Source organism: Thermobia domestica, chromosome 4, assembly GCF_964235325.1.
Source record: "Thermobia domestica chromosome 4, izTheDome1.hap1.1, whole genome shotgun sequence".
Classification (NCBI taxonomy): Eukaryota; Metazoa; Arthropoda; class Insecta; order Zygentoma; family Lepismatidae; genus Thermobia; species Thermobia domestica.
Genome location: NC_137457.1, coordinates 161,714,106 through 161,786,194, shown reverse-complemented (window position 1 = coordinate 161,786,194; position 72,089 = coordinate 161,714,106).

Here is a 72,089-nt window from a genome sequence, read left to right as displayed (position 1 = left end):
ATTTCTCATACAGATATAATTTTGTGTTTTATTGACGTTCCGTTATGTCTCTGCCAGTGTTGGTATAATTTTCAAAACGGACGTTTCTGCAACGCGGTTCGTCCCTATGGGCATCACATTTTGCCGAGAGGTCGCTACCTGTAAGTCGCTGGTCCATCGACGCTTTATGCATGGGTTGCTTTTGTTTCAGGTTGTTTACATTCTGAGTTTTCTTTTTTTACATTTCACGGAAACAAATCTTCCAATCAACTTAATATAATAAAAATAAAAATATGTATGAGCACTCTGGCATCGCATCTTCCCGAACCAACGGTTATAGATTTTAATTTCCCCAATTTTAAGAAGACTGGATAAAATATTTAACTTCCACAATCTGCAATTGCCCGTGAAAGAATATAAATATAAAGAAGTACCCCAAGAGATATTTTTAAACACAAATCTCACATATGAATTATCCTCGAGACTCAAGGAGGGAGTTAAACTACCTCTTATCTAAATGCTACAATAACACACAGTAATATTAATACTCTTACCAACTACTACAATAAGTGATTCTACTTTTATCACTTATTTGTAACAATTTACTTACTGTGGTAATTTAGATTTGAATTTTCTTAACTATTATTTCTACCTAACATTTTCTATTTTACTGTGAACGAAATAAGGGTTATTGGTCGATCTTACACATTGGAATTGTAAAAGTTTGTAATTTGCTGAAGACACTTCACATCTAGGTATTTCATTATTAATTAACAGCAATGTGTTAAAGTAATAAAATAGTTCGTTTAATATCTTGTTATTTTGGGTTTGATTTCCGCTTAGTAATTAAAGAGAATTATTACCAGTTAGTAGGGTGGCGACACCTGACCCCCGGTAGCCGAAAAATCGCCTTTTTTCCCAGTGTCTCCTGAAATCAAGGACTCAATTTTCTAGTGTCTCACGATACGCTATGACCCACGTAACGTCCACCCATAGTCTTTACGACCTCCATTTCAGGGGTGTATTCATTCTCTTTTATGAGCACATTTTAAGGGGGTGTATTCATTCTCTTTTATGAGCACATTTTTAAGGGTGGACTCGTTCTCTTTTATGAGCATATTTTCTAACCCCTATTTTAACATACCAGAAATTACATAAGACTACGAACACATAGCCGACGGTCTCTTACGACCTCCATTTAAGGGGTGTATTTGTTCCCTATTATGAGCACTTTTTAGGTGGTGTACTCGTTCTCTTTTATGAGCATATTTTCTAACCCCTATTTTAACATAGCAGAAATTACACATAGCAGAGCAGAAATTACATAAGACTACGAAACATAGCAAGGGTGTATTCATTCCCTTTCATCAGCATTTTTTCAACCCCTATTTTAGCAGATAATGAATACATAAGACTACGAACACACAACTGTATTCGTTCCACCCCTATTTAAGCATAGCACAACTAGTAAAAGAGTATAGCTTATTTCCAACCCCTATTTTAACATAACAGAAATTACATAAGACTACGAACATGGTAGAACCCCTATTTTAACATAGCAGAAATTTCACTGAGCGGAGAATACATTCACCGCTATTTAAACATAGCAGTGACTTATTTTCCAACCCTATTTTAACATAGCAGAGACTACGAAGCGTGGCAGGGGTGTATTCATTCCCTTTTATGAGCATTTTTTCAACATAGCAGACAATGAATACCTATGGAACATGCCCGATTACTAAATGTGGAAACACCACCTCAATATGTTGCTTCGTTTACGAGTTACTGGATGGATTTTAACCGTTTTCGAGATATGGGCCATTTTATGAAGTTTGGACAGTCAAATTAACTTAGAAAATATTTCGCCCATATCTTAGCCGTTTTTGTTTGAAGCCAATAATAAATAGTTTTATTTTAGCCAATGAGATACTTACTTGCAGATTTTTCTCCAATGAAAAAGAGTTTTATTTGAGCCAATCAAAGGAAAGCGGAGCAATTATATAAGGGCTGAGGTTCAAAGCTATTCTCAGTCAGTTATTCATCGGCTTGTAAAAAAGCGAACATCATGTGCAGAGTAAGAGAACATTGAGTGAATTTCGAGTGTGAATTATGGGTAAGTATTTGTTAAACATTGTCAAAATTTTCGGTGCTGATTTTTAAGTGTTCCTCACAACCTCACCCAAGACTGATTATTTTTTGAAATTTAGGTTGTGTTGAACACGTTCCTGAAAATCAGAGTTCGCTGCACTGAGAAATAACTAAAATATTGATTTTTAAAAATTTAAGTATTTCTGGACTCAAAATTTAAGGGGGTGATTTTTAAGTGTCCCTCATAACTCCACCGATAATTGATTATTTTTTGAAATATACGTTTTGTTGAATACGTTCATGAAAACCAAAGTTCGCTGCTCTGAGAAGTAACTGAAATATTGATATTTAAAAATTTAAGTATTTTTGAACTTAGTGAAAATTCGAGGGGGTGATTTCTAAGTGTTCCTTGTAACTTGCTCTATGGTTGTCTGTTTGATGAAATACACGATGTTTTCGTTCAAGCAGATTACGAATATTCTGACCTTTTTCACCCAGAGTTAATAGATTATGTGGGATACGCCTAATATGCGATTTTTGGATGATTTTGCAATGTAAGAAATGTAATAATTTGCTTTATGCTATTTTCAGGTTTAGAAAATATCACTAAAAACGTTAGGAAGAATACGTTATTGGAAAAACACTTTTTGGTGTTCTATAGCGGGAACTGCCCCAATTACAGTAAAAGCATCAAACAGGGGAAATACGTGAGATATAGTTTTTTGTAAAAAAAACGCTAATAGTACTACTTCTTTTACTACTAATAATAATTGCTAGTTGATAGAATAATAAAGTTACTTTTTTGTTACAAACACCTGATTTATATATTATAGTACTCTATACAATAATAGTGTTTAATTTTAAAAAATGGAAAGTTCTAGTAAAATTACAATTATTAACAAAATAACTAGAAAGTACAAAAAATTCCGAATGAATGGTACATTGATAACTGCACAACTTGCAAGAACCCCTGAAGGGGAAAACCCAATTACCTGGTTGCGAAGCGAAATTGCTCAACTATTGAATATGTTAGTGGCAAATGTAGATTCCCACCATTAGGTAGGACTGACATTATGGAATCAGAATAATCCAGATAGATCGTTTTGGTTTTCATTTTGAGAAGCAGCGAATGTCGGTGAAGACTTCCTCTGGCAGGCTCTGAATCGAGTCATACAGTCTAATGGAAAGTTTATGGAACAAGATCGTTTCGTTATTGATTTTCATCATGTGGCTTTACCTATAGGGGAAGGGAGGAAAAGTCAAAATTTTACCTCTGATGAAGAATATATGAGAAAATGCAATGTTATTAAAAATAAAGATAGTAGTTACCTAGCTCATGCATTTGTAGTTGCTAAAGGCCTCATTGATAATAAAAGGAATAAAAATGCATGTAAGCCTTATTATAATCAAAAAAGATCTTTATGTCTTTAGAAGCTAAATTATTCTGTAAGAGCTCTGGCGTTAATTTGATGCATGGTGGTGGCATACCTGAATTAAGCTAATTCAAAAATATTTATCCGATTATACAATTACAGTGTACGACGATTTGACGGGGGAGAAAACATTTTTCGAAGGCATCGGTGGTGAGAAGAAAATTAATTTACTCCTGATAAATAATAATTATAATGTTATTACCAATCTATATGCTGCATTTAGTTGTGGGTACTTTTGCGATACATGCCATAAAAATATGATCATAGAGAAAGGCATATAGCTCGCTGTAAGGCATTATGCAATAAATGTCGAAATAATCCTCCATGTAAGAAAACAGATGAAATATTAAATTGTAATAATTGTAACAGATATTTTTACGGTAACGAATGTATGGCGTATCATATAAAAACGGGCTTTTGTTCGCAACTAAGAGTATGTACAATATGCCTTCAAGCGTATGTTATCAAGAAAAATAGGAATCCTCATCAGTGTGGGGAAACATTCTGTATAAACTAAAAATATGATGCCCCTCGTCATTTATGTAATATGCAATCACGAAATATTCAAACGTAGGAAAATGGATGATGGTATTTTATTACATAGAATGTAGGCAAGATGAAATATTCCGTGAACATGTGCCTAATTTGCTAATTACGCAGCAAGTATGTTATCATTGTTTTAAGAATAGCAAAGGTAATTCGTGTACTATTTGCAGCAGAAAGGAAAACAATTTTATGGTGAAGAGTGTGTTACTGATTTTCTGGAATATTTATGTAGTAAACCATCCAATATTAATAGTTATATGCATTGCACATAATGCAAAAGGATATGGTGCACATTTTATTCTGCGTGCAATGATATCAGCAAAACGATTGACTCCAAGCGTCATAATGAAGGGGTGTAAAATAATGACTATTGATTGTAAATATCTGAAATTTATCGATAGTATTAATTTCTTTCCGTTGGCTCTATCAAAATTATCCGATGCATTTGACATAGAAGTAACAAAAGGTTATTTCCCGCACTATTTTAATGCTAAAAGTAATCAAAGTTATGAAGGGCCTATGACCGAGCCTAAATTTTATTGTTTTCAGTATATGAAAGAAAAAGATCAATAACAGTTTTTTTTACAATGGTATGAAAAATCCACAAATCAAACATTTAATTTTAAAGAAAAATTAATTCGTTACTGCCGCATGGATGTTGCCCTTCTACGGAAAGCATGTGTAAAATTCCTGGAAGAATTTCAACAATAACTGATGTTAATCCATTAGTCTAGGCAATTAGTATAGCCTCGACCTGCAATCTGGTATTTCGACGCAAATTTCTCAAAGAACAGACTATAGGAATTATTCCACATAATGGTTATCGTTGGTCAAATCAACAGTCCACCGAAGCGATTCAATGGTTGGTTTACGAACAAGAAAGACTAGGTATTACAATCAAGCTCGCAGCAAGTGGTACGGAAATGGTTCTAATGGGTGTTTTTAAGTAGATGGTTACGCATGTATAGATGATCAGATTCATGTATGGGAATATGAAGGTTGTTTTTATCACGGATGTGTTAAATGTTTTAAAACCGGTCGTAAAAATCCTATATAACGATCCAAATGCCACTCTTGAAATACGATATAAAACATTAGAAAAATTAATCATTTAAAAAACTTTGGCTATGTACTACATGAAATGTGGGGATGTGAATGGAAGAATGAACTGCGTAAAGATCCTCATATTGCAGAATTTGTGACACATCACCCACAGTGTAGAAAAGATCCTATTAAACCGACAGATGCTCTATATGGGGGACGGTGTTCAGCTGTAAAATATTATTATAAGACTGCCCCTGGGGAGGAGGTGCACTACGTAGACGTCATTTCACTATACCCGTACTGCTGCAAAGTAAAAAATTATCCTATAGGGCACCCAAAAATCTATGTGGGTGCTGAATGTCCACCAATCGATGAATTAGAGGGGATTGTGAAATGTACAGTACTTCCTCCCCGGGATTTGTATCACCCCGTTTTACCATTTCGTAGTAAAGATAAACTTTTGTTCCCTCTGTGTCGCAGATGTGCCGAAACTTTAAATACAGAAGAATGTGACCATAGTGATGAGGAGAGGGCCCTCACTGGGACGTGGGTGGTTGAGGAAGTACGTAAAGCCCAAGAGAAAGGTTATAAAATGTTAGAAACGCATGAGGTGTGGGAATATAAAGTAGTGCAACATGATCCTGTTAAAAAAGAAGGTGGCATTTTTACAGAATATATAAACATGTTTATGAAATTGAAAACAGAGGCTCATGGTTGGCCTAAATGTTGTAAAAGTGCACAACAAAAATCTAAATATAGTAAGGATTATTACGAAAGAGAATACAGCTAGACAGTACTAAAATTGGAAAGAAAAACAAGGCATGAAGAAGTATATGTAAATTGTCATTAAATTGTTTATGGGCTCAAAATGAGAACGTGAGTCATACTGAGATTATTCGAAAACCTGTCTCATTCTATGATAGATTAACAGATAGTAATGTTGAGGTAACCCAAGTAATTGCAATCGATGAGGATGAGTTATTATGAAATTATCAGATATTGGATGACGCAATTGTACCACTGAAAAATACTAATGTAATTGATGCGGCATATACCACCATGCATGCTCGATTAGTTATACAACTATTTAGAAAAGGTGGATAAAGATGTCATATACATGGATACCGATAGTCGTATTTATGTAGTAAGACCTGGAGGAGTAAAATTATCTCTTGGTGATTAGTTTGATGATTTAAAAGACGAATTAGATAATGTAGGTCCCGGTGCATATATTAGAGAATTTTGCAGTGGCGGGACAAAAAATATGCTTATGAGGTCTTTAGTAGAGGTACTACAAAAACATGCTATAAGGTAAGAGGAATTACTCTCAACAGTGAAACAATGAACATTGTTAATTTTGACCAAATTAAAAATATGATTCTTAACGATGCCCCTCCAGTAACTGTAACAAACCCCTGCAAAATTGTTCATACAAAAGACAGCAAAATTATTAGTAAGGAGGAAACGAAAACCTACCAATTGGTACATACGAAACGTAAAAGAGTTGAAGGAAGTTATGATACAGTGCCTTATGGTTTTAAGAAAGTAGACTATTGTAAAAAAAGTTGCGTAAATAGATAATTATGCATTATGGATAAAAAACAACTTTTAAATTCCTTTTACTTCATCGATAATTTCACAGATCTTTGTGTATATTTGAAATATGTAGTGATTATAAATTTTATGTGTTTGTAAAATTACGCATTGCTAATGAATGTATTGTGTTATCAATTAATGAATGGTCCAGGTTTTTATTATATTTCATGTATATAAATGATTATTTTAGAGAAGGTGAGAATGCAACTGAATATGCACTAAGTGAAAAAACGAAAGTAATACTTGACGCTAATAATGACGATGTTAACTTAATGTATGTTTGTGCAGATGATGATAATAGTAGAGCTGAAATAGATTTTTCTACATGGAAAAAAAATGTTACTATTTTCCATGTATGGATTAGGCAATTTCTTTATATTCTACACTTGCTCCTCTAATAAGTAAATATCTATATGAATGTGTTTTGAAGGGTAAATCTTCTAAAGTTACTTTTGTTGAAGGTACTGTCACAGCAAATTCTATTCAACTAGAATTAGTTTCTATGTTATTGGGTGATTGATAAATATTTTATTCTTGAAGAAATATAAAATAGAGAGAAAATAGAATTTCACCATCTTTTCACATGCATTATTGCAGGACCTACTGGCTGTGGCAAATCATATTTTGTAAAAGAACTTTTAAAACATTATGCTGAAAAATGGAAAAATATTGTATGGTGTTATGGTGAGTGGCAACCTCTGTATGAAACTCTATACTCTGGTTGTACATTTAAAGAAAGTCTCTCAAAAATAGATGATTTTTCAGCACAGGCTGGTCCACATCTTGTAATTATTGATGATTTAATGCGGGAGTGTGATACACGAGTTGTTGTCTTTTTTACTAAAGGTAGCTACCACCGAAATTTAAGTGTTATTTTTATAACGCAAAATATTTTTCACCAGGCTAAAGGCATGGGAGACACATCATTATATTGCCATTATATAATATGTTTTAAAAATCCAAGAGACCAGCCTCAAATTAATTATCTAGCACGTCAATTATATCCTGGTAACACAAAATTTGTACAGTTGGCCTACCATGACGCAACTGGACCTTCTCATAGTTATTTGGTTTTTGATTTAAAACAGGATACGCCTGACGAACAGAAAATTTTCGTCGTTCGAAGAAAATTTTTCCCCTCAGATTCTTACAATTATGTTTATGTACGAGTAAAAAAATAATCTCAATAACTTTTATATTTTAATATTCAATTTTAGTATAATAGGTACAAATAAATAAAAATGATAAGCAAAAAGAGTGCGCATTTACTAAAACTTTTAGCAAAGGCAAAACCTAAAGTACGCAGGAGAATTTTACAAATTGCTGACAACGAATTAATTCGCTCTATTTGTGAATGTTGCTATAACGTATTACAAGGAAATGTTCCGTTAAATAAAACAGCGAAAAATAAATTAAAAAGATATAAAAAGGGATTGAGGTATTTAGTCAAAAAAGGTCCGTGATTAAAACAAAAGAAAAAAGGAATAATTGTGCAAAAAGGTTGGTTTCTTACTGCATTGCTTGCACCTATTATTGGAGGTATACTATCTAGTTTAATTAAATAATTCTGTAGCATGCACAAAACTTGTTTTAATTTCGCCGGAAAAATTCTGCCACTATCAAACTATATTTAATTTAGATGATGAGATGAAAAATATTTTAAATAAAAAAATATGAGTGTTGAAGAAAAATGGATACGATAAAAAGAGGTGTTACAAAAATATTTACACATTGTGCTAAAACCTACTGCAACAACATCAACTAGTGTTGGTATTAAGGAGGAGGGGAGGACGAGGAGGAGGAGGATGATATAATATCCACTCTCCCCGAAAATTGTCTGCGTAAAGCAAGACCTTTATTACGTAAATTAAAACAAAATTCCAACATTCATTGGGATGACAATGATAATGTTAATATTTATAATAAATTAATTCCTGGTTATAATATAGTAGATCTAATATCAAATTTTGTTAGGTGTCGCAAGAAAAATATTCCCCCTACAGGCAGGGAACCCTTTGCTCTACTGTTAGCAAAATCCAATATATCTTTAGAGTATATAGGTAACCCACAGCGTATAGAATATATTCGTAAGCTGACATCATCTGCTGCTGATCCAAAACAGGAAGAAGAGGAAGAAGAAGAGGAGGAGCCACCACGTAAACGTAAAGTTGTCAATAGATGGCGTGATTCTAAAATATGAAGAAGCTGGCCGATATTTATTATAAAACTTCACACCCTGCCTCGTTTTCAACTGCTACGAGATTATGGAGAGCTGTGAAAAAATCAATTCCTTTACAGAAAGTGCAACAGTGGGTAAAAGAACAGCCGACGTATACACTGCATAAGCCAGTACGCAATAAGTTTCCACGTAATCCCTATTTAGTGTTCAATATTGATTATCAGTGGCAAGCTGATGTAAACGATATGCAAAGTCTGCAAAAGTATAATGATGGCAATAGGTATATTTAACAGTGATTGATTTGTTTAGTCGTTATGCATGGGCTGTGCCTGTACGTACAAAGACTGGTGAAAACGTTATAAAAGCATTTAAGCAAATATTTGCAACTTCCCGTCGTAGACCCTTACGTCTACAAACAGATAAAGGCACAGAATTTGTTAATAAACCATTTCAGTTATACATATAAAAGCAACATTTTTCAAAACACAAAACCGGATATTAAGGCAAGTGTAGTGGACCGTATTAATCGAATTCTTAAACAACGAATGTGGAAATATTTTCCAGTAAAGAAGACTTACCGATACATAGATGTGCTAACGAAACTTGTTCAGGGATATAATTTTAGACAACATAGAGCTCATCAATTACCACCCGCCAGTGTGAACCAAGACACTTTTCATCAAGTTTGAAATAAATTAATAAAACCGATGCCTCCTACTAACATTGCAAAATATAAAAAAGATGATACTGTACGCATTACTAAAGCAAAACGGCATTTTGAAAAGGGGTACAAAGAAAAGTGGACTGTAGAAATATTTAAAATAAAACAGGTGATACATAAAGAAAAGAAAGTGGTTTATATGTTGGAGGACTTAAATGGTGAAGAAGTTGAAGGTACATTTTACGAAGGGGAATTACAAGGAGTGCCTCTGCCTAAAGTTAATGAAATAGACGAAATTTTAGAAGTTAATGGTAAACGTGTACTTGTTCATTGGCGTGGATTCCCCCTTCCTTTAATTCATGGATTCCTGTGTCACATCTAAGGAACATTTAGCCGCAATACAATATTATAAATTAATGTTATATTTGTGTATATAGGACAAAATAATGAATGATCCATACTTTAAATACTATACGAATCAAGCAGGAGGTGGATATAACGTGTATAGGGGGGCACCATATCAGGAAGGCTATGGTATTGGAAGTTTTTAGGTGGTTTATTTCGTAGTGTATTTTCATTAATTAAACAAGGTGCAAAAACTGTTGGTAAAGAATTGTTACGTACAGGAATTAATGTAGCCGGAGATGTATTAGGTGATAGGAGACCTATTGACGAAGCTTTAAAATCACGTTGGCAGGAAGCAAAAAGTAATTTAAAAACTAAAGCGCAAAATAAAATAAATCAAGTATTAGTAGGATCAGGCAAGATAAGAAAACGAAGAAAAGTTCATTTTGCACAGACTGGTGGTAAAAGTAATAAGAAGAAGAAAAGGAAGAGGGAGAGTGATATTTTTTATTATTATGGAACAGAGTACTACTAGCTTTTATCTTACATTACCGACTAACAGTTCTATGAAGTATTTCCCACAAAATACTGTTATGTGTTTTCTGGGGTTGTTGTTATATTTGTATACACTTTCTTTCGTGAAATCGTATTTGAGATCACTCCACTACTCTCCACCCAGTATGTCAAAGTTGGTTCTGAGTCCAAATCCCTTTAAGCCTCAGTATCGGGACTTCTTCGGCTTTACTGGTTCCAAGATGATGAGAAAGTGTACTAAAAGTCTCAATGGTGGGGGGGGAGACTCGTATTTCAGAGGTAGAGCATGTACTGGAAATCGAAACACAGGTAACATATGAAGACTGTGAACTGAGTCAGATAGGGAGAGATAGCATGACTAAATTAAAGAGACCATTTCATCGTACTTTTTATTTATAAGAATAAAAATAATAAAATTGAAAATACAAAGAATTCTATAACTCGGTTACATGCAAATTACAACTTTAGATTATTACTACATAACGTGTATGGGCACAACCCCTACATTACCAAACGGGTGCTAGAAGGTTATTATGCTAAGCCGCGATTGATTGAAAATAGTAAATTTGATAATCCGTACTCACAACTTGCATTGGCCCAAAGGAAAAGTGATAATTTTCGAAGGGGGAACTTGGTCTTATGTTGAAGTTACACTTTCTATTAATCCCTAACAAATCTCATGGTGTTCGTTCCGTATCGGGGGGAACTTAGAAAAATAATCATATACCTGTTGTTATAGCGAGCGTCCGGAACGAAGAACGAAGAACACTAGACGAATGCTGGAAATGATCAACTCGAGTTGAGCGGCGGGCCTCGCTTATAAAGCGACATCCTCCCACGCATTTCTGCTAGTTCTGACGTCGCTCGAGAGCTGCGTCACGAGTCTTGACGACCTTGGAGAAGCTTCTTCACGCGCATGCTCAATAGTGGCCAAGACTTCTAGTTTTTCTATGATTTTCCCCCATCATGCCGGGGCTGAAGTATCTATTTTACATTTACTAATACATTTTTATTTCACGCATAGCTCCAAATACATAATGTTTTTTTATGTTCTTATCGCTTGCGTGGTGTTAACTAAATTTACATTCGCGACCCGGCACTGTGATTTAGGTAAATCAAAGCCAGGGTCATACCACTATTACATGCGTGTGGTTTGCTGTCAATGAAGCATCAGTTTGCTAATACAATCAAAGCCTCACCTGACTCCGTTCTCCCTTTCTCTCTTTCTTTGCAACACACACAATTAGAAAAGCGCGGGCGTCTCGCCCCATAATTTGAGTCCGGCTTAGGACTTCGAGGCTTAAGTGTAATAGTTATCCGCCGACCTCAGTAAAAAAATATTAAAAAAATGTCGAAAGTTATCTTCCTAATAACATATCCAAATACGGAAACGGTTATCCAAGGCAAGTTGCTGGGATTTAAAGGGTTAATATACAACGGGCCTTACTTAAGGCGCTAAGGAACCAAAAAAAAATTTCTGAGAATCTGGAGATTATGAACGAATGAATTGCAAGAGAGCGGAGTTGTAAGATTTCATGTCTTGCGACTATACTACGTTGAAATGCTACAACAATTCCAATAACAAAATAGTAGATTAAAGAATCATGTTTAGTACGAAGCTTTATGATTTGAAATTTGTAGGACGGAACCTTACAATCATGGTGTCCTTCTAGCTTATAATTGCTAAGAGGTTTCGTGTGAAATCAATCTAGTAGATTTTAATCTACTAGTAGGATTAAGTACACTCAAAAAATAGCGTGAAGCGCTTGGAAGTTTGACTGAGATGAACAACAAAATTACAAGAGCAGTTTTCCTTGTTTATAGTATAAACCAAATGTGAAACACATAATGATATGGAATAAATAGTACACTCGACCGTTTTTGCCTTATTTTTTTGTATGGCATAAGTCCGTCTAAATTGAGGCGACTGGGCCTCACGGTCAACCTATATGATACACTTAACATTCCTCGTCCTCACTATCGCTAGAAACTTCCAGCACGCGTGAGTTGTCTCGGGGGAAATACTTCTTTAACCTTTCAATGGTTACATGGCTCTAGCCACTGTAGGAGATTGTATGTTTCGCAGCGGTACTAATATTGTGAAATGGATAAGATATTCTATCAAAACCAGGATGTAACTGTGCCTGCACTACTATGTAGCGGGCCAAAAATATCTAAACTCCATCGGGAGAATAGTCCCTCTTTTACAGGTAAAGGGTGAAGAAAACCTTGTTTTTTTCTCGAGGGATATTCACCCTTTGACATTCTTCACAAGAGCGAACGTATTCCTTAACTATTTTCCCCATGTTAGGAAAGTAGTAACGTTCGTTCACTTTAGAGTACGTACGAGAGAATCCCGTGTGGCCTCCACACAGCGGAGACGAATGAGCCTCTTGTAAGATGTCGGGGATAGCCTTTTCCGGTATCACTAATTTCTTATCTTTGTTCATGACACGATATAGAACATCGTCAACTACCACATAGGGTTTTAGAGCACGATCAGTAGTGTTATCTTTCTTCTTTTGTATTAGTTCTCTAATTTTATCGACCTCTTTTTGCATTGTTCTTATATCTATTTTGGGACATAACACTAAGTTGCAAACGTCTGCACAATCTTCTTCTTGACCAAATTTGGAGGGTAACTCATCCTTCAGCGGACACCTTGACAAAAAATCTGTGGTCACATTATTGCGGCCTTTTACATGTTCAATTGTAAATTGGTAAGGTTGTAAGCGGATGGCCCAACGCATAAGACGAGAATTTAGCATCTTATTATTTCTTAGATAACAGATGCCGTAGGCGATCTGCCAATAGAAAGTGGAAATGCAAAATTGTCTTAGTAACACCTAGCGCTTCAAGCTCAACCGTGGAGTAGTTGAGCTCCGCTGGAGAAAAAGATTTCGAAAAATAGGCTCTTGGGTGTTCTTTGTTATCTTCCTTAGTTTGTGTGACGTATCCACCTATTCCGTCTCGACAGGCATCCGAATAGACTATGGCGTCCTGATTTGTGTCAAAGTGTGCGAAGACTGGAGCAGATATGAGACAAGATTTCAACGTATCCCATCCTTGTTTCTCGGTTTCTCCAAATTCGAATTTGGCGTTCTTTTTAGTCAATGAAATCAGTGGTTTTGCAATAGTAGAAAACCCTTGGACAAAAGCTCTGTAAAATGAACTAAGTCCAATAAAACTACGTATTTCTTTGACTGTGGTGGTGTATGGTACCTTTTTTATAGCCTCAGTTTTGGCGGGATCTACACAAATTCCTCGCCTACCGACGATATGACCAAGCACCGAGACTTCTTCGTAACCAAAGTAACATTTGTTAGGGTTGAGTTTTAGGTTCGCCTCCCGGAGCCGAGATAGAATAATTCTCGTTCTCTCTATTAGAGCTGGAACGGAAGGACCAGGGCAAACCAGATCGTCTAAATAACAGATTACATACTTCCACAAAATGTCACCAAAGATAACATTCATCATGTTTTGAAAGAGGGCCGGGGCCGTGGTTAGGCCGAATGGTAATCTCAAAAATTCGAATTTTCCCCGGCTGCAGATGAATGCAGTCTTCTCTATATCGCACGGACGGATGAGTATCCATTTTGCATGTCCAAAGTATTTATGAATTTGGTCCCGTGTAAGAAGGCTAGTACCTCATCTATGCGCGGCACTGGCACAAAATTTGGCCTTAAAATCCTATTGATCGAGCGATAATCAATACATATCCTCGGGGAGCCATCTTTATTAGGTACTATCACAATTGGTGCCGAATATGGGCTCTTACGTTCCCGGATAATATTGCAATCTAACATTTTCTGGATCTCTTCTGCGACTATCTCTCTCTGTTTTGGTGTTTCTCTATATGGAGGGTGAGAAACAGGAATATCTGTGATGACCTCTAAGGGGCACATAAACTTATCGGTAGCCGCAGTAAGACGAGATTTGTCCCATGCTACAACATCCCTAAATTCCATCAATATGTCCAGTAACTGGTTTCTTTCTTCTGGGTTTAAGTTTGGACCAATATTTAGAACTTGAGCTAATTCTTCCTTTGTTTGGGGGACTTTTGGGGTCGTCCAGAGACTTCAACATCGTTTGTTTCATGTTTGTTAGTAAGGTGTATGATCTGTTTAACGGTCTGCACGTCTTTGTTTGTCTCGTCATGTAACTACTCAACCTGGGGAACAAGTTTCCCTATTTAAAGGTTTTTATACAAACATCTAGTTCGATCCGAACTATTAAAAATAGTCAGAGTAATATTTCCATTTTCAGTAAAAACTGGTCCTCTGGGGATCATACAGGAGTGCCAATACCGAATTCCTTTGGACGGTATGAATTCCCATATATGCACGTTCCCGGTTGGTGCGGTAATTTCTATGTCATACCAAGCCTTGGACGGCACGCGAACACTTGCTGGAAAGTGCACTTTATACGTAGTGTCCGTTTAGCTATTAAAAATTTCGTCGCTCAACCCCAAGGGGTTTGGCGCGACCTCTTTCTTAATATGATCCTGAGCAAAACTCTCGAGGTCAGAGAGAGTTGTTGGATCATTTACACTTCCTTGCGTTGTCAAAGGTTTTTCTAATGTTTCTAACTGTCATCTATTTAATTTGTCCTCTACAGGCTTATAAGGCGCCTGTGAGGCCAGGGGTGGCTTTACAGAGTGTTGGTTCTTCTTGCTATATTTCGTCGCATAATACGCTTTCTTTTTCTTTCTGGGAATAGTCTCCGTATTCGAACTTTCCGTAGAACTAGCTAGCAAGGTTCCACTAAGGCCTGGTTGAGGGGCAAGGTTGGCTAGATTCTTTTCCTCTTTCCCTAAGTCAGGTGAACTGGTAGGTTCCAGCCCAGGAGCACTGGAAGATACCTTGTTTTTCTTAGTTCGTTTACGTCTTGCCTTTTCACGTCTATTAATGTTTCCATTCGTTCTATTCGTAGGTTCCGAGGGAAATTCTGTAGTTCCCCTGGAACGCACGAATACACGAGATGTAATTTCCTTAACAGGGGGTTTTTGTCTTCTATCAGCTACAGTAGCAACGGGATTTATGGTATTTCCGGTGACCAACTTTGGAGACGGATCCTTACTCCTGAGTGTGAGGTTCCGTTTCCTATAAGTTTGGTTGTTTCTATGAGGGGGGCTAGAAAAAGCCAGTTGTCTAGTTTTATCGTTCTGTGTTGATTGGGAATCGTTAAATGATCCTTTTACTACTGACGGTGGGTATCGTTCAACATGTGTTAAGTCTAAGGTATGAATTACACCGTGACGATGCCCTTTTGTAGCTTTTGGGATTGTGAACCATAGGTCTTCAACATGATTCCCGTCTTTATCTGCTAGTTCCAAGTATTTGGAATGAATTGTGGTGACATACTTGTGCAAAAAATCTATCCCTAAAATAAAATCACAAGGTGCAAAACTGTGGATCAACTATAGCTACGTCTAGAAACCTTCGTTTGGTTGTTTTCAAGTGATCCTTGAAACAAAACGCTATTCTCACCACAGGAATGTAATCTGCGGGGTGGGCACCTACGCCACGAAGCTTTACATAACCCTTCAATCTCTCAGTTAGTGTAAATCTTGGGGGCAAGAGGGTTTTCGAAGCAAGCAAAATTTCTGATCCTGTGTCAATAAGGGCTTGCGCCCAGCGATCTCCTATTTTAATCTTGACTGTACAGAGCTGCGCCCGCCATGGCCAAAGCCATAGGTATTTTGGTAAGTGTTCCTATACATTTTGTAACCCGGTTCTGCTACTACTTCGTCTGAGTAACAAGAACTAATCTGTACAAATCCAGGTTGGGTAGTTTCTTTAATGCTTGACCAGTCCAAGCGGTCATTTTCCCATATTACGTCATAACTAATTCTCTGACTAACTAATCTTTGTGCTGTCTGATATTTTCTCAGATATTGCATGCACTGTTCGAGATTATCACAATCATCCACTTCAAGTATCAGCTTATTTAGGACGTCTGGTAACAAACTCATTCTAAGCTTACTCATCAATTCACTTTCATTAACCCAACCTTGTAAGAATTTCAAATCCCTTATTAACTTATAAATGAACGCTAAAGTACTTTCGTTGGGTTGTTGTTTTCTTGTATCAACGTCATATTCTAATCTTGCAGTGTACTCAATACTAGGAAATGCCTTTTTAAGTTTTTCCTTCATCTCGTTATAGCTTAAGGATGAAAGGTTTGCTATGTCTACTAAATAGAAGGAGAGAGCTTCCCCTTTCAAACAATAAGGGAGGTAATTTACTATCTCTGGGGTCGACCATTCGTATATGCTAGCCACTAATTCATATTCTTGCAGGAAACTTTCCACGCACTCATGTCTATTACCAGAGAAGGAGGGAATTTCAACATTTGGATAAATCTTGAATGCTTGTGGTTTTGCACCAATAGTAGAATTTTGATTGTCACCCTCGGGAGGAGGGTTGCTAACTTGGTCTGTTACCACAGTATCTGTAAATTTAGGTTTCTCAAAACTATATGGTATAGATGGCTCGGTAACCGGACTAGTTTTAATTTCTTGCTCAGATTTTAAATTTATACGAGGCTTATCTTCAGGATCTAATTTTAAAAGAGGCGAAAAATTTGATTTTTTCTTGTCAGAGGTCTTATCTTCACTTGATGAATGTGAAAAGGGCTCATCTTTCAGATCTAAGGACCTGTCTAAAGAAGCTGAGGTGTTGAAATTTTCAGAAACGGACCTATAGTCGGTATCAGTTAAGCTTCTAATTTCTAACTCGGAGGTTTGTTCTCGACTAAATTCTGATGTATAAGATCTATCTTGTTCCCTAAGTACTGATTTATCTGTCTTTTCTCCTTTCCTAAATTTGAATTTCTCCACGGGGGTCGTGAGTGTAACCACACTGCTAGGTGGCGAAACAAACACTATCTGTAAGGGATCTAACTTTTCCTCTTGTTGTTATTTTTTTCATTTTATTAGTCGCAGGTGATTCACTAGTTCCGTTATAGGAACAAAGTTTAGAACTAGCACTAGCTGAAGTTGGTAAACCAATATTCTTAACACTATCAGTTTGTTTGTTAGGTTCACTTTGGGTTTGAGAGGTGGAGGGATCGTCTCTATTTTCTACCGCATCTAAACAAATTACTGACGCACCGATTTCCGCGTAATCAAATATTCTACCAATGTGTTCGTTTATTTTACTCTCAGACGAGGAATCGTTGTCTTCTTCTTCTTTTTCCTCAATTTGTTTCTGGTGGTTGGAATAAGCTGAGGGAAAAGCATCATCACTTTTGTTCTCATCGTCTAACATCCTCTCCACTAGAGCAAGGGCGACGAGGTCATTTCTGTGGTCAGCGTCCTCTGTGGGAGTTTCTTGGTTCGCTGCTCGAGGAGTAGAAACCGTAGGAGGATCCCAATGGTCATATCGGAGTTCTTCTTCGGAGTTCCAAAAAGGTTTTGGTTCATCCTCCAGGGATGACGCAGGAGAAGACTCCGGGTTGTCTTCTTGAAATTGGGCTATTTCTTCGTTTTGCAATTTCTGCAGTTCGTATCCCAACCAATCGTATTTCAAAGATTCACCCCCATCTGAATCTGCACTACTAGTATCTCCGTTTGACCACCTAACTTTAGTAACTACACTGAGTATGTTATCTATACTGTCCAGATATTCCAGTTTCTCTTGGAGGGTCAGGCTATTTTCAAACTTGACAGGGTTGGTCTGAGTAGCTGTTGTCCGAATAACTTTAAGTTCACGATCTGTGTCAATCCGGATCATTTTAGGAAACTTATATTCGGTCTGAACGCTAACATCTTTCTTTTGAAAAACTTTGGTCTGTATTTCCATATCAAAATTTCTAACTACATATTCCTCAGGTAATAAATCTTCAAAGGGGGCTGAGGGGTCAGCTTGAAAAAGAATACCTAATTACTCTTCATCGTCACCTTGGCGACGAACCACTGTAACCTGTACTTTCTTGTTCCGTAGTTGTTTTGTTAAAGGTCGAATTAAGTTTCCTACTGCATGGGACAGTTCCGTTTGTAATGAATGCTTAATCTGGTATATTAACTCTTCATCGTTAGGTTGTGTCAGAGAGCGCAATTCATTTTCATTGATCTCGTCAGGGCTCTCAATTTTCGTTTCCCTTGGTTCGGTTCCTATATTTGCATAAATTGGCTCTTTATTCGTTAAAGTTTGGTGTTCGAGACCAATATTTTCGTAAATAGGCTCTTTACTCATTGATATTCGTGATTCAGTATTTAAGTTAGCATACATAGTTCTAGGACCGATCTCAGCATAAACTGTTTCATCACTACTACCAGCATAAAAAGATTGGAAGGTCGGTTTTCGCATTTCTAACGGCGTTGTAGGATCTGATAGTTCGTATTTAATAAGAAAATATAACGCTACCGGGCTATCTGGTTCTTTTAAGACACCACTATCTTTATTTCCTGAACTTAATACTAAGTTACTTAATCTGTTTTCCTTATCAGCTAACTTATTATTGTCTAAGGGTCTTTTTCGAGGGAACATCAGGTATTACACCTGATGTTGATTCTATCTCAATTGTTGCTTGAGGGCATACCTGACCTGCAGTTATTTGTTCTGCAATTTCTAGTTCATCTTTTAAATTTACTTCATTCACTAGAGTTTTAGGATCTACCCCGGTGGGGTTTCGTCAGTATCTGAATTTACATATATCGTCCTAGGGGCTGGTGTTGGTTTATCTCTCGAACCAGCACTTAGTATTTCTGTATCATTTCTAGTCGGGATAGGACTGGACGCGGCAAGCGGCGTTAGGTCGTAGCCACTCGCTGGAGCGTCAGGAGTTTGCGGGCTAGTGGTCGTTGATTCGAGATGTCTGGGCTGACTCCACGTATCCAAGGATCTCGGTAATGCATTCTTTTTCCAACGGCCAAATTGAGGAGGAGAATGCCCATGTACTTTCACTTTATTGCATTCAATACAATAATAATTATTCCACCGATCCAAAATATAACGGTGCTTTCCCGTGGGGGTCTTAGGACAATGAGATTGCCTTAAATCTAATAGCTTTTCTTTTGTTGTCTGCGCAAAACTCATTTTTAATGAATAACTCTGTTTTTCTAGTCAGTGGCCTCTTAAACCAGGGCAGTGTGTAATCAACCTATTTCTTCTGATATAATAGGAATTTAATCACTGATAGCTACTTCCCTCGGAAATGCCACGTCAAAATTTTACGTTTTATGAGACTTATTATTATTTCAATATCTTTCTTTAGCTTCCTTTGAACTTGAATACTCAACTTCCCTTTCTTTAAGAACTTGGCTTTACTTTTTAGAACGGGAAGTGACTAGACTGCTGTTTATAAAAGAAAATGTTTATTTGTTCACTTATGATGATTTTACTTTTTACTTCTATTCTTTAACTTGTTTTCTTTTTAAACTTCTTTTTTTAAACTATATATATTTTTTTAATTCACACAGGGGGATTACGAACATCCAACCATTGGATCATGTACCTACATTTTGGTTTTTGGTTTGTTGCATATGCATAAATGAGAGTTTTAGGCAGTTATTCCCGGGCATCCTTCGGACATGCACCCCTAGTACAGTGGGGCCCTCCTGAACCCACAGGATAAGATACCTGTGACCCCAAGCTTTGATTGGGAAAGGATTTTAGACACTTATCGCCAGACAGACCGTCGAACTTTCATCCCGTGAAACGGGCGGTTCTGCTGTCTAGAGATAAACTGCCTGTGATCCTCCCCAAATAAGTAGTAAGGGTATTAGCCACTTACCGCCGGACAAACGTGTCGAACTTTCATCCCGTAAAACGGGCGGTTCTGTTGCCCAGGGATAAACTGACTGTGATCCCACCAAAGCTAGCAGAAGCATAAGCAGATTTAGGGTTTTGCAAGTACATGAGACAAAAGCTGAATTCTGTCTTAACACTCGAGTCCCGATTTTACATTTCCATCACTACACAAGAAAATGTCGTGAGGTAAGCTGAGACCTAGCAACTATTCCGCTGACTTATAACAACTTAAAGCGAGAGAAGTTGAGAATAGAAAAGTTTCGTCGCTACTTCACTCCTTGTAAAACGCACTATTTAGAGCAGAAAGATTATACTTGTATATCAGAGTCATAAGCTGAACACCGCCTAGGCCAAGTACGCCACTGAACTTTACTGACTTTACATAGTACAAATACACCACTTGACTAGTCAAAAGAAAAACTTCGCGAATGGGCTGAAGTATCTATTTTACATTTACTAATACATTTTTATTTCAGGCATAGCTCCAAATACATAATGTTTTTTATGTACTTATCGCTTGCGTGGTGTTAACTAAATTTACATTCGCGACCCGGCACTGTGATTTAGGTAAATCAAAGCCAAAGTCATACCACTATTATATGCGTGTGGGTTGGTGTCAATGAGGCATCAGTTTGCTAATACAATCAAAGCCTCACCTGACTCCATCTCCCTTTCTCTCTTTCTTTGTAACACACACAATTAGAAAAGCGTGGGTGTCTCGCCCCATAATTTGAGTTCGGCTTGGGACTTCGAGGTTTAACTGTGTAACAATACTCTGTCATGTTATACTACCAAACTATATCATCCACTTCTGCTAGATAAAGGTGAGTGGGAGACAGCAGTTGCTCAAGTACATTATACAAATTCATTTCAGAATGTTTCCAAATATACAAATAATATTTATTACCGTCTCATGAACACAAAAAACTGGAACATAGCTAAAATCTTACCAGCACAGTATTATCATATTGACGATGTTCTATCTCAAAGTAATCATAAAAGTAATATATTAAATTTACAATTAAAAGTTAAAGCATCAGTAAAACGAAATGAGGTTAGTAGAGTAATAAAAGATCAAGAGAAGCATATAGAAGTACACCTATCTCCTGAACTAGCCAGAATACTAGGTTTTGATTATATACAACAAGAAGATATTGCAGTTGTGCATCATGCTCGTTACCCACCTGATTTACAAAAATCGTTACCTACACTTATGTATATTTACAGTGATATTGTGGAACCACAGATGGTAGGTGATACTATAGCTCCATTGTTACGTATTATAAATGCAAATATTACAGAGCATGGTATTAATAATGTACACCTTGTCTCAAAAAGGTTGAGCGCATTCTTTATTGCTGTTTCGAGGCAAAAATTTTCTAAGTCCAACTTCGGGTATCTTCGGGAAAAAGTAAACCAGGTTCGCAGTGGATATGAATGTAATTATTATCTTAAATACCGTTATATATCGCTAGAGGTATTATTCGAGGAGGGCTTGTGTTAGCTCAGTGGTACGCCGTTGGATTTCATATCGTAAGGTCGAGGGTTCGAATCCAATCTGAGTCATGTTTTTTTATGAAATTCTATTTTCCGCAATGTATGAAAAACTATATAAAATAATTACATTAAAATACGTCAGTTGTATATATATAACATATAATCATTGCAGAACATAGTGATTATTATGTTTAAAATATAACAGGTGTTCACAGTACGTTGGTATTCTATGATATATGTGAATGTTAAATACAAATTAAGAAAATAATATCATCGCAATGATTAAATTATGTAGTGTATTTATTTGGAGCAATTTGCCATGGGAAGTTACTTCTGAATTTTCTCATTGCAGCAAGTGATTTACGCTTTCTGAAAGGTAAAGAGACTATTCGGGTATAAACAGAAATTATTATACAAACTACAATCTTCGTTAGAGACACAAAACTCCCGATCCCCTAAACTATGTAAACAGGAAATTTACGAACACTAAGTCATGTCTAAGAGACTTATTTATACTCGAGAAAGAAGGCAGAATAAGATTTCTTTCCAAAGGATTTCAGTTCAATAATCTGCAAGGCTTTTGCATATGGATGTGGTCCCTTTCTCTCCGCCAATATATATAAAGTAAAAGCGATCGATATTAGTGTCGAATCCATAGTTCTCGTTGTTGCAGAAATTAATAATTACAACTCCGAAAGCGTTAAAGTCCAAATTTAACTCTCATCGTAAAGCCCCTTTGTGGTTAAGCGTATAGCGTACATGCTTTCGGTGTGGGAGACCCAGATTCGGCCCCCAGCGAGAGCTCATGTAGTTCGCATTAATTAGTAGGTCTACGTCTCATATAGCCTCACTGCTGACGGGACGTTAAACTCAAAATCAATTCAATTGATTAAAAACCCATTATTATGGCGGGCGATAAAGGATGGAAAATAAAATGTCTCATGTGACTGAGATTAGTGTCAAATCCATAGTTTGAGTTCGTGACACTGTTACAAACACAATGTCATTTAATGCCACGTTTTGGTATGAGCGACTATGCCTCCTGGATTTTGAATTTACAGGAGCAACATCAAAAGCATTGCTCACACAGCTCTAAATGTTTTGATGTATGTATACGTGTATATTCCAGCGAAACTCCGGAATGTCTGGAGCAAATTTTACCTAACGTGGGAGACATATTACTTTCAGTCTAAGGAAAAAAATATTGTGGAATTCAGATACCTCAAGGGATTGAAGTTGGGAAGAGTGGCATGTAAAAATAGTGTAAAATGACTGATTGTAGAGTATTATCCATTGTTTTCTCGGTCGTTGAGATGAGTAGTGAGGCACTCAATGGCGTTATATCCAAATTCGTCCCCATCTTTACAGGATGAGAGACTTGGAGATATGATTAATAAAATGTAAAAACTTACTTAAATATTTGTCGAAGTAATAGTTTTCTGGGGTCGCGAAAGCGTTTCTAATAACTTTGGAATGTAGTTTGTAACCACTTCAAGATGGGCTCTTTAATCACATCAATTTCTCACCTTAAGAAGAAATTACCATCTCAACTAGTATATGTATCAAGCTAGCCTTCGCAATCAAGAAAAAATTGTGTAGATTTATGTTTCGTCTTTTAAATGATATACTAAATGTAAAATCAGAGATTGAGTTGGTCGGTGGGTCAAATGGGTCAAGATTTATGAGTGGGTCAGTGGATCGTAGGTCAGCAAGGCGTGATCCACTGCGAAACACCATCACTGTGACTCACATTGACCCATTGACCCACCAATCCATTCTGCTCAGTGCCTTCTAGATAGCATTTTCTGAACACTGGCAACTTTGTCTACGTTTTACTTTCAAGACCTCCATTTTTCTTCTTTTTTTCATTTGGTTGTAATGAAGAAAGCAGTTCAGGCTCTTTTGGATTTTGATATTTTCAGTTGTAACAATGGCAATAGGACTTACTACTTGGGTTTTGAGATGCAGGCTATGAGTTTTTAGAGGAGCTAACTACTGGAAAAAATTTGTTTATTACAAATATAACCTCTTAAGTCAGTAGAGAGGATGGCGTGGATAATGGATCAAACTTAATGACGATGTATTTTAGTGGGTCGGAGTTGGTCACAATACTTCAGATTTGTTTATACTTGGTGGTGGGTCAGAGAGGGTCATGGTGGGTGAATGGGTCACGTTGGGTGTTGAGTCATTGTGGGTCACGATGTGTAGTGGGTCAGTATTTTGTGGATCAAGGTTTCATTGACCCACACCATCTCTTGTCAACATTGCACTAAAGATGAGGGTTTCCGAAGGTGCGCGTCGGCGATTTTCTCAAATTTTGCACATAGACAGTACCCCACCAGAAAGCAATAAATCTTGAAACGGTTCACAGTACCACCTCACAGAACTCGAGATAGAGGGATTTGTTTGATTGGCTACATTAGGACCTCAATAATTTATCCTTCTACAAGCGAGATTTTCTTCATCGTTTCCGTGGCGAAGTCAGAAAAATATGCGGCAAGTAAACTTAAGGTTGAAGGTTCGCGCCCACCTTGGGATACTTGCTTTTTTCCCACAGTGTTTTTTACACTCACCTGAATATAAACAAATCAAGCATATGTGCGATTTAACATATTTTGGGGGAGAAATTTTGTGGTTCGTTGGCGTTTCGTTGAGTCTCTGCCGCTGGTGGTATAATTTTCAAAACCGAAGTGGGGTCACCACGGATCGTAGCTGCGGGGTCACCAACTTTTGGCGAATGTCACCAGTTGCGCATCGGTTGTCCACTGACGCTTACGACATGGGGCTTGTATCTGAAAACTAAGAGAATAAAGAAGCATGGTATCCATGAAGCCCGTTGACACTAATAAAAGTCTGAAACGATGGAACAGATGTCAACACCGGAAAACATGTATTTTATAATTTCAAAGGTATCCCGTGTCGAGGAAAAAGACTTGCCCCAAGGTTCCCCGGTGGGTCTCAGGAGGGGTGCAACTCAAAATTTGAAAATTGTAAGGGGAATCAAGTAGTATGCCATTTAAAAGTATTACTAAAATTAAAAGAAATGGTAAGAGTCCCGTGTCTTTATGCTAACTTGTGCCAAATAGCGAGCGTTCAAGATGGTAATAAATCCTTCATTGAAAACTCCTTGACCACCTCTACAAATGTGAAACTGTGAAACTACCCAGAAGCAGTAAACACTTGTCTTACCATTGCAATAGTATAATGCACTAAGGTAAAACAAGAAGTGACACATTATGGGTTTATTACATCACTAATATTAAATTCTACGTTCCTCGATTGTGTCTTTAAGCTAAAGGACAGGGTGATTGCGAATTATGAAATTAATGGTAGAATACAGAATTGACCCACAACCAACTATGAACCACTCTGAACCATTGTGACCAATTCCGACCCACCAACGTAATCAACTTCGACCCATGATCCACGTCCTTCTCTCCATTGACTAAAGAGGTTACACTTGAAAGAAAACAAGACTGTGAAATTTTCACTTATCGGAGTTTGAATTCCTACCGTCAATCGCTCAAGCTCCGCTCTGTTACAATACCGGTGGATCTGATCTTTACGATATACAATGGTAAAGTGTTTCTCATCTTCCAAATTAAGATGAATTTAAATTTATCATATATAATTATTTCTTTCTTGGCTTACATATACATTTCAATAGAAAACGGATGAAATTTGAAAGTATCAAATTAAGATATAGTAGACCGAGAAAAGAAAAAAAACTAGTTTTCCATATAATTAAGCATGCCGTACTAATTTAAAAGGGTCGTGAAATTAAGCTTCAAATACAAATGTTATGTCTATTTTTCTCACAACTTTATGGTTTGATTGCCTTATGCTCTGAACGATCCATATATTAAACACCAGCTTAAGCAATTATTATATTAGAAAGCAGTGGGTATAAAATGCAAAGGACTGTAGTTTTCATTCCTCAATTAGTTTGTCAACTAATATCAATCGTTTTCGATAATTTTTACAAATCAACCCACTACCAATTTCTAATATATAGAAAATCCTCCCCGCTCATAAAACACATTTTTTAAAATGCCAGGACACGTTCTGTTTATTTTTAGTAAAGAGTTATATACTGAATTTAAGCTCTCTAAGTTGAACGGTTTGTAAGATACTCAGTTTTTCGCAAAAATTCGGACACCAACTCCCCACTAAGGATATGTGTTATAATGAAAGTGATATGCGTATGATAACTTCCCTGTTGGGATTGGGGCCTGATTATATACCAAATGTCATTTCATTTGACTTTGCAATTTGAGCGTGATAATAACGGAGACATAGTTACTTTCAGTTTTTTTATACTAGGTTTAATAATTCATATATTACAGGTGATTCAAATTTTTTTCCAGCAGTTAGCTCCTCTGAAAGCTCACAAGCTGTATCTCAAAATTGAACTCCTATTGCTATTGCCAATCTTACAATTGCAAATCCCAAAATCCAAAAATGCCTGAGCGTTTTTCATTAGAAATGGAGATTCAGAAGAAGAAAAATGGAGATATTGAAAGTAAACCGTAGACAAGCTCACTAGTGTTCAGAATATGCTTTCTACAATGCGCAGAACCGAATGGGACGGTGGGCAGTTGGGGGTCGTTTCGTCCATAGGATTTTCGTCCAGAGACATTTAGCCCAAACACATTTGGTCCAGGGACATTTGGTCCAAAGGGCAATTTCTCCAAAGAACATTTTGTCCAAAAGACAATTAACCAAAGGACATTTCGTGCAAAAGACATTTGGTCCAAAGGACATTTCGTCCAAAACACAATTGGTTTAAAGAACATTTCGTCCAAAGGACATTTCGTTCAAAGACCAATTGGTCTAAAGGACATTTCGTCCAAAAGCCAATTGGTCCAAAGAACATTTCGTCCAAAGGATTTTCGTCCAGAGACATTTAGTCCAAACACATTTGGTCCAGGGACATTTCGTCCAAAACACAATTGGTGCAAAAGACAATTGGTCCAAAGGACATTTCGTCCAAAAGATATTTGGTCGAAAGGGCATTTCGTCCAAAAGACAATTGGTCCAAGGGACATTTCGTCCAGGGATGTTTAGTTCAAAGCACATTTCCTCCAAAGAACATTTGGTCCGGTAACGCTTGGGGGTCAAGGGTTTGCTTCTATTAGAAGAGTAAAAGTGATGCATATAACATTATGACTCACAAGTAATACCTCCCAAGTGTAACACTCCGATTTTGGAAAAAAAAGGCAGGTAGATACTACACACAAAATAAACGAATACGTGTTTTTCTGCGGAAAAGCGGTTTTAGGGGAGGCAAAAGCCCCTACTCAAAATTTTGAAAGCTGACGCCCGAAAGGCAAGAAGAGGTGGACCGAAGTGAACGAAATTGTGCACAGATATTCCAGACGTAAAATGAGGGAATACGTGTTTCGTATTTTCCTGGAAAAAATGGTTACGTGGGCCACAGACCCCTCCAAACCTTTGATCACGAAATATCAAAAGTTCTAATAACAGTATGTCAGATGTGTGTAAAGAACATGAAGAATTGCAACGAAACTTTGAGTAGGGACAATACGCAATAAATAAATAAATACGTTTTTTTTATTTTCTGCGAAAGAACGGTTTTAGGGGGTAAAAGCCCCCATCCAAAAGTTTGAAACTTGAGGCCCGAAAGGTCACAAGAAATGAACCAAAGTGAATGAAATTGTGCAGAGATGTTGTAGACATAAAATGAGGGAATACTGGTTTCGTATTTTCCTGAAAAAAAGAAAAAGGTTTGGGTGAGACACAGACCCCTACAAAACTTTGATCGTGAAACATCAAAAGTGCGAATAACAGTATGTCAGAAGTGCTTAAAGGACATGAAGAATTTGAACGACATATTGTGTAGGGACAATACCCAAAAAATAAACGAATGCGAGTTTATTTTCTGAGGAAAAACGGTTTTAAGGGACAAAATCCCCCACCAAAAATTTTGAAATTTGAGGCCTAAAAGGCAAGAAGAAGTGTACAGAATTGAATGAAACTGTGCACAGATATTGTGGACGTAAATTGAGGTAATTGGGTTTCGTATTTTCCTTTTTTAAAAAACGGTTGCGTATATCACGGACCTTTTAAACTGTTGATTACGAAATGTCAACAGTGCAAATAATTATACGCCAGAGGTTCTTAAAGAGTATGGAGAATTGCAGCGAAACCTCGTATAGGGACAATTCGCAAAACAATAAACGAAACGTGTTTTAATTTGTGCGGAAAACAGTGTTGGGGCCTAGGCCTTCTCCGAAAAAAGTAAATATTACCGTAATAGCGCAGGAAGTAGTGGACCAAAGCAAATGAAATTGTGGGTAGACATTTTAGAGACCCTATGTAAAATAAGGTCTTTCGTGTTTCTGAAGTATCCCTATCCGTTTTGCTTCAAATTTGGCACATCAAGAGCAAACAGGAAATTAATCGACACGTGTTTTTGTTTATGCGCAAAAACATTGTAAGGGTTCAAGGTGTCTCCTGAAATGCTATAAAATACACTATACTGTTTGTGCTTGTTGTTGATCTGCCAAATTTGAAGAAATCAGATGGAGACACTTGTGAAACACGAAAGGCCTTCTTTTACGTATCCAATATCTACATACATTTCATTCACTTCGGTCCATTTCTTCTTGTAATGTACCATTACAGTTGAAAGTAATGGCAATTTTTTTTACGCACCCTGTACCTAGTAATTTTTTTATTCAATTTCGGTTTAGTTACACAATTTATTTACTCTCTTTACTTCGAATTAAATATAATGAATCGAAAGGTTTCATTAGTAACCATATTCCCACTGAATAATATATTTTATTTATATTTTGATTAAGTGTAAATCCCATTTTCGCATATACAAGTCGAATAGTTACAAGGTTTGTCAGGCTGACGTCATACCGAAACATAGTTCCGTCATTGGGTATAAATTTTCTTAATTTCAGACCAATGTAGAATTTAGTCAGGTACCTAATCTTTCCCTCGCCCCCTCTCACTAGTCCATAGTCACTTTCAGATCCGGTTATATCTGGATTTGCCAAATTTCTATTTGTTTTGTAATTTCCGCGGCTAAAGTTTTCGTTCTGATTGGAGGAATTCTCCTACCTCTGGCTTTTTCGGTGCAATGTTATCATAATAATAAAAGACGATTCTACGAGCACAGCCGTGAACAGCATCTACTCTATATTTGCTGGTAAGGACTTAAATTTTTAGTGAAAATCCATTAAAAATCAGATTAAATGCCGTAGTAAACGCCATAAGATTATATAGGAGCCTGTAAACCTATACTTTAGCTGAAAGAACTGCAAAACCAAGGAGAAATAACAAATTCCGGATTTCTGTTTACTACGAAGCCATGTTTGCTGCCCAGCTAGAATAGACAGAGTGAAATAGTGACTTTACTTTTTTCTTTCAAACCATAGATTCAGTTAGGGATTAGGGGAAATACGACCTGGTTTCGTATATTGTATAGTGTATACAGTAAATGTGATTTTTATTGTTTACTTAGTAATTGCATGTACGTAGTAGGTTTGATAGTTGTAATGTAAATAATCATAATGGCAGCTTAAGCAAGCGTAAAAGGGCTCCTATCCCCTTTTCCAAATTGAACCAGTTCTAGCGGGGGAATGGGTTAGTTATTGTTTGTTTTAGGGCCTTTTCCCCTTTCAGGGGAAGGGTCCCTCAATAAACCTCGTTAAGGTGCCCCCAGGGCATCACTCTTTAGTAATTATTTTGTAAACCTGTTTCAAGTAATTGGCCAGGTCAATTGGACCTAGGGTTACCCTCCTCATTTTGCCCCTAAAGTTTAATAGAGCCAACTCTATATACCAAAAAAGGAGTACTTTTCTTCAATATGCATGTAATTCAATGGTGTTGGTTTAGTTAATAGTATTTATGTGTAGTATTTATAGTGGTGTGTAGTTCGTAGTTCTGTATGAGTGCGTGACAGTGTATAAATATGCAGTAGTTTAATACCATTTGTCTAACTCAAAGCACACTAAACGAGAGTAAATATTAGATTTCTGATTAATGAGTACAAGTATATATTTTAGTACACGGTAAATTATGCCTCCACTACAGCGCCATTGCGTCCGGTTTCGCTAATCAATTGTTTGTTGACATTACGACATCGCATGACTTAGTGATCTAGATTGTTTGATTTTGGCCATTTATTTCTAAATTACATCCCGTGGACATGGTTTTCGGTTCAGATGAGTATACCTTTATATAAGATAGCAGGAGATCTTACTGTACTGAAAATTTCAGCTTGCTAGGTCCAGTAGTAATTGAAATATCCACTGAAATAAAGAATACCTATTTTCTTAATAGAAGTAAAGCCCATATGCTGTTGCTGTTTGTTTCAAAATGTAATATTAAATTCTTTTTTCCCGTGGCTGTAGAAAAATTCCATTGTTTCTTTAGTTTTATCAGCAAATCAGAAATAAATTAATCGTTGACAATTTAACTTTCAGTAAATACACGTATGATTTTTTTCATTTTAACTGCGAAGTAAATACAATTTGGGTGCTTCGAAACAAAGAGTACGTGGTTCGATGAATGTTATCGTGTAGTAGTTTGAGAGTGATAGATTGTGATAATTATATATATTTATTACTGTGTAATGTAAATATGTGTATGGCCTGCGTGTAAAATGTATGAAATAGGGTGTCTATAAAATATTACTTCGCGCGAAAATTAGTAGATAATGAATGAATGTAATGATATATTAATAATATGATATAAAATAATATGAATGAGATGATATGACACATATATTTAAATGGATAGGCCTAGTGTATGTTATATAGTGAAAATATGAATATGTTTACTAAAAAAATGTTTCGCGTTTTGACTTCTACACCAGTACATTCATCCAACCAAGTTTGCTACTTGGATAGTAAATTGTAGTTGGGAATTGTGTGTTACTTTGCATTTAAGTACCTCATAATAACAACCCCGGATCTTAAGCCTTTCAATAGATAGGGTAGCATCATGTGGGAATTACTCCTAAAGGTTGACAGAAATGATAATTAAGAAAACTAACTGATATATCCTGTGATCATCGAAAAGTACAGGTTTCGGTCATTTGTACCTTTAACATTCATTGCCTCTCCGAGATTTTTTTCGTTGCTTACCTTATTTATTTATTATGCAGTGCTCATATAACTCAGTTCGGACTATCCGATTAAATCAACTGCTACTAAATTAATATTTATGTCATTACCGTACCCGGGCATCGACCCCTCCCAACTTGAATATTTTCGTTTTCTTTTCTCAGCTTTCAAACTAGATAGTGATGGAAATTAATCGATGCCTCAGAATTTAGCGCATTCTGCGAAGGCGAGCTATCGGTGAAGTTTGGCAATAGAAATCACCGATCCAAAATCCAGTTTATTTATTTTTTTTTTATTTTGGCAAATTCTCATTAGGGATATCTTAGCTATTACTCTAATTTCATTACTATTCTGGACTCTCCTAGTTTCTTAGAGGTCGGATGATTTTTTTTTCTTTTGAAATTCTAAATTAACGCCGTCTCTAACCTTCCGGAGGAATCTGAGATCTGCAAGGGTGTTGACCGGATACGGTGAGTGGTGGGATTTCCCTAAAGCCTTTGTCTTTCCGAAAATCCCATCGTGGACACAGACTTGTCTCATTTTTACAGAGATCTTTTATCGGCTATTTATTTGGTAAGCCGAACCCTTTTTGGCATAAAAGAGAATATTTGGTTATAGTATGTTGTATACGTAAATTCGACCACTTATCTTTCGTAGTTGTAGTGTTCTGTCTTCTCTCTCTTTACCCATTCTTCTTCTACTTCTCCTCTAGAGTTTTTGTTTTAATTTTTCAACCTCCCCCCACCCGGTTTCTGAAACTCATGAAAACATACAATATTCATATAACTTATTTCGATCGTACGTACTAACTGAGACATCGAGGGATGCAATTCGTGGAGGTATTGCAGCACAACTCAGGACCATTTTCGCGATATTCAATCCACCACGGGAGAAACTGACGAGAAGGTACACTATGCTTTCAGATTCCTAGAAACTTATTTGTTATTCATTGATCGTACAAATTATACCTATTGACGACTGATTTCTGGTTTTTCTTTCTATTGATTGGTCATATAGTGTGTATGTATTAGTAGTTTGGGCCCACTAGTTTCGAATAACCTTGATTTTTTCTTTCTCTGTATATACATCTATATATATGTACTTACATAGTTTGAAAAGTTACGTGCCTGCTCTATTTGTTGTATTTCCACCTCTTATGTCAACTTATTAAATAAGACCAACTATTTCTTTATACGCGGATCTTTAGTAAATTGAGAATGATTATTGATTATCGGGTTTACATATAAAGTACAATGTTGCAACCTTATGAGGGAAAAAAGTGAATTTTGATAGTTAGGGTTTTTGTTTATTTTGAGCCAAGCAAGCGTGAATACTTGTTGAATATAAACGGTTATGTAGAATTTAAATGTCGACGAAATATTAAGATGGATATTGAAGTGAAATTTATTATATTGAGTAATATGAATATATATATATATATATATATATATATATATATATATATATATATATATATATATGCGAGTATGTATGTAAAGGGCTCGGTATTTACCCTGGTTGTTTTAGGTTGCCATAGATTTTTGACATCCGATATTAACCAACTATTTGTGATATACAGTATTACCGCGTAAATTGTAATAAATGACATTTTGTTGAGTTGTTATTGATGTTTGTGACTATTAAAGTTGAATATCATGTTAAATACTGCATGTAAATAAAACAAGTAGCAGGTCGTAAGAAAAGTAAAAATAACCCTAATCCTTATCCAAATTTATTTTACGAGATCATAGTGAAATTAGTAAGCTACGAAACATTGCGCCCCACCAACGAATCCTTCTATCAGTAAACTATGAAACAAATCCTTCCCCTACGATCGGAAACCTAACTATTCAGCGACTAGAATCTTTTGACTACACGATCTATACTAGAAAAAAAAATAGTGATCTTAAATTCAATGAACTGAAATTTGGTCAGTAATTTAGTAATGTGAATACAGGAATATGGAAATATGTTCCCAATGTTTGGGACTGGACTCGATATTTTAAATCTTGATAAACTTTGAAATTTTATATCAAGTGCATCAAGTGACGAAATGAGAAATTTAAATATATATGTAATATGAAGCAACTATTTGTCTATAGTTAAAACAAAAACGATTAAATACTCTCATGGACACCAATCATAGTGAAAAAAGAGAGTTGAAAAAGGAGCTATCATCGACGTGAGAACAAAGACTCATAAAATCGTCGAAATGTCTCCTCTTCGGACAGAGACTCAATAAAATGCTACTAAAGTGTTTTTTTTAAAAGAATGATTAACCAATTATATTTTTTTCTTTCTTTTTTCCTGCAATGATATGTATTCATTGCACTTAATCTTAAATATATTGAACTTTGAATTTTTTTCCTTTATTTTTGTCTTTCGTCTTTTGTCGAATTTTTTTAAGTAATCCAACTTTTAATATCTCTAGAAAGAGAAATGTGTTATTTGATATTGCTGAAAGTAGCGGATTTCTCTGCATGCTTATGAAACATTCTTTTCATGTATTAAATTTTTCCTGTTATGTCAAACTAAGTTATCTTTTATTGAAATGTAATAAATGTCTATAGAAATGTAGTCAGGTTAGTTTAATTCAACTAAATACAACCTGAAGTATACATTGTCCTGTATAACTGTGTGTGTGAGTGAAATGTAGGTTTAGTATTAAGTGCACCAAATTATTTTGACATATATGTGTGACTTATTATAATTAATGGTAGTTGGCAATTAAAGTCATTGAATGTCAATACTAACTTAATTTAAGTTGGCTCTATGAAGGAAGTAAAAAGGACCGAAGTAGCCTGAACGAATGATCATCATTGGGAGAACTGTGAAAGTCAAAATCTTCGACAAATATGTGATACTCTGATTTTTTTTCTTTCTCTGTGGTCGATTCTAACATGCCATCAACTTCGTCGTTTGTTTTTCAAATATTGGATATTAGTCTAGAACTTCTGGAAATATTGAACAAACGGTTAAATTAAACTTTCTCATCTATCTCAGAGCTAGATTGGGATAATTTGGTAGTTGGGGTTAAATGGATCTAGGTCTGGGATGTATGGGTTAACATGTGTCTACCTTTGATCACCTTAATACCAAACATTCACCCAATACCTATTGGAAATGATCCCAATTCGATAATTATTCACTTTCCCTTTACCATATTTCTCAAAATATCCAGTAACAGTTTCCTCTTTATCACCTTTCTTACTTTACCTCTTTCCTCTTCTATCTTCCTTTTCCTTTCTTCATCTTCTTCTTCTATTTTTAATAAAACTGAAAAGCGGGTCGTGACTGGGAATTCTATAGGTAATAAACACGGTCATGTAGTTATTTGATTTTATTTTCTTCAGAAGTCCGATAAAAAGTTTTCTCATTTTGATCGAACCTAGTATGATCGGAATAAAGAAATGGATATTATATTGCAATGTAATTAGACATAAGCTGATAGCTTCATGAATATCCCCACTAGGGGTGAAGGGTTCTCACTCACGACTTATTCCATGCATCTCATTTGTTACAGAGATTTCTTTCTTTTCTTCTTTCTTGCCCTTTATCAGTTTTAGATTGGAAAACGTGACAGGATTTGTTGTTATGGAAACGGTGGTTTCTATGGCAACGGCCCTTTTTCAGTTTTATTCTTGGCTTTCGGGCTTCAACTTTCAAAACTTTGGGTGGGAGTTTTTGCAACCTACAACCCTTTTTTCTTAGAAAATAAAAAATCCGTGCTCATTTATTTTTTGCATATTGTCCATACACAAAGTTTCGTTGCAATTCTTCATGTAAATTTATTCACTTCTGACATACTGTTACTACCACTTTTGATATTTCATGAGCAAAGGTTTGGAAGGGTCCGCACCCTAACCAACCATTCTTTCTAGAGGATGCCGCGGTGGCTCAGTGGTAGAGCGTTCACCTCTGGTGCTAGGGGTCCCGTGTTCAATCCCAGCCTTCGCCAAGTGAACTTTGTGGTGGACAAACACCGTGTGCGTGGGTTTTCTCGGGGTTCTCCCGTTTCCTCCCACTTTCTTCATTCCACCATTTCATTCATTACTCATCATCACCGTCTCCTTTAGCCTAACCGGCATTATCGTGGGACGTAAAACTCAAAGATTTAATTCTTTCTAGAAAAACCCGAAACCCGTATTCCTTCATTTTTCGTCTACAATATTTGTGCACGATTTCATTCATTTCGGCCCACTTCTTCTTGCCATTCGGTCGACAACTTTCAAAATTTTGGGTGGGGGCTATTGCCCCTAAAACCGGTTTTCCGCAGAAAATAAAAAAACACGTATTTACTTATTTTATGTGTAGTATCTGCCTGCCAATTTTTTATCAAAATTGGAGTGTTACACTTGGGAAGTGTTACTTGTGTAGCTTCTTATTTCTAAAGGAAATTTTGAAATAGAGATTTATTCCGCAATTTTCTTTTCGATAAAACAAATATATGTTGAGATATTCATAAAAAACATAAACGCCTGAAAACTAAATGGCCACCTTTCTTTGCTTTCATTAATAATTTTACAAAAATACAGCTTTAGCTTCGCAGAAATACAGTTGTAGCTTCGTTGGTTAAGGAATCCACCTCCCAAAATGATAAACAGCCCTTTGAAGAGCATACTCCCTCTTCATTTGCGGACAACATTGCCTCCGCATGGTCATGTGAATCTTGTATTTGGTTTGAGACTTTGCAATGGATATCTTAAATGTACTGTGCTGCACCGAGAAAATTAATATGAAAGCAAAAGAATATACTATATTTGCATAAGGAGTAACACTGAAATAAAAATACAAGACAAGTTAACAATACTGGTTTGTCATACAACTCACTAGTTATGTAAAAAAAAGTCTGCCGAAGTTACACACTATCAATAGTCTACAAATAGAAACCAGACTTGTGGTTAACCTGAAAAGTTACGTATATTCTACACGAAATGTTCCAACTTTCATCTTATATTTGTCAATCACTTTTCACAATGTTGCAGCCAAGAATGTGACTGTTTAAGAGTATTATCTTTGAACACTAAGAATATATTTCATACATGTGTATTTTTCTATTCTCAGTATTTCTTCAAAGATACTTGACACATAATTTTTCACTTTTCTAACACAAGGGTTTGAATACCTAATATTTAACTTACTCAAATTTAAACTCCATTAATTTTAGTTACCGGTACTTATTTTAGAACTATTTCATTCACAACATGAAAATTTTAGATGTCATGTTAGCAGTTATTACAGCAACATACTTCACACTACAACCTTTCCCTCACTCCTGTTGTTCGGCCATGTTGTTTTCAGACGTTTACGTTTTTCTGAATATCTCAGCATTATTTGTTCTATCAAAATGAAAATTGCGGAATAAATCTCTATTTCAAATTTCCTTTAGAAATAAGAAGCTACTGAGTCATAATGTTATATGAATCACTTTTACTCTTCGAACAGAAACAAACTCTTGGCCCCCAAGCGTTACCGGACCAAATGTTCTTTGGACGAAATGTGCTTTGAACTAAAAATCCCTGGGCGAAATGTCCTTTGGACCAATTCTCCTTTGGACAAAATGTCCTTTGGACCAATTGTATTTTGGACGAAATGTCATTTGAACGAATTGTTGGTTGGACCAAATGTCTTTGGATTAAATGTCTCTGGACGAAATGTTCTTTGGACGAAATATCTTTGGACTAAAAGGGTGGCCACCGGGTGAGCCAGTGTGAGTCACGGTGAGTGGTGTTTCGCTGTAGGTCACGTCCTTTTGACCCACGATCCACTGATCCACTCACAAATCTTGACCCATTTCACCCACTTACCAACCGACCCACTGACCCACGTCATCTTTGATTTTAACGTGTCTTGTTTCATTTAAAAGACGAAACATACATCCACATATTTTTTTCATCGATTGCGAAGGTTGGCTTAATAACATAATTGTAATGGTAATTTCTTCTTAAGGTGAGAAATTGATATGATTAAAAAGCCCATATTGACTTGGGTACAAATTACCTTCCAAAGTTATTAGAAACGCTTTCTCACCCCGAAAACTATGAATTCGACAAATATTTAAGTAATTTTTGAGATTTTATTTTTAGCTCTCCCAGGCCATCATCCTGTGAAGATGGGGATGAATTTGGATGTAACCTCCATTGGGAGCATCACTATCCATCTCAACGACTGAGAAAATTATGGATAAAACACTAAGATCAGTCGTTTTACATTATTTTTACATGTCACACCTCCAACTTCCATAACTTCATACCACTACAATATTTTCTTCTTAGATTGAAAGTAATATGTCCCCCAAGTTTAGTAAAGGTTGTCCCAGACATTCCAGAACTACGCTCTCCTTATTAGATGTGCTGGGGGATCTTACTCTTACTGGAAGTTGAACTTAAACTTAAAGGTCATCAGAACTGCTCCCAATTAACTTGGCGACCACGAAAGGTATGGGTTGTATACCAACATTGGTTATTTTCAATTATTTCTACATGTCGCAAATTTCACAAACTCCTTCATTGTGTTAATGAGGGCTTAACTTACATGGCATCTGAAGTTCCAATCTTTGCCTAAGAGACCCCCAAAATTATAGATTCGACACTAATGTAGGTCTTTTTTTATAATTTTGATGTCAGTCCCTTTCATTCCTCCTAGGACAGCAAACGGATACTGCCACTGCTAGTACTAAATTTGGTCTTAAATGGCATTAAAATTTCTACCAATTTATTTAGCGAACAGTGCTGCTTTTAGAAGCTCGGCATCCCTACGCACTTTTGCTCTTGGCGCCCCCAATAACTACACATTTCTCCGTCCCTTGATCCCTAGCTTACAAATAAAACTTAATTCGAATATGCTTACTTAGTGAATTTATTACAGTTAAATACCACTCACTAGATGCTACAGCTAAAATTACGTAACAAAAAATAAATGGGAAACATGTTCTGAATTATTTTCAGATTTCTTACGCTATTATTAAACATATTAGAATAGTAAAAGAGGACTGCTCATGAAATAGTATATTTGCTCTCGATTTTTTTAACTTTTTCATACGAAAAAAATTAAAATTTTAAACTTTGCGCTCTTCAAATATGTTGCCCTCTAGGCACGGGCCTAGTTGGACTAATGGGAAATGCGGCACTGAAAACTTACGCTTCGACTCTAATATTGGTTGATTTCGATATTTTTTTGCTGCTACGTAACCACCCTGAGTGCTAATGGGAGCTTAATTGGACTTGAATTGAAAGTAGAACTGTTTACCTAAGCGACCACGAAACTATGGATTCGATACTAATATCGATCCTTTTCTAGATTTTTGATATATATCCCGACAGTACTCTTTTCCAGATTGTAAGAAATATGGTTAAAATTGCTCTAGACATATCAGAATTATGTCGAAACACACACATACATCCACTTTCATATATATAAATACAGAGTGAGCGAGCGAGAAAGTGAGAGAGAGCGACCAAAGTCATCACCACTTCCACATTGCAAAAGCATATATCAGGTATTGAATTGAAAATCTATGTAAAGACCTTCTGCTATGGCATGCTTCATAAGGACAATTCCAGTCTGCTCAAGTGACCTTTGGGGTTCATGAATTTCTTGCGAGCGTTCCGACTTTGGATTCTCTGCTTATACCCTCTTTTTATGCCTCGAATAATTTTTCAAGAATATCAATGACATGCTGTAATACAAATGTTCAGAAGTACCCCCTATATGACAAATAGCTGCAAATAAATACACTACATAATTTTTTTATTGCGATGACAATATTTTCTTAATTTGTATTTAACATTCACATATATCATAGAATACCAACGTACTGTGAACACCTGTTATATTTTAAACATAATAATCACTATGTTCTGCAATGATTATATGTTATATATACAACTGACGTATTTTAATGTAATTATTTTATATAATTTTTCATGCATTGCGGAAAGTAGAATTTCATAAAAAAAACATTGACTCAGATGGGAATCGAACCCTCGACCTTACGATATGAAACCCAACGGCGTACCACTGAGCTAACACAAGCCCTCCTCGAATAATACCTCTAGCGATATATAACGGTATTTAAGATAATAATTACATTCATATCCACAGCAAACGATATGTTTGTTCTACTTTGACTTTTATTTTAGTACTCAGGAGAGAATAATGTTCTATGTCTTAACTTTCACCATTATTTTACATATGGAAAGATTCGTTTACGTATCTAAATATTCCATTAAGTATGGAGAGCAAAATGACAAACAAGCATGTGCTAGCATTAATAGAATTTCGAAATATTGTATCATTAAGTATTTCATCAATGTTGCTTTCTTATATATAATTGGTAACAAGTCTTATTATATTTAAAAGAAGAAAAACACATCTGCAAGATTTTTCCCGATTGCAAAGGTTGGCTTCGAGGTTCGAACCTGGTTTACTTTTTCCCGAAGATACCCGAAGTTGGACTTAGAAAATTTTTGCCTCGAAACAGCAATAAAGAATGCGCTCAACCTTTTTGAGAAAAGGTGTACATATTTTTGACAATCCACATTATGTGCCCGTGCAACGTAAACAATTTGATCAAATTATTATTGATTTAAGAGATAGTACATTTCACCCACTTCCTTTCCAATATGGTGGTGTATGTGTAAAATTACATTTTCGCAGACGTAATACGGTATTGTAAATTTTAACTTGTGTGAATATTAATAGTAAGAAAAAAGACAAAAATTCAGTGTGAATGTATGAAATCAGAATTAGATTTATTTGCCGGTTTACCCACTCAAACCAGTATTATAGGCAATAAAATAGTTCATATAAGCCTGTGGCTTCGATATCTGATAATAAACCAATAGAATTTGTAGTCCCCGATCATGGAGATGACTATATAGACTTACCCCACACAATGTTATATATTAAAGGTAAAATTACTAAATCATATGGTTCTAATTTTTACTTTTGCCGATAAGAAAAACGGACCTGGAATTATTTTCTCAATGCCATGTTCAGTGAAGTGCAATTATATTTGAATAATCAACTTATTTCTTACTCTTCACATACATATCCATATCGATCGCAAATTGAAAAACTACTAAATTATAACGCTAATGCTAAATTAACGCATCTTTAAACATCAATGTGGTTTAAAGATACTGCAGGGCATATGGACAGTGTGGCCGATAGTAATGTAGGCTTTAGACAACGTTTGGCAGTGTGAAAAGTTGTAATTACAGATGCAACATTGCTTGTGAAAAAAGTTGCTGTATCCCCAGCAGTTAAAATATCACAAAATAAGTATTACAAAATCCTAAATTCATAATAAAATATCCCATAACAAAAGTGCAAATGAAGACAGAAACTCTGCCACAAGGTATTATGGATAGTACAGTTCCAGATCTGTTTTCCGGCATAGTGTATAAGTAATACTGCTTTCAATGGTACTTATCAGACATATGTGTTCAATTTTCAGCATTTTAATATGTCATTTTTTACATTGTATGTTGATGGAACGACTGTACCATCTAAACAACTACAACCTTTTTGATAATAAGCTATATATACAGGCATATTCCAAGTTATTTACAGGTTCAGGTATTTATTATTCTAACCAAGGTAATGATATTTCACTTGCCGAATATCCTTATGGTTATACTCTACTGGTGTCTAATTTAACTCCCGATTCTAGTGCTAGTCCTGCATTTCATACTAGATCACAAAGGCAAGAAAGTGTACGTTTAGAGGTTCATTTTAAGGAAGCACTGCCTTCTCCTGTAACAGCAGTTATTTACGCTGAATTCTCCTCAGAATTAGAAATTGATTTCCAGAGAAAAATATATATTAATTAAATATAAATATTAAATACACTTGAAATTTATGAGGCGCTACAACAAAATTTGCCTAAAAATCATTTTAATGGAGTATATGCTGCAGATGAGCTACCACTGTTTATTCATACATTTCCAGCAGCCATAATTATAAATACACATTCTAGTGATAAGTCTGGTGAATATTGGGTTGCTGTTTATATATATAATATGCGTGTGGGGGAGTATTTCGATAGCTATGGTATACCACCTTATATACATCATCATATAAGGTTTTTAAAACGAAACTGTCTGTATTATACATGGAATAATAGACGAATTCAAGGTGATTTATCTCAATTTTGTGGACATTATTGTTTTCTATATCTAGCATGCCGTGCGTCTGGTTATTCACTACGCGATTTCTTAAACTAATTCTCACTTACCACTCACTACTGATGCTAATGATATTATGCTTTATTCATTTATGAGAGTATGATGTTTTTCACCGGCGCGAGATTAAGTTCTCCGTAAACCGTGTATGTATGATGGTCACTGGGGTGAGATTAAGTTCTTCATAAACCAGATGTGTGATGGTGACTGGCACGAGATTATGTGTGTGTGTGTGTGTGTGTGTGTGTGAATAACCAGACGTTAAATGGTGTCGTTATTTCTTTTAAAACTCTGCTAAATTGTCTACAAAATGAATAGCCTAACCTTTTAACTCCGCCATTGCCAGTCCCAAGCCCGGGATGAGAAAGGAGAAGGGCTGGGGGTAGCTACCCCCGTAAATAGAAGTTTTGCTAAATTATATAGGGATTGTAAAAGTGCTCATAAAAGAGAACGAATACACCCCTACTGCTATGTTCGTAGTCTTTTATTAGATCTGCTATATTACAATAGTGGTTGGAAAATATGCTCATAATCTGCTATGTTATGTTAAAATAGGGGTTGAAAAATATGCTCATAAAAGAGAATGAATACACCCCTTAAAATGTGCTCATAAAAGAGAATGAAAACACCCCTAAAATGGAGGTCGTAAAAGACCATGGGTAGACTGTACGTGGGTCATAGCGTATCCTGAGACACTGGAAAATCGAGTCCTTGATCTCAGGAGACCCTGGAAAAAAGGGCGATTTTTCAGCTACCGGGGGTCAGGTGTCGCCACCATACTCCGGTTTTTATATTGATACGCCCATTTAAAGTAACATTAAAATATTGAATGATCTCGTGTTGAGATAATTTTCTTCATTGCAATCGCAATAGTAATGTTAACTATCAAACACGAACACAAGAAGACGTTAGCCATATCAACCTTGATTCGTACTGTCTTTTAACGTACAGAGTTTACGAAAAATTGATGAACATATATGGCATATCATTAATATATGTAAAAAATATGACTGATCAAAAATAATGTTATTGTTTCCGAGATATTGTGTGAAAGCTTCGGCCACTTCGACTACTACTACCGTTGCTGGTAATAATAATGTTTTAAGCCAATCACCATTTCGAATAGGTTTTATATATCCGTACAACCAAGCATTATAATCGGAACAATTATTTGCTATATTCCTTTCTATATAAATAAAAGAAATAATCTTAATTCTTTTACACAAAGAGATAGTGTTACTATCTATCGTGATGAAGACGCATTTTTTATGAGAATGACAATAACCTTACTATCACTATCAATGTTCCGCCACATTGGCAGGTCCTAACAGATTGGAAATCTTTCTGGATTCATTTCTATTATCACTGTTTATATTTTGCTAAACCATCTGAATTTTCGATCCTTATATCTTCGAGGTGCTGAAACCTTCTTCTCCCTTTGTTTCTCCTTTCAAAAACTAATTCTTCCAAGGTATCTATTATTAGGCAATTCCTCCTGAGACAATGTCCCAAGCAATTTCTGTTCATGTTGATATCAACGTCCTTAATCTTCTACCTTCATTCGCTTTCCTCAGAATTTCTTTGTTTCTTATTACCTCTTTCTATCTAATTTTCCATCCTTTTCAATATCTAACTCTCGAACCTTACTATAACGGATATACTTATATTTGTAGTAGAATATGTATTACAGTATAGATATATAATATAATGTCAGCTCTAAAATATGACACTTGTTGAAAGATCTACAGCTTATTCTTATAGCCACCATTTCCGTAGGTGGCAAATATTAAATATATCCAAGTAACTGTTAATGTGAATACTTACATTTTCATTAACGATGACAATTGCATTTACAATAGCAAAGAACACGTTCCGTGTAGGGCGTGTTTCTCGATTAGTACTCTCCCTACGTCAAAACAATCTACTTCAAAATGGATCACCCTCTTGTGTATCATTCGACATTAACAACATACGAAAAAGTTAGCTTTATTCTTTTCATTTATAACCCATACCAATTAAAATAGTAATATTTAAATTCTATAAGGGTTCCTAATATACTGTTAATAATATATATTCAAAACTTAATTTTCTTAAGTTCTTCAATTTCCTCAATCACTCTTCATGAAAGATTGAATGAGAGTTCAGAATTACAACTTAAAAAAATAGAACATTTTCTTCGCGCCTATTCTTTTCGGAAATACTACAGATGGTAGTTAATGACAGAAGGTGGATGTTCAGTGTATGTTCTTTATGGTTGTCTTGAACATTTCATTATATGTTACTTCAAAGCGCAGATATCTTGATTTTTGCTTGAATTATGTTCGTATCTGTTTTATTAGTAAATTACCAAGTTGATACGGACGATTAGGTAGAAAATTGGGAAAAGGACTTATTTTAGCCTATTTTAAAGCCAATACATTTCCGAGTGAAGTTTCCGAATGTAACAAATATTACACGTTTTATTATTTCATCATAACTACATGTTTTAAAATAAATTTAAAATACGAGTTTCTCAATGCAAGTTGGGAACACCTCGATATTCAAGTCTCAGAAGTTTTCTTTTACGGAGGTAGAGTACCACACCACGCTCGGATACTGTCGTCAAAATCTTTCCTGGAAATAAAAACGAAGGATAAATATAGTAATTCCATCTTCACAGATCTGTAGGAATTGTGACACAGATAATATCACGTTTTTGTACTTGGGCTCTAAAAGTCTTCCACGTTTTACTGAACATAAGTATAACCCACTAGCGACGCCTCTGTATAGGTAATGTGTGACTACAAATACGCTCCCAATATAATAATAGGTATAGTGATTCGATACCCTACGATCTTGCAGAATATTTTTATAGCACTAGTTGACAGAAGTTACTTTGCTAATTTAACTGAGGGAATAATATACATTTTAATCTAGAATTAAAACTAACCAAAAATGTTACGCCTCATTTCTGTTGACCAAGGTAACCTAGTAAGTTGGTAAAATATTTTGCTGAGTTTCACGGTAACCAAGTAAATTGGAAATAACCTACTACTACTCGGTTATTAGTATCCCACAAAGTTTCTTTAAAGGGTTTCTTTCTGACAGACCTTCATTTTCAAAGAGAAATGGTCTTCGTTTATTTGCTCTTTTTTCACTCATACATGTTTTCGTTCTCTCTCTCTCTCTCTCTCTCTCTCTCCTTCGTTCCTTCATTTCATAAATACAACTATCCGAGAGTTTCCTGATCGTGGAGGAATAACCGAGGTGCTATTGTCGCTGCTGCAGTAATCCTAAGTTCGAAACTACCTAATATACTCTGGAACAATATAACTTATAAATTTAATTTTTTACGTAGTGAACGGTAATTTTTTGCTCAAATTCTCCATTTACAGATCAGATGCAATAATCACTCACATTTTAACCAAGAGAAAGACATTGTGGAGATACATATTGTGGAAATATTATAAGGATGATCCACCCATATTCATATTTCTCTTTGTTTTAGTTCACTTTTGTTTATTCTTTATTACGAATTACAGTTCTCACTTACGAGTATAGAAAAGGATATCGGAAATATACATTTTCACTATTTGTCATATTTGTAACATATGATGCAGTAGTTTTCCATTAATGCAGTAGTTTTCACAAAATAGGTTTCACACTGTAGATCTGGTTTTACTATCTTAGATTGTTTCTTCTTCTTTTCCTTTTTGAAGGTAGTCTCTAAGCACACCGGAAACAATTATATGACAACTGAAAGTATTCTTATTATCTATAATCTTTAAATATCACATGATAATAAATATTGCATTTTTGAAATGTTGAAAACAATGACTTTTACGATAGTCAAACCATCCTGCACAACATGTTACTTTTTTTGTGAAATGTGAGTAGATATAAATGAAAACCAACGAAAGTGAAAGTTACGTTGAAGCGAATAATTTAAAACATTAAGGAAGTTTATAAAATATCGTAATTTGTGAATTATAATGAAGATTTGGCCAATATTGACTTATTTTTTATATATCCACGGTTAAATGAGATCTCTTTTTGACTTTCTCGTGATATCAATCGCTAAGTAGATACTAAAGGATGTCTCCTACCTGATTTCTTATTTGTGAAAAAGCATAGATATTTTCTATTTTGTTTTTCTCAAATTTACCAAACTGACATCTTTCTAAAAAACTACACCACCTGTAGAACGACTTACTTAATCCTCAACCAGCCAACCTCAACTGCATTTTGTGTTATCTAATGTTGAAGCGTAAATCCACTTTTGAAGCGTAAATCCACTTTTGCTTGTGTGTATTGAATGCATGAAGATACAAATACATTCTCGCTACAATGTTTAAGAATGTTGTTTTAAGTGATCAAAAGATAGGAGTCTACTAGCGAAATGATATGGTGTAATATGAACCATTTTATTTTCATAGCAGCAAGGAGCACGAGGTCCCGAAGGCTTTATCTGACTCAAACGGTATTGAAAGTAGACATCCATCACAGAATGATTATGCTCTTAGTGCTGTACCATTTTAAAGGAAACGTATGTTTCGAGTTTGTACTTACAAAAGAAACAATTGACTCTGAAGAGCACTGTCGGTAATTGAAGTGTTGTCGAAGAGTATAGTCGGCTATTATCTAGAAACGAGCATAACTCGTTAATCGTAATCTGGTCGTATTCCATCAGGGCAACTTGGGAACACACAAAGTTTGCTCACCCGTTAAAAACTTTCGAAACTTTTATGATATTTACTTGCAAACCCACCGTACTCGCTCGACAATGCACTGACAGACCTCCAGTTGTTTCAGTCTCTTCAACAGTCCTTGTGTGGTATAATATCGAATTCGGATGAGGATGTAAATCAGAATCTTTTCGTGGATAAAACAGGCTGTACTATGAAACAGGAATTCTGCAGTTTCTGAAAGATGGGAATATATTATTGAACAAAATAGGCAATATTTCAGTGACGAAAATGTATCCCTTTTAAGAAATACGTGTTGCAAATCAAAGAACAAATGCCTTGACTTTTCCGACAACCTGGTAATAGAACTATCAGAATACGATTTAGTACTTTCTAGGCAGTTATTCTAGATTTGATATTTTCTCCTAGTTTGGAGCATTGTCTGATTGGTGAGTTGCAGTTTTTTTATTTCTTGTGTTGCAGTTGTCCACGCGTTTTACAAACTGGAAATGATCTTGTACCCCAGGAACGGAATTAGGGCACTCAGAGAGGAGGTACTGTACCTCCCCATGCCACCACTCCTTTACTCCGCTGTTGCATCTATCCCGAAGAATATAGGAGGACGCATGACTACCACCTCATACTGCATCATTGTCTATTCAGGCGTATGGTCCAGCATCACATCACTGCACGGAGGTTGTTGGAATGAAAACAACTTGCAAAACATTATGAAATGAAACCAATTCTACGAATTCCGGAATTTATTCTAACACCTCACCCATCAAAAATGTGTCTTACACTATCTAAGTCATGCACATTACTGTACCTATCATGGATACAGAGAAAGAAAGTTGTTTTGCTTAACATTTGGAGGCTGTTTCCAAACCTCATTGTACTCCACTATTTAGTCCTCATGCTCATCGGCACAGTAATAGACCTGGTAATCCTTAATAACCATTACCCACATCATCCATAGATCATCCATTGATCAGATTCAACCTATACTGCACCGCGCATCTATAGTGTCGACGCTTTCATAAATAGCCGAAATACAGCTGCTGGGGCAAAATACTGTTACTTGTAACTAATTTCGTCTGACACCAATAGTTTTTCATGTTACTCTGTTTATGTTATATGAATATATACACAGAAAAGAATTTATCCCTACTTTCTGGAACTTTGTCAAAGTTGTCCTTCTCTTGCAAAACCAATAAAAATCCTACTAACATTGACTATTATCGTTCAATCAATCTTACCAACGTCTCCTTTAACACATTGGAACGAATTACGTTAATGCCACTCTGGGCATACCTCCTTCTTCACTCTTAACATCCTAAAACGCACGACTGACGAATTGTTAAAATTATCATGTCTTGTTAGAATTTTCAATAAACAGTTGCTAACTGCACTTATTTCTTTCAATATTAGCGCGTATTTGACAGTCTGCCACAAAATACTTCTATTCAAATCATTAAGCATTCTACCTTTATGGTACGTTCGATTTATAACTTATTTGCTCAATAACACCTCCGCTTGCATACAAATAAATTAGTGAAAATCTCATTATCTCATTATAGACCATACTCCTCAAGGTTCTGTTTTATCACCACTACTATACATTTAATATATTGCTGATATGCTAATGTATGTATCAGAGCCACAATGCTAACCCGTTACAACACACGCCCGTCTCTGAGGCTGCTCAAGGTACCATTCAATAGCTTTTTTTTCCTGTTGTAAATTTAGATGGCATTACCACCTAATCGTTCCTTGTGGTGCTGTACCCCGTGGTTGGAGGAAGACGAAGCAAGTGACGAAGATTTGACAGTTGATGGAAAATATAATTTAGATTCGGACCATGATGCAAATACTGTGATCGGACCATGAATCGGACCATCAGTGTCCTCTTAAGATTTTTCGCCATTGTACAAAGTAAAAAGTAAAAAACAAGCCAGCAAAATGGTGCTTTCGTTTTAAGAACATTAATTTAATCGTCATCAAAATGGAAATGGAAACGATATTGGTTTTTGGTTCAGTTTATAATAACTCAAATATTGAAATTCATAGCAGAGTTTAATTTTCAATTTAAACGCATGATTTTACAGACAATCTGTATTTTTTCTTAAAATGTTTGCCTTTTTATAAGTTTGTGCATTTTTCATAAAATGGATCTTTTGAATTTTTACATATGGATCATGTTCTTTCTATGGACTATAATAAAATTGTTTTATTTTTAAAAATAGTAATATACTACTATCAAAATAGGCAAAAGTTTTCGTCAATGTATTTTGTATTTGTAATAGTTATCATATAACACTTTTGTAACAGGTATTTGCATTTATTTTGTTAAGCGGTCATTTACAGAGAATAAAAATTCACAATTTTTATTGTTCGGTACAAACATCAGTTAATAACGACTTTAAATTCCAGAGTGAGTATAACAGTTATGCCCTGTGTTGTTATGTCAAAAATTGTGGATTGTGTTGTTACTGGTTATCACTTCAGATTGGTCTTACAGAATATGTCGATTTATTTTCATCACTGGATCGAATAAACGCAAACTTCCAAGCAGTAATTGATAAACTTGTTAGTTCGTGTCTTAAATTAACTCAAACTATAGCCTTGAAAACATAAATTAAATCTATCTAAACAAAAATGAATTTGTTTGGACTTAAAAGAAACAAGTGCTCCTTAACAAGAGATTCAGAGCATGTCAACCATTTGTTCCACTCTACTGTTACAAAATCGTAAGTACCTTTGTGTCTCTTTCAACAAACATATCTCCTGGTACGTTTACGTCCCCAATTTAAAAGCCGTGGGATCAACATGTTACGGAGTTTTAAAGGCACTAACTAGAATCGTAACACTAAGTCTTCATATTGTAAATGTCCTTTTTCACTTCTCTGACGGATATGTGACTGGTTATCGTATCTAGAGATGTATTATGATAAACTACAAGTCCTGGAGCGCCATTTTGTACGCATCAGTAATTCCTTACTACTATGAATTCGAACACATGAGATCTACTGTCGCACATCTATGCCAACACTCTTACCACATCTGCAAAATATTCACTACAATGAAAGTATTAGAGCAACGCTCACCCGATTTTTCATGAAATCTTAGACCAGATTAAAGACTAATCACTTTACTCATATTCGCCATTAGATCAGGTTCTTGCTACCTACAATCATGATTAGGCTATGGTTCACTGTAAATCCTGTCGTAGAATATATTACCTTCATCCATTCATTTGTAGCAGATAATGCCATAAATAAGCTGTTTGTTTTCTAACTAAGTGTCACATTGGTCGTCACTTGAATGAGGGGTCGTGTGCATAGAGGGTCTCCACTATTATATAATTATCTTCTTTCTAAATTATATAATACACGTCTTTTAGTGTTTCCGTTTTTTCTAAGTGGTTTTGTTGCTTTTGGTTGTTTTTAGTTTGTATATTTGATTTCAAGATTCTCTTTGGCTACTGTCAATTGCAGAGCTCGTTAATTTCTAGCAATATTGATATTTCGTGTAGCTTCAGATATACTCGTAAAGGAACTATGGAACGTGAGCTGTGGACCAGTGTTTTACAGAAGGATTATGGAAAGAAAGGTATTTCTTGAAATAATGAAGTATCTTTGATTCGATGAAAAATGCCCTAGCTCTTCAAGGCTAAAAGCAAACTTCATCTGTGTGGAACTTATTCATTGAGAATTGTATCAGGCACTATAAAAACCACGAGAGTGTTTGTGTAGATTAACAGTTATTCTCTAATAAGATAAGATGCAAATTCTTGTAATGTATGCCTAACAAGCCTGACAAATTTGGACTCAAATCGGTTGTTTGTATAGTAACGGTATGAACTAAAAGTCTTACCTTACCTGGGAAACGACTAAGAACGACGTTGGGACTCACATTTAGGCGAATGTATTGTTCTCAAAACGATGGATCCTTTTCTCAACAGAGGACTGAATGTTACTTGCGATCACTTTTCTTACAGGTTAAAAATGAGAGGAATCTTTGAAAAAGAAACAGGTGACCTTGATTGGTATTCTGCGTCCAAATAGAAGAGACCTTCCCTAAATGTGCTTGAAACAGGAAGAAAAGGATATGTTCACTACAAACATTTATGGATAGCAATCAGAAAATCCAATCACAGTACACAAATGTAAGCGCGAGAAAAGTGTTGCTGTATTGAGTTCAGCGCATAGAAGTTGAAAGAAAAATGTACTGAAAATGTAAATTCACTTCCATGTAATAAAAAGGTCGGTATAAACTAATTATTTTCGTTCATTATACACAGGGTCTGTGCTAAAGAAAAGTAGCCCAGCCAATGTCTACAGGACAGGTAGGGTGATCACGTGACTCGTATGAAAAGATTTCATACGTAGGAATATAAGTATTATTCCTTATTTTAACTTTTCATGTCACTGTCTTGTGGGCGAACTTCCGATATTAATATTATATTTAATATATTGACGGGGTTTAGTGGACCACCCTGTATTATATCACGAGAAAAACTTAAGTAAAACATAAGCTAGTCAATTAAACAGATCGAATTCAAGCTAAAATAAGATAAATATAAAGTAAATTTATATATATCTTTTTTAATTAAATAGCCGTCAAAATGACGGCTCGGTACTTCTAGAGGGGTAAAAAAGTTTAGTCCTTCTAGTGTTAATCAACCCTTTATATATACAGGGTGTGTTAAAATAAGTGTTACAAGCAAATATCTCGCGAACTATACATCATATAAGAAAAATATTAAGAAACAATGTACAATACAGAGGGGCCTCAGAAATGTGTCAAACATTAGTTCTCCCCCGCCCACAATTTTGGGGGGAGGGGGTGAACGTGAAATTTTCAAATAGGAACATAGGTTGAGTGATACCTCGTTCGAAAGAGCTTTAAAAATTGAACAATTTTTGTAGGAAACAATTTTTATATGGGGCATCGTTTTCAAGATGGGCCCCAAAAATGGTCCTGTATCCGATAAAATTTCCAGTACTTATAAATAAGTGTTACAAGCCAATATATCGCGAACTATACATCACATAAGAAAAATATTAAGAGACAATGTACAATACAGAGGGGCCTCAGAAATGAGTCACACATTAGGTTTCTCCCGCCCCCCTTTTTGGGTGGAGGGGGTGAACGTGAAATTTTCAAATGGGAACATAGGTCTAGTGATACCTCGTTCGAAAGAGCTTGAAAAATTGAACAATTTTTGTAGGAAACAATTTTTGATATGGGGCATCGTTTTCAAGATGGGCCCCAAAAATGGTCCTGTATCCGATAAAATTTCCAGTACTTATAAATAAGTGTTACAAGCTAATATATCGCGAACTATACATCATATAAGAAAAATATTAAGAGACAATGTACAATATAGAGGGGCCTCAGAAATGAGTCAAACATTAGGTTTCCCCCGCCCCCATTTTGGGGAGGGGGTGAACGTGAAATTTTCAAATGGGAACATAGGTCTAGTGATACCTCGTTCGAAAGAGCTTAAAAAATTGAACAATTTTTGTAGGAAACAATTTTTGATATGGGGCAACGTTTTCAAGAGGGGGCTTAAAAGTTGTCCTGTATCCGACAAAATTTCCAGTACTTATAAATTGGAAACGTATGAGTAGGAAACGATAAAACAAAAAATAAAAAAACGAAAACATCATAGCCAATGTGGAATGATGTTGTCGTGGTGTCCCCAGGACCATAATCATGGTGCCCTGGGACCAATTTCAAAATTAAAAATGGGAATATACCTGTAGGTTGAGTGATACCTTGTTTTATAGATAGTGGAAAGCCAAACAGCTTCGTACAAAATTTGTTTTAATTTTGGGCAAGCCTGTTTCAAAATAGCCGCTAAAAATGGTTCCACATTCAGATAGAAAGTGCTGTGTTCAAATACAGTATTACATGCCAATATCAAGCGAACTACGCATCAAATAAGAAAAGTGTTAAGAGTCAATGTACAATACAGAAAGCCTGAAATTTGTGTTAAAGTTCCCTCGCCCCGCTTTTGTATGGAGGGGTGTACATGGAATTTTCAAATCGCAACATAGGGCGAGTGATACCTCTTTGATAGATCGTGAAATAACAAGCAGCTTACTACAAAAGTTCTATTGATTTCTGGCAAGCCTGTCACAACAGCATTACCACAACCTAATATCCTGTAAAGTATTAGAATAACGTTTAGTAATTCTACGATGTGCGATGTTAAAAATTGTAATTTCAATCACTGTAAAGCAAATAATTTCAACACTTACCATGTTACAAATGATGCTCGATATGTCCTCCATCCTGCTCTACACACCTCCGTAAGCGCCGGCATAGGGATGTTCGTATGTCTTGTAGCATCCCTGGAGTGATAGATGCACACACAGCTTGGATACGCGCCTTCATATCATCAGTAGTTGTTGGTACGTTGGACATTACCCGATCCTTAACATAACCCCAGAGGAAAAAATCAAGTGGGGTTAGGTCAGGAGATCGTGGAGGCCAGTGAATAGGACCTCGACGCTCAATCCATTTATTCGCCATACGGTGGTCCAATAAGGCTCTGACCTGGCGTGCGTTGTGTGCTGAAGCACCATCATGTTGATACCACATTCTTATACGTTCAGCGAAAGGAATATTCTCTAACATCTCCGGGTATAGTACATCACTGATAAATGCGGCATAGGTATCACCAGTAAGACGTCCATCAAAACAATCTGGTCCAATGATATGGTTACCAAGGATGCCACACCATACATTGAGAGACCACCGATGCTGATGAGCAACTTGTCTCTGCCATAGTGGATTTTCCTAGCCCAATAATGCATATTATGTCGGTTTACGTGTCCTGTGTTTGTAAATGTAGCTTCTTGCTAAACAAGATGGTGGATATGAAGTTGCGCTGTCTGTTTTCCATAACTTCCAACCATAGACAAAATTGCAATCTAGCATGAAAATCATTGCCAGATAGTTCCTGATGTAAGTTGACATGATACGGATGAAACATGTACTCGTGCAAAATACGCACTACAGATCTTTGGCTAACTCCGCTGGCCTCAGCGAGGTGTCTCGTGGTAACATGTGGGTTTACATGCACTGCTGCAAATATTCCTGTTGCACGTTCTTCATTGGTTGCAGAGCTTTAACGACCCCTACCTCGTCCCCGGACAAGACTACCATGTTGCCGCAAACGTCTCTCCAATCGCAGAAATGCCATGTGAGATGTTTGTTGGTGTTGGGGATAGCGCATGGCATACATTAGTGCCGCGTTACGATAGTTTCTTCTACATTCGCCGAACACCAGTAACATATCTACACAATGATCAAACACCGCCATTGCTCTATTCAAATGCTACCCAAACTCATAATATTAATGCGATAGTGTTCGTTTCCTTGTACGGAAAACTTATCACCAAAGTTGATATCCCGTTCTTTCTACGCTTTTGGACCGTTCAACACACAACTACAGCCCCTACCTAGAATATCCACACTGCCACTTCCCTAACACTATCACTAACAGCTACGCAATGTAACATCAATGATGATTTTACGTTGAACACTACTACTCAACAAGAAAAAAATAATACCATACTATGCACACTGCATGAACAGACAACACACAGGTACATTCAAATGTTCTCAGTAGAACAATGAAAATCACATTCCCCGTCCTCTGTGTAATCAGCTCTATTGACACTTGTGTATACCAGCCATTATTAAGGAGGTAGAGTACTAGCTATTGCTACGTTTCTAGTGTATATTTTCGGGTTTCCGGCACCAATTTATAATACGTTAAATGTCTATTTTCTAGAGTTGAGACACCACTAATTTTACTACATTTATTTCTAGGTAGTATCTAGATTGTATCCCGGTTCTTAAATTACGTGACAAACACAATTTACAATTTTCTTAAATTGGTTTTAATACTTAATCTTCAGAAGCGTTTATATTCGACATTGACATATTTAACAAGATGTCTGCACACTTACACTTACATTTATTACGTTTTCATAGCGATTACATTAATAGTTGACGATCAAAAATAATCTAAAGATATTTCTTTGCAACTTTCTTTTCTTTGTATAAAACGGCTCAAACAATTCGCCTTTGATCCTTTTTTATAAGATAGTACAGATTGTTAATGCAATATACAACGTTATCGTTGTACTATGTTCCGAAGGCCATCGGTTCCATTCCCCAGGCAATGACGTTGACGGGCTTTCCTTACTCTAACTGGGCACATGTTGAGATGTTGCCTACAAGTAGGGCCTAATAGGTACCTTTCTATCCCTTTCTCATAGGATTGTGGTGATTGAGAAACGACGTCTCTTTGCGCATACGCATTAGTATTATTCATTGTCTTTTTATTATTATTATTGTCTAGTTTTATTATTATTTATCGTAGTAGTATCCTTCTTCTTCTTATTATTATTATTAGTATTATTATTACGTTAACCCTTATAGATCGATTTGGCCCCCGAACATTTTACTTGTTATTCACTTACAGTATGATGATGGAACCTCGTGTTCGACATATTTTTAGGCCTTTTTGTATTGTACATTGACCCTTAACACTTTTTATTTGATGCAATAATTCGCGGGATATTGGCTTGTAACACTCAGTTTGAACACTGCACTTTCTATCTGAATGTGGAACCATTTCCGGCGGCCATTTTGAAACAGGTTTACCCGAAATCAAAATATTTTTTTAACAAGCTATTTGGTTTTCCATAATCTATCAAACAAGGTATCACTCGACCTATATTCAGATTTGAAATTTCAAAATTGGTCCCGGGGCCCCATGATGGGGCCCTGGGGCACCACGACAACACCATTCCACGTTGCCTATGCCGTTTACCTTTTTCATTTTTTGTTTCATGTTCTTCTACTTAGCCGTTTCTGATTTAAAGGTACTGGAAATTTTATCGGATACAGGACCAATTTTGGGGTCTATCTTGAAAACGGTGCCCCATATCAAAAATTGTTTCCTACAAAAATTGTTCAATTTTTCAAGCTCTTTCAAACGAGGTATTACTCAATCTATGTTCCCATTTGAAAATTTCACGTTCACCCCCTTCCCCCAAAATGGGGGCCGAAGGAAACCTATTGTTTGACTCATTTCTGAGGCACCTCTGTATTGTACATTGTCTCTTAATGCTTTTCTTATATGATGTATAGTTCGCGATATATTGGCTTGTAACACTTATTTATAAGTACTGGAAATTTTATCGGATACAGGACCATTTTTGGGGCTCATCTTGAAAATGGTGCCCCATATCAAAAATTGTTTCCTACAAAAAGTGTTCAATTTTTCAAGCTCTTTCGAACGAGCTATCACTCAACCTCTGTTCCCATTTGAAAATTTTACCTTCACCCCCTCCCCCAAAATGGGGGGCGATGGAAACCTAATGTTTCACTCATTTCTGAGACTCCTCTGTATTGTACATTGTCTCTTAATATTTTTCTTATATGATGTATAGTTCGCGAGATATTGGCTTGTAACACTTATTTTGACCCACCCTGTATATATATATATATATATATATATATATATATATATATATATATATATATATATATACAACTAATTAATTTTTATGTAATTATTATGTTTAAATAACATCTGATGATCAGTTCGTAGGTATTCTATATGTCAATATTAAATTTAAATTCAGAAATTAATATCAAAGCAATAAATAAGTTTTATAAGGTATTTTCTATGCAGCTATTTATCATATAGAGCTTATTTCTTAACATTCTCATTACAACATGTCATTTACGTTCTTGAAATGTTATTCGCGGCATCCAAAGTTGGATCGTGGTTCCTGACAAACAACTCAAGAACACTGAATTTCTCGAGCACCAAATCACGTGAAGTGGGTGAAGTTATTCTTAGAATTCAAAGACTTTACATGGGGTTACAATTTAATACTCCGATGTGCGTTTGTAACATTGAAGTTAAATGTTTTATAAAATGGCGATGCCTTGGTCGTTCTCTTTCTCGCTATCTCATGTATATATGCCGTCTAGCTTCAGGTCAAAGCTTCAGGTCTATGTAAAGTGGTGCTCTTGGCTTTAACCTTTTGTTGGCTGTTATGTGTGGTGTTTGTCTGTGTGTTCTGGTGTCGTCATGTTTCTTCGGTGCTGTGACTTTCCCAAGTATAGTGTTGCCAATGAAGCATGGACTGAAGTGTAGTGAAAGATCCTTCCATTAAATTGCTGCTTCTTTCATACCAAGGAGACCCCCATGTGCTTTCTTAGCTTCTACTGAAAATGAAAGAGGAACTACAAGTGACTGTGTGTCAAGCTATGATTCAATAACAGAAAACAGTACCTCATTCTTTTTTGTCGTCTGTTGCTCTGTGGTGATATTCATATAAACCCTGGTTCATCTGATCCAGACTCCACCAATGCTTTTAATATTTATTACCAGAATTTTCGTAGTATTAAAAACAAATTACTCGAATGCTCAATCAACGTAGGCAAGATAATGGAACTGGATTGCCTTGCAGTGACTGAATCGTGCCTACATTGTGCCTGAATCGTGAATAGATATATATATACAGTGAACTACAGTGAACATAATTTCTCAAATAATTTCTCCATCTTTCGTAAAGACCGCATAACTCGTGGAGGCGGAGTGATGATTTGTGTAAAAAATAAGTGGAAGAGCAAGAGAAGATTGGATCTTGAACGGAATTGTGAACTTATTTGGTTCGAAATCTTTATTCCAAAGTGTAGCTCTGTGTTTATTGGGTGCGTCTATAGACCGCACAACAACACTCCTCAGTACATCTTAGAAGCTTAACATGACTCACTGTTACAAGCATTATCACTCGGTGACGTCATCCTATTGGGTGATTCAACCTTTCCATCACGTGCTAGGACAGCAAGCATGGCATCGCTAAAGACGGAAATGACAATTATTTCATGGAAAATTTTATTCATAGACTTGGACTGGGTCAGCACAATAAGCATAATAACCGTAAAAATAGCAATCTGGATTATGTTCTCTCCAACTTAGATCCTCGTTGTATTATTCCATGCAGAAATCTCTTTCCCTCGGATCACTATTCCTTGGATGTTTCGTTCAATTTCTTCCCCTTCAGTACTACAAACCAGCCTCTTAAAAGTAGGTCACAACTTCTTTGGAAGAAAGCCCCCTGGAGTGACATGTGTCGAGCTATTGAACTCTTTCCTTGGGGTTTGTTGGAAGCAGGATCTGCCGACGAGGCGGTGAACCTATTCACATCTGTTGTCCACTGAAATATAAAGGATTTTGTCCCTGTAAAAAACACCAAAATCGAAGAAGTTTCCGGTCTGGTTTGACAATGACAGGCGTGATCTTAAAAACAAAAAGGGTGCCTGGAATCTATGGAAGTCACATCCGAGTTACTACACATACAAATAATTCGCTAAAATTAGAAGCTTTACGAAGAAGGTAGAGCGACGTAAGTACATGGACACAATTGGTGAATGTACTGTTAACACCGCTCAAATATTTTGGATTGTAATTAAATATCGATCGAAATCTCCCGCAATACCAGCAACAGTTCACGACGAGAATTTTGAAGTTAGTGATGGTCAGAGACCCGACCTTTTTAATAACTACTTCTGTAAAACATCTACCGCCTCTTCCCCTACAACCCATCTTCCCCCTCTCCGCCCCATTTGTATTAACACCTTATCAGACCGCTGTATCGCCCCTGGTGAAGTTTAGTTTCTGAAGCAGTCGCTTTCTTTACATAGAAGTATTGGGCCGGACAACATTGGCTCTCTCTATCTTAACAAAACTGCTTAAGCTATTTCAGTTCCTTTATCCATCCTGTTCAATAGATGCTTCAGAGAAGGATATTATCCCACCAGCTTGAAACTAACTCACGTGACCAAAATATATAAATCAGAACTTAAAAATCAAGTATTATGCTATAGGCCAATATCTCTTCTTTCTGTAATATCTATTATTTGCGAAAAAATAATCAAAGACAGGCTTCTCAAATTCACGTCACATTGCATTAACACTTCTCAGCATGACTTTCTACCGAAAAGCTTGAGTCTCACAAACTTAAGTACTCTTTTTTTCCTGTGCAGTTCAATGTATAAATAACAATCTCAACTAGATGTCATTAATTTTGATCTCTCAAAGGCCGTTGATTCTTTCAGTCACATCCGTCTTCTCCACAAGCTTTCCATTAGGTTTAATGTACATGGTAAATTTCTCTCTTTAATCACCAGCTATCTAAAGGGCCGTAAACAGAAAGTTGTTCTTTCAGAGGCGACTTCTAACCCCCAACGTGTGATTTTGGGGGTGCCTCAGGGAAGCGTACTAGAGCCCCTTCTATTTGTCCTGTATATGGACGATCTCTGCTCTGACCTATCAGTTAACCCTAGTTGTCTTTTGCTTTTTTTTTTTTTTGACAATTGCAAAATATATAGAGAAATATGTTTTCGTGACACAATTGCCCTACAGAAAGACATAAATTATCTTGTAGACTAGTGTGAAATGTGACAATTGAAACTTAACGGTAAGAAATGTGACAGTATTTCAATTACTCTGAAAGGTCTTCTGTTCCCTCCAAATACCATATTAACGATTCCTCTATAACACATTCTGCCAGTCATAATGATATTGGTGTCATATTTGATTCGAAACTCTAGTTCTCTAACCACATCTCCATAATAGTGAAGAAATCAATGCGTTTGCTTGGGCTTCTTTACCGATTTACTGAACTACGGATTGTGGATCATTAGCAACATTCTATAAAACTCTAATAGCACCTAAGATCGAATACTGCTCTCCCATATGGGCCATGGCCGCACCTACACATCTCTCAAGACTTGAGTCTGTTCTCAATTTCTTTATTGCAATAGTACGTTTTCGTGTTCCCGCACTTCGAACATTACCTAAAAAGGAAATATTGCGATATCTTAATATCCAGACACCGGAAGTACGCAGAAATAACTCTGGTTTGAAGTTTCCTCATAAAATAGTTAACGGGAACATAAGATCAGAAACCCTAATTCAATAACTATCGCTAAATGTCCCTTCCCGCAAAACCCGGAATACCTACCTATTCCATCTTGCACCAACTATGTTGATAATTATACAGAAGTCTCTTTTTCACAGAGTACCGAACTATTATAATAATCTAACTAGACAGGTGGACATTTTTTCGAGCTACGCCGTGTTTGAAAGAACAATAAAACGCGTCCTGGCGAAATAATATTACTTTTGCACTCTTTGTTAATACTATTGATGTTACTGTTGTTGTTATTTATTTTTTATTCTTTTTTTAATTTTTTCCAAACTTGTTGACATTTCTCTGTGTAAAATGGCACAATAATGCTGTATATGGGAATTTGTTCAATAAAATAAATAAATAAATAAATAAATGACATGTTATCCTTCTAGAACCCGTATATTTGAAAATTTTATTTAATGCGGCATCCAGCCTTTTGGCAACCGTATATGGTCGTCATATCATTTTCCATGCTTTTCCTCTTCTTTATACTTCAGATTGCAGCCACCGTTTGTTTACAGTAAACTTGTACCGTCGTCAATTTAAATACTCTTTCTCATGCTTCTCATATTACAGATTATAACTAAACGTAACTTGGAAAAATTGAACTGGTAGCCATAAAACATACGAAATATAAAAAATGTATAAATTTTTAGTTCGTGTACATTCCGCGTGTCGCGATTCGATCGGAAATTATATACATATATGGCAGACAGCGAATCCAAGCTATGGTATTATGGCAATCAGTGATACGGCTAGTAAGCTTAGCTTTATTGAGCCACTTCAAAAGCCTATCCCGGCGCACGTGATCTGTGATTCTCTCTCCCCCTCTCCCCTCTTCATCTGTATTAGCCCGTGTGTGTGATTTCGTTCCACAACAAGTAAGTGGTAGATAAGTGTTAATGGGACGTCATACCACGAGAAATCGAGGCTAACTAAGTCACAATAACTAAGTTTTGTACGTAGATATTTCCACCAGCCCCCGGAATAAAATCTTCTGAAACAGTGATCTCAATGAACGCTTTACATTGTATTTGAATCTGGAGCACTATCACAAAATAATTAAACTTGAATCGATTGCAAAATGGAAGTGAAAGCTGTTTGTAAGAATCATTTTTAAAAAATGCTTTAGGTATATTTTGTTCTTTGTAGGATTTGAAACATTGAATCATTTGGATGATTTGAAATAATAAAAGATGGTACACATTTCGAAGGCAAATAATTTATTCCGAGTTAAATTTTTAAGCAAATTCAGAAACTGTGTTTGTATTTTTCGAGACGCGAGACGAAAGATTTCACAAAACGATTCGTATTGTATCGTGTGTCGCTTAAAAGTCCTGTCTTGTCTCGTTGCACCACTAAGAGAGTCTTACGCATTGTCTTTCCAAGAAAAGGAGCTAGAAACTTGAAAAGCACATTCAGTCAATTGTTATCATAGAATGTACTATGGGCATAGCCACTGATGTGTAGAATGTGACATAGGCGGAATTTGTTCTTATGGAGCCCTTGGCTAGTTGGAGCCGTGGGGCTCTATTATTTGGATTGGAATCATTGGTTCAAAAAAATTTTACATTTAGCATATATATATATATATATATATATATATATATATATATATATATATACATTTAGCGTATATATATACGTACATGTATGTTACATATACTTTAATTAATGTGCGGACCTACGGACAAGGTCCGGTTCGCCCGCCCATAAAACCGCTTCTGGGAGTGGGTTGGAAGCACACCCCTGAAACACAATTATGCTAATCGTAATCTTCTGAGATTGACTATCCCCCAAGGAATATGTAAATAAATAAATAAGTAAAAATACTTTCGTAATTTTTATCTTTCGTCTACGAGTAATTCAAAAAGTTTAGTGTCTCAACAATGAGAAACAGGTGATCCCTAGTTGCGGCCCAAAATTTCACACTATACACTCTTTCGGCTCTCTCCCCCGCGGTACTTTTAAGAATTTTTATCTATTATCTACTCCCTTGGAGTAACTGTTGCTCTGTATTTTCATGGGCTTGCAACCGACGGAATGAATATCTTGGCTGCTTTCCCAGCTAGCGATTCCGCATGCAATAAGAATCAAATCCCACACCAACTGCTCTACCCATTAAATATTTTAACATGAAAAGTTCTTTTACGGAACGTATTTCGTTTGTTTACAATGGAATAGACTTGTACAATGGAATATCACTTGTTTGTTTGTTTTTCTTTAATGGTCTTCTGGGGATTCGATACCGAGATCGCTCATATCAAACAATGAGAGAATTAGTTCTCTGACAATCTGGTAGAAATGCAACATACCATATATACATTACTGTGATTACATTGCAATTTATTCAATGATTATTTTGCTTAGAGCTTTCCTACTCTCCAGGATATTCTTCAAGGGTATAGAATTACTCTTCTCTTATGTCGCAAAAAATATTCAGCTTGCAAATTTATTTCGAGAACTTCCCATTCTCTAATATATGTTTATTATCTCCATTTGTACGTACAGCCGACAAACATACATAGAATCTGAACACAGTTCAAATGTGAAGTGTCTGCTGTCGAACACAGGTCAGTTATATGGGACGGGCTTTTAGAGTGCAATTATAGGAACACTGTGGGTTTTTAGAGGATAATTCTAGGAACGCTGTAGGGGACCATCCAGCTGCACCTGAAACAAAACAATCTGACTGGACACAACTAATTCACACTGGTTACAAAGCAGGCGCAACAAAGTTCTGAATGAAATATGTTTATTTTATTTTCACAATTCTATTTTCCGAACAATAACATTTACCAATGACCTGTTAGCCCCTCCACCACAGCCACCATGAAAAAAAATGAATCGGAAATTGGCCAGCTCGTTTGATCACGAATAATTATAATCTGATCCAAAACATACTGACGTAACACACAATTTGGATAAGGCTTGTTATCCCTTGATAACCTTCATGTACCATTCCATAGATATTTCAATCATAAATACGATAGCAAAGTTTGGATAGTTTCTGGTAACAAGTACGGAAAGTAAATTTTATAGATGAAATAAAAGTAGAGGCCTCCAACAATGGAACTAACAAAAATATGAGAAATCAACATGTACCATTCTCTAGATTTCTGAATCGTAAATATGTCAACTTTGGTCAGATTCTGGTAAAAAGTATGGAAAATAAACTGAATCGTTTATTTAAAACTGATAGTCTCCAACAACGTAACTAACAAGAATATGTGAAATCAACATGAACCACAGGATAGATAGTTCAATCTTACATAGGTATGCAAAGCTTGATCAGTTTCTGGTAGAAAGTATGACGGATAAAGTTGACAGTTTATTAGCAATGGTGGCATCTGGCAATGCAACTAACAACAAAAAGTGAAATAGACAAGTATCATTTCATAGATATCTCAATCGTAAATGAGTGTGCTCAGTTTGGTTGGTCTGTGGTAGATATTATGGCAGTTAAAGTTGATTGTTTATTTATCAATGGAGAAATCCAACAATTGTTTATTCAACAATGATGGCTTTAAACGATGAAACTAACAATAATATGTGAAATCGACAAGTACCATTCCCAAGATATCTTAGTGGTAATCCGAAGGGTGTGCCAAGTTTGGTAACTTTTTAGTCCAAAGTATAGAAAATGAAGAATTTTTGTTTAACAATGGTGGCCTCCAACAATGAAAGTAAGAACAATATGTGAAATCGACAGGTACCATTCCCTAGATATTTCAGTGGTAATCCGATGGGTGTTTCAGTTTTTTGTACAAAATATAGCAAAGTTGATTTTTGTTTAACGATGGTGGCCTTCAACAATGAAACTAAGAACAATATGTGAAATCGACAGGTACCATTCCCTAGATATTTCAATCTTAAATAGATGTGTAAAGTTTGACCAGTTTCTGGTAAAACGTATAGCTAATGAAGTTGATTGTATATTTAATAATGGTTTCCTGTAACAATAAAACTAGCAACAATATGTGAAATCGAAAATACAGCTCCATAGATTTCATAATCGGAAATAAGTGTGCCAAGTTTTGGTCAGTTTGTAGTAGAAAGAATGAAAGTTAACGTTGATCGCTTATTTAACCATGGAGAAATACAAAGAATATTTATTTAGTCATGGTGGCCTTCACAAATGAAACTAACAACAATATCTCAAACGGGCACGTGGCATTTACTAGATATTTCTATCTTAAATGTGTGTTAAAGTTTGGTTAGTTTGTGGTAGGAAGTATGTAAGATAAAGTTGATTGTTTATTTAACAATGGAGAAATCCAACGATTGTTTATTTAACAATGGTGGTATTCAACATTGAAAGAAAAACAATATTTGAAATCGACTCTTACCATTTCATAGATATTTCAGTCTTAAATCGGTGTGCAAATTTTGACCACTTTCTTTAAAGCGTATGGTTGATAAAGTTGAATGTTTATATAATAAAAGTTTCCTCTAAGAATAAAATTAAGAACAATATGTGAAATCGGCACCTACCATTTCATAGACACGCTAATCATAAATGATCATAAATGTCATATAAAGATTTTTGTTTATTGAACAATTTAGAAATCCAATGATTCTCTGTTTACAAAGGGTGGTCTTCAACAACAAAACTAACAACAATACATGAAATCGACACATAGCATTTCCAAGATATTTGAAACTAAAATTTGTGTGCAAAATTTGATGAGTTTCTGGTTAAACGTATGCCAGACAAAGTTGATTGTTTATTTAATAATGGCTACCTCTAACAATAAAACTAACAATTATATGTGAAATGGACACGACTCGTTCCATAGACAAATTAATCGTAAATGAGTCTGGCAAGCTTAGTCAGTTTGTGGTAGAGAATATGTCAGAAAAAGTGGTTGAAACGATTGTTTATTTAGCAACGGAGAAATACAATGATTGTTTAGCAATGGTGGCCTCGAACAATGAAACTATCAACAATATGTGAAATCAATTGGAAAAATTCAATGGACATCTCTGTGGTAATCCGATGGGTGTGCCAAGCGTGATCAGTTTGTGTTAGAAAGTGTGTTGGATAAAGTTGATCGTTTACTTAAAATTATTGGTCTTAAAAAATGAAACTGACAACAACATGTGAAATCGAACCATATCATTCCATACATATCTTAATCTTAAATTAGTCTGCAAATTTTTGTTAGTTTGTTGTAGAAAGTGTGGTCGAAAAACTTTATTGTTTATTTAATAATAGTGGTCTTCAGCAATGAAACTAACAACATGTGAAATCGACACTTATCATTCCCTATATATTTCAATCTTAAATGCGTGTGCAAGGTTTGGTCAGTTTTTCGTAAAAAGTGTTGCAAATAAAATTGATTGTTTATTTAAAATTGGTGGCCTCTAACAATTAAACTAACAAAAATAAGTAAAATCCACAAGTAGCGTTCCATAGATATCACAATCGTAAATGAGTGTGCTAAGTTTGATTAGTTTGTGGTAGAAAGTATGTAACATAAAGTTTGTTCGTTAAGTACCAATTTACAAATCTAACGATGTTTAATTTAACAATGATATCGTTCAACAATGAAAGAATAACAATATGTGAAATCGACACATACAATTCCATAGATATCTCAATCGTTTATGAATGTACAGAGTTTATTAGATAGTGGTAGAAAGTGTGGCAGATCGTTTATCACAAGAATGCCCAACGGAACATTTTTGTTCCACCATCATCTTCATTGCAGTTATCTATTAATTACCACACGATTTTTATTACATTCCGTGACTTTTAATCTTTTGAAAAAAGGATGCGATTGCGAACAAATTAGCTTCGTAGAAATTATAGATCTTTAGATATTACCACATACCCCTAGAATGGCCGCGGAACAATTTTGTTCCACCATGCTTAGGTATATGAGAGATACATTATTACGGACATTATTCCCCCTTTTTACACTGACGTTCATTATCCCTCTTATGTTTGCATTTCTGTCCCTCCCATCAATGCGTTCTCCCCCCTCAACACCACCTATCCCTCGTTCACTTCCTCTCATCCGCCTACCCAGGAAAACAAAGGCTTTATATGGTGTTTCAAATTTTGCACACTAATTAGCTTCGTTTCACGCTAATTAGCATAGTTGTGCAGCTAGTTATGATTTCTATTTGACTAAGTCGATGGGAATGATGCGTTGATTTTAGCGCAAATAATTGAAGTGAAGTTTACGGTACATTGGATGTGTCATTGTTGTGCAGTTAGTTTGTCGATTGTGGTCTGTAATTGACAACTTTTTCGAAATTTGTGTTTGAAAATGTCACGAAAAAACAGGACTAAGCACGCATCAAGTGTTTCGTGAGCTATCGGAGGGAGATTCAGGAATTTGGTCAGACAGCAGCCTCAGTGGTGACGAGGACTTCATTCCTGTGTCGTCAAGTGATAGCATTTTATCCAATGAATCATGCAGTGACCACATCTCTGACTCCTATTTCTCACATAAACGGGCCTGTGATGTACAAGGTGAGTTTCAAGAGACCAAAAAAGTAGCAAAAGTGAATTAGGGAAAGTGTTCTGATGAGACACAAATTTCAGATTCTGTGGCGGAAGATGGTAGCGAATACAACATGTCAGAAACTGTGCTACCGGTTCAGCGTGCGTGTAATGCAAGGGAACAGTCCATTTTACAAATTAGTACGACAATTACTGCTCTAGATAGTACCTGTTGGGAGGTAGTACGTCCAGGTAATCCTGCAAGTGGTAGGATTGCTAAGCAAAATGTACTGAAAGAAAAACAAGGTCCGACATTACACGCGGTACGCCACATTGCTGATGACAGTGTTGTCAGTTCTTGTCGCCTAATAATTGATGATTCTATATTGAAAGAATGCGGACATACACAGAAAAAGTAGCACGCAGTCAAACTGGAGAGGGAAGTTGGTCGATGACACTAGATGAGTTAGAAGCATTTATTGCAATAATGTACGTTCGTGGTGCTACATGGACAAAAGGTTTCAAGTTACATTGCTTATGGTCCCAGAAATGGGGTGTACCCTTCTGCCAAAAGGCGATATCCAAGAACAGGTTCTTGGAGATTCTGTGGTACTTACGATTCGATTACAAGTCTACCAGATGCACAGGATTGGAAACAGAAAAATTTCGACATATTTCGGAAATATGGTATAAGTTCGTGGAGAATTCACAGATGTGCTATGTACCAGGCCAAGACTTAACTGTGGAGGGACAGTTGTTCCCGTCGAAAGCGCGATGTCCTTTCACGCAGTATATGCCGTCCAAGCCCGATAAATATGGGCAAAAGTTTTGGGTAGCCGTGGACAATGATACAAAATATGTAATAAACGCCTTCCCCTATCTGGGCAAGGATGAGTTTCGTCCGACAGGGAAAGACTTTCAGAATATGTTACGATGAAACTAGTTCAGTCCTTCTTGAAGAAAGGAAGAAATGTTAGTGTGACAATTACTTTACTTCGGCAGCACTCGCTAACAGACTACGTTCTGCTTCTACTAGTCTAGTAGGAACTATGAATCGTTCACGCAGGGAGATTCCAGTTTCTGTGAAAAAATCAAAGGCTCCTTTACATTACACACAGGTGTTGCAGCATGGACAAACTACCCTCACGGTTTACCAGGCAAAAGCGAACAAAAGTATCTTGATACTGAGCACAATGCATCCATAAGTATAACTGCGAGCAGATGGCAAGAAGAAACCTGAAACTGCTATATATTACAAGACAAAGAGTGGTGTAGATTCAGTTGACATGATGGCTCGCAAATATTCTGTGAAGCCTGCCAGACGACGATGGCCTGTACACACTTTTTGTAACTTACTGGACGTGGCAACAATTAATACCTGGGTGCTGTTCAAGATTGTCACCGGAAAGATCATTGAACATCGCAAACTTATTCTGCAACTTAGAGGAACTGACAGAAAGGTACATGATAGGAAGGAATAGAGAGGAGAGTCAGACAGCGGGAACATTATCATTTTCCAGCTCTACAGAAACTACACGCAGGCGTTCTAAGGTACGCAAGAAATGTAAAGTGGGTTGTTGACGATCATGCAATGTGTGTACGTCTTGCAACAAGGTTGTGTGCAAACAGTGTACTGCGAAAGAAATGAAAACATTTGTATGTGTTGCATGTCATGCAAACTGATCATACTATTTGTACCTTGAGGACGGTGGTATAGAAATTCAAATGAACACTTCCACAAAACATTTTTTTCAATTTCTGTTAGTTGTTTTTTTTTCATTTATTAGTTCAAAAAATGTCATTCCTAGCAAACGCTTTTTGTAATATGAGCAGAAAACAAGTAAATGCGCTGGTGCATATAGTTCAGATGTAACGTAAAATTTTCATACAAAATAAAAGCACTTGAACTTAGTTCCATATATTTTTCACTCTAGCTTGCTTCCCCATTCCCCACTTTCCCTGCCTCACAACAATGCTAGAATAATGTGATACGTCTCTGTTGAAGTTTTTAGTGGATTAAGGCATATAATATTAAGATTTTGAAAAATATATTTTATTTGCTATAGAATCGAAAGAAGTGGAACATTTTTGTTCCACTGGGCATTCTATGTATCTCGGAAGTGTGGGCATTCTAGTGCTATTTGACATTGTAGATAGCAAGAGATTGTGTATTTAACAATGGTGGCCTTCAACAAGGAAATAAAACAGTATGTGAAATCGACACGTACCATTCCATATATATTTCAATCTTAAATGGGTGTGCAAAGTTTAGCCACTTTCTGGTAAAACGTATAGCTGATAAAGTTGATTGTTTATTTAATAATGATTTCTTCTAACAATGAAACTAACACTAATATGTAAAATCGACACGCACCATTCCATAGATATTTTAATAGTAAATGAGTGTGCCAATTTTTTGTTAGATTGTTATAGAAACTATAGAAGATAAAGTTGCTTCTTTATTTAAAAATTTAAAATTCAACGATTGTGTATTAACAATTTTGCTCTTCAGCAACAAAACTAAACACAATACATGAAGTCGATAAGTAGAATTCCCTGGATATTTAAAACTTAAATTTGTTTGCAAAATTTGGTCAATTTATGGTAGAACGTATGGCAGACAAAGATGTTTGTTTATTTAATAATGGTTTTCTCTAACAATAAAACTAACAACAATATATGAAATCACTAGTACCATTCAATAGATATCTCTGTATTAATCCGATAGGTGTGCCAAGTTTGGTCAGTTTGTGTTATAAAGTATGTTACATTAAGTTGAATGTTTACTTAACAATGCTGGCCTTCAGCAATGAAACAAACAACAATATGTGAAACCGACCCAGACCATTCCATAAATATCTCAATCTGATCTGAAATATGTCTTCAAATTTTGGTTAGTTTGTTGTAGAAAGCGTAGCAGAAAAACTTGATTGTTATTTAAAAATGGTAGCCCTCAACAATGAATCTAAAAAATATGTGAAATCTACAAGTCCAATTCCATAGATATTTCAATCTTAAAAGGGTGTGCAAAGTTTGTCCACTTTCTGGTAAGCGTATGGCTGATAAAGTTGATTGTTTATTTAATAATGATTTCGTCTAACAATAAAACTAACAACATGTGAAATGGAAAAGTATCATTTCATAGACATCTTAATCCTATATGAGTGTGCCAAGTATGGCTAGTCTGTGGCAGAAAGTATTGCAGATAAAGTTGTTTATTTATTTAACGATTTAGTAATTCAACGATAGTTTATTTAAAAATTTTTACCTTCAGCAACAAAACTAATAACAATACTTGAAATCGATACATAGAATTCCCTGGATATTTAAAACTTAAATTTGCTTGCAAAATTTGGTCAGTTTATGGTAGAACGTATGGCAGACAAAGATGTTTGTTTATTTAATAATGATTTTCTCTAACTATAAAACTAAGAACAACATGTGAAATGGACACGTTCCATTCCATAAACGTCTTAATCGTAAATGAGTGTGCCAAGTTTGGTCAGTTTGTGGTAGACAGTATAGCAGATAAAATTGGTCGTTTATTTAACAATGGAGACACCCAACGAATGTTTATTTAGCAATGATGGCTTTCACCAATATGAGAAATCGATATATATATATATATTTCTCTAGATATTTCAATCTTAAATAGGTGTGCAACGTTATGTCAGTTTCTGGAAGAAAGTGTGGTAGATAAAGTTTATTGTTTATTTAAAATGGTGGCCTCTATAATGAAACTATTAACAACATGTGAAATCGAGAAGTAGCTTTCCATATATATCTGAATCGTAAATGATTGCGGTAAAATTTAGTTAGTTCAGCAATGAAGGACCAAATATGTCTGAAAACGACACATATCATTCCATTCATATTTTAATCGCTAATGAGTGTGCAAAGTTTGCTTAGTTTGTTGTAGAAAGTAAAGCAGATAAAGTTGATAGTTTATTTAACAATGGAGAGATACAATGGATGTTTATTATATAATGGTGTCCTTCAAGAATGAAACTAGCTGCAATATATGAATTCGACAGGTGCCATTCCCTAGATATTTCAATCTTAAATGGATGTGCAAGGTTTGGTCAATTTCTGGTAGGAAGTACGGCAGATAATGTTGATTGATAACTTAACAATGGTGGTCTCTAGCAATAAAACTGACAACAATATGTGAAATTGGCCACTACCGTTCCATTAATATGCCAGCTGTAATTGGAAGTGTATGCCAAGTTTGGTCAGTTTCTGGTATAAAATATAGCAAATAAATTTGATTATTTACTTAACGACGGTGGAATTTAACAATGGAACTAACAACAATATGTGAAATCGACCCATACCATTCCATGGATATCTTAATCAGTAATGAGTCTGCAATTCTTGGTCAGTTTGTTGTTGAGACTTTTGTCAGAAAAACTTAATTGTTTATTTTAAAAAATGTGTCTTCAACAATGAATCTAAAAGATATGTGATACCGACAAGTACTCTTCCATAGATATGCTAATAGTAAATGTGTGTGCCAAGTTTGCAGTCAGTTTGTCAGTTTGGTAGAACGAATGGAAGATATTGTTGATCGTTTATTTAACCATGGTGAAATCCAACGAATGTTTATTTAGTAATGATGGCCTTCACGAATGAAACTAACAACAATATGTGAAATCGACCCATACCAAACCATAGATATCTTAATCTGAAATGACTCTGCAAATTTTACTTAGTTTGTTGTAGAAAGTGTGGTACAAAAACATGATTGCTTATTTAAAATAGTGTAATTCATCAATGAAACTAACAACAATATATCAATCGACATATGACATTCTCAAGATATTTCAATCTTACAGGCGGGTGCAAAGTTTTGTTAGTTTGTGGTTGAAAGTATGTAACATCAAATTGATTGTTTATTTAACAGTGGTGAAATCCAATGATTGTTTATTTGACAATGGTGGTCTTCAACAATGAAACGAAAACAATATGTGAAACCGACACGTGCCATTCCATAGATATTTCAATCTCAAATGGTCTGCAAAGCTTGCCCAGTTTCTGGTAAAGCGTATGGCTGATAAAGTTGAATGTTTGTTTAATAATGGTTTCGTCTAAATATAAAACTAAGTATATATGTGAAATTAACACATACCATTCCATAGACATGTTAATCGTAAATGAGTGTGTCAAGTTTGGCTAGTCTGTAGTAGAAAGTATGGCAGATAAAGATGATGGTTTATCTAACAAGGGTGGCCTCTACAATAAAAATACCAACAGTAAGTAAAATCGACACATACCATTCCATAGATATCTCAATCGTAAATGAGTGCATCAAATTTGATTAGTTTGTGGCAGAAAGAGTGTAAAATAAAGTTGATTGTTTAAGTAACAATCTAGAAATTTAACCGTTTTATATTTAACAATGGTGGTCTTCAACAATGGAAAAACAACAATATGCGAAATCGACACATACCATTTCATCGATAACTCAGTCGTAAATAAGTATGCCAAGTTTGGTTACTTTGTGGAAGAAAGTATGGAAGATAAAGTTGATTGTTTATTTAGATAATGCAGGAATCCCACGATTGTTTAAAAAGGTTGGTCTCGAACATGAAACTAACAAAAACATTTGTCGATTGATCGTCCATTGGTTCCATTCAGTAGATATATCTGTGATAATCCGATGGGTGTGCCAAGTTTGGTCTGTTTGTGTTAGAAAGTATGACAAATGAAGGTGACCTTTTATTTAACATTGTAACGATCGTGTATTAAACAATGGTGGTCTACAACAATGAAACTAACAACAATATGAGATATCGATACATATCTTTCTCAAGATATTTTAATCTAAAATGGGTGTGCAAGGTTTGGTCACATTCTGAAAAAAGTTTTGCAGTTAAGTTGATTTTTTATTTAATAATGGTGGCCTCTAGAATGAAACTATTAACAATAAGTGGAATCGACAAGTACCGTCCCATACATATCGGAATCGTAAATGATTACGACAAAATTTAGTTAGTTAATGGTAGAAGGAGTGTAAGATAAACATGATTGTTTATATAACAATTTACAAATACAATGACTGTTCGTTTAACAATGACGGGCTTCAGCAATGAGGGACCAACTATATCTGAAATCGACACATACCATTCTCTTCATATTTTAAGCGCTAATGAGTGTGCAAAGTTTGCTTAGTTTGTTGTAGAAAGTATAGCAGATAAAGTTGATCGTTTCATTAACAATGAAGAGATCCATTGGATATTTATTATATAATGGTGTCCTTCAAGAATGAAACTAACTACAATATGTGAATTCGACAGGTACCACTCCCTAGATATTTCAATCTTAAATGGGTGTGTTAGGTTTGGTCAGTTTCTGGTAGGAAGTTCCGCAGATAATGTTGATTGATAACTTAACAATGGTGGCCTATAGCAATGAAACTGACAACAATATGTGAAATTGGCACCTACCATTCCATAAATATGTCAGTGGTAATTGGAAGTGTGTGCCAAGTTTGGTCAGTTTCCGGTACAAAATATAGCAGTTAAGGTTGATTATTTATTTAACGATGGTGGCCTTTAACAATGAAACTAACAACAATATGTGAAATAAACACGTACTATTCCTTACATATTTCAATCGTAAATGATTGTGCCAAGTTTTGGTTAGTTTGTGGTAGAAAGTATGTAATATAAAGTTGTTTGTTTATATAAGAATTTAAAAATCCAACAATAGTGTATTTAACAGTGGTGGTTTTCAGCAACGAAACTGAAAACAGTACATGCGTAGCATTCCATAGATGTTTAAAACTTAAATGTGTGTGGAAAATTTGGTCAGTTTCTGGTAGAACGTATTGAAGACAAAGCTGATTTTTTATTTAATAATGGTTAGTTCTAACAATTAAACTAACAACAATATATGAAATCGACCCGTCTCATTCCACAGACGTCCCAATCTTAAATGAGTGTGTGAAGTTTAGTCAGTTTGTGGTAGAGAGCGTGGCAGATAAAGTTGATCGTTTATTTAACAAT